General features: G+C 39.2%; 1 protein-coding gene and 1 pseudogene across 1 annotated transcript; both read left to right on the forward strand.

Moving 5' to 3' along the window:
* The first annotated feature begins 24,078 nt into the window (after positions 1-24,078).
* LOC127217987 (protein kinase C zeta type-like) lies at positions 24,079-26,057 on the forward strand (annotated as a pseudogene).
* A 20,224-nt stretch (positions 26,058-46,281) lies between these two features.
* On the forward strand, positions 46,282-53,128 carry LOC127217981 (melanoma-associated antigen D1). The gene is made up of 13 exons (XM_051178986.1): positions 46,282-46,524; positions 47,086-47,158; positions 47,851-48,552; positions 49,120-49,788; positions 49,886-49,949; positions 50,125-50,204; positions 50,368-50,459; positions 50,683-50,762; positions 50,854-50,896; positions 51,109-51,171; positions 51,715-51,829; positions 52,332-52,717; positions 52,917-53,128. The coding sequence occupies exons 2-12, from the start codon at positions 47,114-47,116 to the stop codon at positions 52,707-52,709; spliced, it is 2,331 nt and encodes a 776-aa protein (XP_051034943.1). The 5' UTR covers positions 46,282-46,524; positions 47,086-47,113; the 3' UTR covers positions 52,710-52,717; positions 52,917-53,128.
* The last annotated feature ends 18,961 nt before the right edge of the window (positions 53,129-72,089 follow it).

The following is a 72,089-nucleotide window of genomic DNA, read 5'->3' on the forward strand; positions in this document are numbered from 1 at the left end:
TAGGTCAGTGCCTAGCCCAATCATCAACAGAGAGGCTTCATCCAACAACTGATGAGAGCAGATTCAGAGAACCACAGCCAAACAGGGAATCCTGCAGAAGAGGGGGAGAAAGGGTTTTAGGAGCCAAAGGGGTCAAGGACACCACAAGAAAACCCACAAAATCAACTAACCTGGGCTCACAGAAGCTCATAGAGACTGAATCAAAAACCAGGGCCCTTGCATGGGACTGACCTAAGTCCTCTGCATATATGTGACAGTTATAAAACTTGGTCCTCTGGTGGAACTCCTAACAGTGGGAACAGGGACCGTCCCTGATTCCTTTGCCTGCTCTTGGGACCCTTTTCCTCCTACTGGGTTACCTCGCCCAGCCTTTATATGAAAGCTTGTGCCTAGTATTTTTACAACTTGTTATGCTATATTCAGTTGATATCCCTGGGAGGCCTGCTCTTTTCTGAAGGGAAATAGAGAAGTGGATCTAGAGGTGGGGGGGGGGGGTGAGAACTGGTAGGAGTGGAGTGAGGGGAAATGGCTATTGATATATAATGCATGAGAGAAGAATAAAAAACAATAATAGTAATAAAAATATTTGAATTTCAAAAATAAAAATGTATGTAAATGATCTGGCATCTGAGTCATCTCATTGACAATTTCTGGTATAACCTTTTAGCTCCTGTGCATGAATAACATGTCCCTGTTTTATGGTATATATCATAATTTTTGAGTGATGTATCCTTTTTGTTATAACTCTCATTTTTTTGGTATCAGAAATTGTTTATATCATTCCTTGCTCTTAGGATCCACTAACTCCTGACAGATTTGCAAAGCAATCAGCACTTAGGATGGTGCCAAAATAATGCATATTCATTAGAAATAGATATTTTACTTAGAATTTTTAAGGTTGGTTTCTCTCTGGGTTGCAATATATAGTAAGATGAAAAATAGTGAATTACAGTACTCACTTAGCCAGAAGATTAAGAAAGGGAAAGAAACATCAGGCTCGGGTGGGGGGATAATTTCTATTATCAAGAATTATCAAGTATAGGTTTCTGTTATCAAGTATCAAGAATACAGCAATTTGTAAAAAAAAAAAAAATCAAAACCTTAAATGCACTAAGCAACCAAAATTCACCCGTTATGAAATAGATAACACGAACTATACTATAATTATTGTAATGATAGCTGTGTTGGTGCTAAAATCACTTTGAAACAGAAGTCTGTAAGCCCAAATGTTTTCACTGATGAATTTGATTATATATTTAATGGAGAATTTCAAGCCTGTACAATTACTTTCAGAAAACAGAAAAGGGAAAAATAATTCCTAACTCAATTATAAAATTGTGTTTTTAGACAAGATAAATAACCCCCATGAATGGAGATACAAAATTCCTGAATAAGTTATTAGCAAAAATACCCTAATATTATATGGAAAATATTGGTTCAAAAACCCAACTTTCACCTCAAAGGACATAGGAGAGAGTTTATTCTTGGCTCAAATATGAGTGATCATGACCTGGGAATACAAATATTCAGGTTTTCACAAATGTCATTTTGGTGGTTTTAATAAGAATGGCCCCCATAGCTCATATGTTTGAGTGGTTGGTTGCTCCCCAATTCATAGAACAGCTTGAGAAAGATTAGAAGGTGTGGCCTTGGGAGAGATGTGTCATTGTGAGTAGGTTTTGAGGTTTCAAGACTCATGCTATGACCAAAGCAACTAATTAAAGTGTTTGATCTGTGGTTATGGTTTCAGAGGGTTAGAATCCATGATAGCAGAACAAAGGCTGAGAATGGGAACAGCTGATAGCTCACATCTTGAGCCACAAATATGAGCAGAGAAAAAGGGATTGGGAATGCTATGGTCTTTTAGAACCTCAAAGCTCATCCTCAGTGCCACACCTCCTCCAAATAGGCTATACCTTCTAATCCTTCCCAAACAATTCCACCAAATGGGATACAAGTGTTCAAATATATGAACATATGGGGACCATTCTCATTTAAACCACCACAAGTATGTTCAGTATGGAAGAAGTTATGTAATATTTTATTAGACACAGAATTTAAAATATTATAAAAGTATTTGTCAAATATGTTAACTGTGGCCACAGGTAGACAGGTTAAAGCAAGCCAGGGAGAACAATGGTATAGGTTTCGTGTGCTATCTGATCACTTCCTTAGCTTTCAGATTGGTGAAAGCTAGTGCTTTGGCATTTTAAGATTTTAATAGTAAAAAGATGTTAGATTGGACACATGAATATTCAATGAGCGGATTTCAAGGTGAATAAAGGTAGCTCAAGATAAATTGACACAACATTTTAAGCCTCCGTAATCTTCAGGTTCAGTCATTTGACCTTCTGGGATTTTCAGCTCACAAAAGTACAATGTATTGTGACAATATCAGATTTGCCCTTGTTATAAAAAGTTAGCCAATAGTCAAAAAGTCAGTGTAAACTATCCTCTATTAATAATCCACTCTAAAAAAATAATATCATTGTCTCAAATGGTTTAGAAAAGTCATCACTCTACAAATTTCCCTCAAACTAGTAACAAGAGCTTCTACTGCAAATCCCCAGCTAATATTACCCTTAATGGCAGAAACTGGGTGTTTTTCCTCTAACATACCACAAACTAAAGAAGTTTTTCTCATCACCTCTACTCAACATCATTTTAGAAGTAGTGTGTAACATATCATGGTATCAGAAAAAGTGCTTAAAACCTGTGGGCACTTGAATTAAACTTAGCACCAAGTAAAAAACCACCAATTTGTTAAAATGACAACCAGAATTTTCTCATGAAAAAGAAGTAAAATTCATATTTTTCTAGAAGAGAGTTACCAAGAATTCTTTTAAAAACCTATAAACCCTAGAAATATCCAACAAATTTAACAGAGACTCAGAGAATACGTCAACACACACAATCAAACATATTTACTATAAACTAGTAATGAAAATTTCAAAATCTGTGATTTCAAGAACAATGTAATTGTTGTTGAAATGATACAATTTATGATAGTTCAAAAATAAACAGATAATGAATTTGAAACAGAATGTACAGATTGTACATTTACAAGACACTAATGAAAGAAATTTGGAAACTATATAAAGAAGCCGAGTGCTGTGGTACATGCCCATTATTCCAGCTACTAAGGACAGAAGTGCAGAAAGATCATGTGAGCCTGGAAGTTGACAGCTAGCCTGGGCAACAGAGGAAAGGCTAATCTTGATAAACAAAAATTATTTTTTTAAAAAGTAGAGAATTACTTAATATTATTGATTTGTAGTTTCAATTCAAAAAAGTGACAGTCACCTTCAAATTAATCCGTAAATTTAACACCATTTCAACAATCTTTAATAGTTGTGTCTATATCTGATGACTATTTTTAATTTGAATATTTTCCAACATAAAATTTAAACAAAATAGTACCAAAAGTTGAAGAGGGTTATAATTAATGCTTTTATAGTCAGAACCTAGAAGAACAAAAATTGTTAGTCTTTGCCATAGCAGTTTCTGTTCCTCTCTTTCTCATTTTCTGGTCCATTTTGGATGAACCACTTGAGGCTTACAGGTATTATTTTTAAGTATACATAAATGTTTGCAGGAAAGTATCATATGTGCTATATGTAGCTCAAATAACTTGCTTGGGCTAAGTACAGCTATGTAATCATATTCAGCATCGGCCGGACCATAAAAAAGGGAACTTCCTCTTACACCTTAACTCCAAGTGAATCCCAGCCCTGGCTTCTATCGCTGTATAATAATTCTATTGGTTTTGAACTTTATTTAAAAAAAAACGCAATCATTGCTTTAAGAATGGCTACCTTGAGCCAGGATGTATCCCTGGTGCACAAAAGGACCTTGGGAACACATCCCCCATGGAGGAATAACTGCCTTAACCTAGAGACAGGAGAGAACCCCTAGTCCCTACTTCACATGACCTGTCAGATCTACATGACCCCAACTGGATGACATTCCTGTACATATGGAATTGGGGTGGGGGATGGGAGGGGAGGGTGGTTAGGGTGCATGTGAGAGGGCAGAGAGGGTAAAAGGGAGGGAGGGTGGTAGAGAGGGAAGGAGGGAGGGAGGGAGGGAGGGAAGGAGGGAGGGAGGGAAGGAGGGAGGGAGGGAGGGATCGACATGTAAAATAATAAATTAAATTTAAAAAAATGTTTTGACTCAAAATTTAAGTTGAAGGACAAGTTACTGAGGAAAATGATTTCTATTTTTGTTTCCACAGAAAATGAAAAGCTGTGGATTCCTTCCAGACTAATGTGGTTTGATCAAGCCAGACTGCCTGAAACAGAGTACCAGGTGATTCTACATTCAAAACAGCTGGACAAAGCAGCCTTACAGACTACAGCCAGGATTTCTGCATCTTCTTAGAATCCCCCATAACAGCGCCCCTTACCAGCAGGAAGTAGTTTGGAAAGAACGCCGCCCAAATTCCCAAATATTGTCTATAAATGTTTGTTTTCATTTAAATGGACTTGGTTATATAAAATAAATATATATAAAAAATCAGCATAATCTTCCATAGATAATTAAAATCAAAGGAATTTAAAATATCACATTTTTAACGGTCTACTGGAAAGGGAAGTAGATATTGGGTAAGAATATAGTTAATTTTTATTTAAATATTTCTGGCATGTCTAAATCATTACTACAAGCATGTTTTGCTCTTATCATTTAAATAACTCATATTTAAATAAATATGCTTCAATAAAAAAAAAAAAAAAGAATGGCTACCTTGGCTTAGAGTAGCCCTGTGCACTGACAGGGAGGACATTCCCACCTTGCTTCTTGGTTATCCCTGCTTATCTTTGGAGCCATTGGTGGCCGCTGGTGTCTGCAGACATTCCTCTGTATACTGTGCTCACTGCCTGGGCCTCGCCCTTCATGCTTCAGGCTGCACCCTCAGTTTCCTGGAAGGAGGTTGGCTTTGAATGCCTGAGTCCATTGATGCTTTCCTTGCAACCATTAGGTTTTCTTTTGGTGTGTGTGTGTGGGTGTGTGTGTGTGTGTGTGTGTGTGTGTGTGTGTGTGTGTGTGTGTCTGTGTGTCTATGTGTGTCTGTGTGTCTATGTATGTGTATGTGTGTGTAAGATCGGTTTTAAACTGTGGAGTAGATTGCATTTTCCTTAACAAAGAAATTGAGACCTGAGAAGTGATTTGTTTAGTGTCACACATTTTCTAAGTGGCAGGTACTAGACCAGAATGTGGGCTTTCTGTCGTCATAAGCTCTGCTGGGATTATAGTAGTAGATTTTGTCTGGAAGGGATTATAGTAGTATCTTTTGTTCTTCCTATGAAGTTGTATATCTGGAATGGAAACCATGCATTATCTAGAACAGGCCATTTCAAAAGACCTGAAATGCCTTTTGACAGCATCAGGCTACTATAGAATTATTTACACAGTATTTTGGGGTGACTAGACTGTAAGGCCCGTACTGGCTGACTTTTCAGATTTTGAAATAGTCATGCAATTTTGGGTACCCCAAAACATCTGAGGAACATGCCTGAGGTTCAGTTTCAGAACACTTTGAGCCATTTTGACAAAAACTATCTAGATAATTAAAGAGGAAGACTACATTTAGCCCAGCTATCCAGTGGGGATGAAACTGGCCTTTAGGTGGAAGTCAATGCCAGAGAACACTCAGGCAAGTAGAAAAGATACCTGCCTACCAGGAAGGAAAATAAACAAAGAACAATTGTTTACCTTTATATGGGCAAATGCAGATGGAACTCACAAATAAATTAAAATCAGTTATTATTGGAAAAGCAAAGGTGCCCAAAAGTGTGAAAGAGGACACAAGTACATTACTGTGATATAAACTCAGTAAAGACATTTTTTTCAGAATGGTTATTTCAAAATTTTGTTCCTGAGATCAAGCATTTGTAACTTAATGATCTAAGATTTCATGAAGAGGTAATCAGGATAGTCTTAATTCTGGATGATTCTCTGCTGCACCATTAGACAATGAGGATGGTCAAATAAAATACAAGTTCTTTCCCCCTAATACTTCAAGTTTGAAACAACCAATGGACCAAGGTGTGATCTTGAGCTGCAAACAACTTGAAGAGAGTCTTGTAATTTTGGGAGAAAGTGAGGATGAACAGGATAAAAGATGCAAGGTAATTTCCAAGATTAAAATCTACAATGTGAAAGGTGCAATTTTTAAATGGACAATAAAAGTTGGAATGAAGTAAACAATTAACAATAGCAACTGCATTGGAACATTTTCTTTACAAAAAATGATAGGGATTATAGAGAAATTCTTGAGAAAGGTGCACAGTTAGAAACCAAGTTGGGTAAATAACAGGGCATGGTTAAACTGAAGTGATTTTTTAAAAAATGGTTCTTCCCCCAAAAGAAAAAGGTAAGATAATAAAAGAATCTGTCCAAAGTGGGGAGCTGAAAAGCAGACTGCTAAATTTAAATTACCTATTATAAAAGACAGTTTGGATTAACTTCTTAACTTTGTTGATGTCATACCTGAGTTTCAAAGAATCATTTTACTCTAAAAGAGATGCAACAAAATACAGCCAAGAAAGAGTTCAAGAGTAAAATCCATTCAAGAATGGTACATTTTTTAAAAATAGACCTCATAATATTAAGAACACTTCCAATATGCCTTCAATTTCTGGCTCTGGTAATTAGATTGTGTAAAAATAATTGTACTTATATTATGCAAACCTACTCTTAATTGACATTATTCTTAATCAGACACATTTTGCATATCAATGCCGATTTATATATTGGTTATACAATAGCTTGAAAATGATAAATTTACATTTCTTTAAAGAATAAAAGAATGGTTAGCTTAATAAGACTTTAACAATGCCAACATCAATGAACATGTTAACATGGAGATGGGGAAATCTCATGGACACCAACCCCTTGACAATAACTGTGGACAACTATAATTGCTGAGAGCGAGAGAGAATATGTCTTTCCCAGGCAGATAGGTGCCCCCAATAAGTTATCCAATACCAAGAGGTTAGCACTGAAATCATGTATACATACATACATACATACATATATCAACACGACATGGATTCAACAGGTTCTGTTTATATATTTATGCACATATATATGTAACAATAATTAACAAAAGATACCATGAATTTGAGAGTGAGTCAATGAGATAAATGAGGGGTTGAAGGGAAGAAGGGGAAATGACATAAATATACTTTAATTTTAAAATCTTTCAAAAAATAAAAATAATTTGGACAAGAAAAGATAATTTCTTTTGCAATTTACCTGTGTTATTGAGTACAATAGTAATTTCTTTATTTTCATTGTCTAGAATTTCATTATATGAAGAGACTACAATATAATTAGATCTATTATAGATGGGCATCATGATTGTCTCCACATTTGAATTGCAAATTGTACTATGGGGATTCTATCAAGTACATGTCTTTTGGTGATGTATGCACAAATTTCTTCTTAACACACATATAAGAGTAGAATTTCTGAATTATAATTCATATATCTAATTGTATTTATTAGATACTACAACCAGTTTACCAAAGCAATTGTACTAAACTCCTGATATTTTAAAATATAATTACATCTGTTCTCCACTTTTCCCTTCTCCAGCCCCTCTGATGTCCCCTTACTCTAACCCTTCTCAGTTCTCCCCCCATTCCTTCTCAAATTAATGGCCTCTTTTCTTTGATTATTGCTTATTATTATTATTATTATTATTATTATTATTATTATTATTATGGTTTTATATGTGCATAAATTCTCTCTCAATGATGAGCCCCTGATTTGTTGTCTGTTATAATCAATAGTAATACAAAATCATATACACACAAACAACAAAACTGGACTTCTAAAAATATTTTTAAGAGTTCAAACTTTTTTAGAATATTGTTATCAGCCATCATGTTTTATAAAAAGAATGGCTGTTCTAGACGTTGTAGGTGCTCGCTCACTGCATGTTTGTTTTATATTGTTCTAGTAATGAGTATATACCTGTCTGTATGCTTGCTTGCTGTTTGTATAAATTTTATGAAATGTTTCTTCAAGGTTATTTTCTACTTTTTACCTGGAGGAGATTTTCTGTATAAAATGCATGACAATCTATCAACCAGAAATCACAGCAACTTGCATTTGTAGTCTCTTAATGAGTTATTATAAACAGAGTGTCTCAATTTTAATAACATTCATCATTTCTCTCTCTTTACGTTAATCCTTTTGGCTTGATTAAAAATCTTTGTATTTACCAAGATTACAAAAATATTTTCCTAATGTTACATTGTTGTCCCAACATTATAAGCAATGAGAGTCAAGCTGAGAGAAAATCCTTACCACCTACACTTCAGAGAAGCTAATATCCAGAATTTACAAAGAATTAAAGATGTTAAGAACCAAGAAAATAAAACTGTCAATCAACAGATGGAGAGAGAACTAGGAGAAAGAGAAGGGGAGGAGAGGAAAGCACGTGCAACTAGGAAGTTTGAGTCAGGGGAGGAATAGAAGACGAGAGAGAGAGAGAGAGAGAGAGAGAGAGAGAGCCACTGTTGGTTTGAAGAGAAAACTGAACCTAAAGAAAGGTCTAGAGACCTACAAGACTGACTCCAACTAACATTTTGAGCAACAGTGGAAAGGCTACCATAAATGCCCTTACATGATAATGAGATCAACAACTAACTTATCCATGGAGCCCTCATCTAATACCTGTTGGAAACAGAAGCAAATACCCATAACTAAACACTAAGTAAACTAGAATCCAGATGCAGATGGAGAGGACAAGACCAGGCTGCAGAAACACATAGAGACAGCTGACCTGAACAAGGAGGAGCTAACGGCCCCCCCCAGACTGATAGCTGGGAATCCAGCATGGGACTGACTCAGACCCCCTGAATATGGGTCTCAGCTAGAAGGACTGAGCAGTCTAAGGGACCTCAGACAGTGGAACCAGGATGTATCCCTGGTGCACAAAAGGACCTTGCAAACACATCCCCCATGGAGGGATGCTACCTTAACCTAGAGGCAGGAGAGAAGTCCTAATTCCTATTTCAAATGACTTGACAGATTTATATGACCCACCTGGGTGGCATAGCCCTACATGTGGAATTGGGGTGGGGGATGGGAGGGGAGGGTGGTCAGGGTGCATGTGAGGGGGGAGAGAGGGTAAGTAGGAGGAAGGGAGGGTGAGATGGAGGGAGGGAGAAGGAACTTGGATTGGCGTATAAAATAAAAAAATAATAAAAATAAATAAATAAAAAGTAAAAAGAAAAAAGCAAAGAAAAGAAACAAACTCCAGTAATTTGTCGTCTACAAGCAACACAGCTTTAAAGATGTGCACCACCTTAAGTGGGGAAAAGTATTCCATGCAAATGGGATCAAGAAGTGAGCAGGCATTGGGACCATTTTCCTCATACTGGGTTGCCTCCTCCAGCCTTGATATGGGGGGTTGTGCTTAGTCTTATTGTAACTTGTTATCCCAAATTTGGTTGATATGCCTGGGAAGCCTGCTCTTTTCTGAAGTGAAATGAAGGAGCAGTGGACCTGAAGGAGAGGGGTGGGGATTGGAGGAATGAAGGAAGGGGAGGCTGTTGTTGGGATATGAGAGAAGAAGAAATAGAAGAAGAGGAAGAAGTGGTAAGCATTGCTGTCCTATCTGACAAAATAAACTCCAAACAAAAACTAATCAGAATAGACAAAGAGGGCCTCCACATTCAGTCATATACTTGTGCCAAAACCGCTGTGATTGGTTAGGTAGAACCTAATAATAACGTATGGCATTATTTTCTTTTTTCAATTATTAATTTATTTTTATATTCCAATCCCAGTTCCCCCTAGGAAGTCTACTAAATCAGTCCCATCATGCATATCTATCACCATGTAGAGAGCCAGTTATACGAGCACCATTTGTTGAATATATTTTTTTCCATTTTATATTTTTAGATTCTTTGTCAAAAATTAGGTGTTCATAGGTATGTTGGTTGATATCAGGGTCTTTGATTCGATTCCATTGGTCCACCTGTATGATTTTATGCCAATACCAAGCTGTTTTCGCTACTATAGCTTGAAGTAGAGTTTGAAGTCTGGGATGCCCCCAGATGATGCTTTATTGTACAGGATTGTTTTGGTTATCCTGAGTCTTTTGTTTTTCCACATGAAGTGAATATTGGTCTTTCAAGGTCTGTGAAGAACTGTACTTGGATTTTCATCAGAATTGCATTTAATCTGTAGATTGCTTTTGGTAGGATTGCCATTTTTGCTACTATCCAAGAGCATGGGTGATGTTTCCATTTTCTGTTATCTTCTTTCTAGATTTGAAGTCCTTGTTGTATAGGTGTTTCATTTGTTTGGTTAGAGTTACGCCAAGATATTCCATGTTGGTTTTTTTTTTTTTTTTTTTTTTTTTTTTTTTTGTGTGTGTGTGTGTGTGTGTGGCTATTGTGAAGGGTGATATTTCTCTGAATTCCTTTCTCAGAGTGTTTGTCATCTGTACATAGGAGAACTACTGATTTTTTTTTTATCTTTATCCTACCACTTTGCTGAAGGAGTTTATTAGTTGGAGGAGTTCTCTGCTAGAATTTTTGGGGTCATTTATGTATACTATCATGTCATCTGCAAATAGCGACAGTTTGACTTCTTTTCCAATTTGTATCTTTTGATCTCCTTTTGTTGTCTTATTGCTATAGCTAAAACTTCAAGTACTATGTTAAATAGATATGGAGAGAGTGGACAGCCTTGTCTTGTTCCTGATTTCAGTGGGATTGCTTTGAGTTTGTCTCCATTTAGTTTGATGATGGCTGCTTGGTTACTGTAAATTGTCTTTATTATGTTTAGGTATGTTCCTTGTATCCGTATTTTGTCCAAGACCTTTATCGTGAAAGGGAGTGGAATTTTGGCGTTTTCAGCAGCAAGTGAGATGATCATGTGGTTTTTCTTTCAGTTTGTTTATATGGTGGATTACACTGACAGATTTTCATATGTTGAACCATCCCTGCATCCCTGGGATGAATCCTACTTGGTCATGATGGGTGATTTTTCTGATGTGTTCTTGAGTTTGGTTTGCCAGTATTTTCTTGAGTATTTTTGCATCTATGTTCATGAGGGAAATTGGTCTGTAATTCTCTTTCTTAGTTGTGCCTTTGTGTGGTTTGGGTATCAGTGTAATTGTAGCCTCATAAAAAGAGTTTGGCAATACTTCTGTTTCTATTGTGTGGAATAATTTGAGGAGCATTGGTATTATCTCTTCTTGGAATTTCTGGTAGAATTCTGCACTGAATCCATCTGGGTCTGGGCTTTTTTGGGGGGGGACTATTGATAACTTTCTATTTCCTTAGGGGTTATGGTGTATTGAAGTTGTTTATCTGTTCTTGATTTAATTTTGGTATGTGGTACTTAAATTTTCCATCTCCTTAAAGTTTTCCAAATTTGTAGGGTACAGGTTTTAGAAGTATCACCTGATGATTCTCTTGATTTCCTTGGTATCTGTTGTTATGTCTTCCTTTTCATTTCTGACTTTGTTAATTTGGATATTCTGTCTCTGCCTTTTGGTTAGCTTGGATAAAGGTTTGTCCATTTTGTTGAATTTCTCAAAAGAACCATCTCTTTGTCTCATTGAGTCTTTGCATTGTTTCCTTTGTTTCTATTGTTTCTATTTTATTGATTTCAGCACTCAATTTGACTATTTCTTGCCATCTATTCCTTCTGGGCAAGATTGCTTCTTTTTGTTCTAGCACTTTCAGTTGATCTGTTAATCCGCTAGTGTGGATTTTTTCCAGTTTCTTTATGTAGGCACTTAGAGCTATGAACTGTCCTCTCAGCAAAGCTTTCATTGTGTCCCATAAGTTTGGGTATGTTGTGAGATCATTTTCCTTAAATTTTAGGAAGTCATATTTATTTATTTATTTATTTATTCCATGACTCAGTTGTGGCTCAGCTGATCATTGTTCAATTTCCATGTGTTTGTGAGCTTTCTGAAATTAATGTTGTTGTTGAATTCTAACTTTAAGCTGTGGTAATCTGATAGAGTACTGAGGTTTATTTCAATTTTTTTGTATCTGTTGAGGTTTACTTTGTTACCAAGTATGTGATTGATTTTTGAGAAAGTTCCATCAGATGCTGAAAAGAAAGTATATTCTTTTGTGTTTGGGTGGAATGTTCTATAGATGTCTGTTAAGTCCATTTGAGTCATCACCTCTGTTAGGTCCCTTATTTCTATGGCTGGTAATATCCTAGCCCACTGTAAGTAATAAACACTATTATAATCATTCCAAATGATTCTCTCTTTTACCATAACACTTGCTTTAAGTACACAATAGTGAATAGTATTCAAAACAGGCCCTTTGCAGATATCAGGAATTCTTTTCTCTGTTTTCTATTTTGTTATTTTTCACAAAGTATTTTGTATTTCATAGTACACAATTATGGGCCTCATGATGACATTATAATTGAAGTATATGATATTGTTGAGCATGTTCATCACCCTTTACCCTCACCTGCCTTCCTTCCCCTCTCTCTAACACCCTACCTCTTCCTAAATAGTATCTTATCTATATGATATCTGTGTATTTATCTATTCACACACACATGTATATGTGTAATCCATTTATGAGAGAAAATACTACACTTTGCTTTCTGTATCTGATTTATTTTTCTTAAAATAATGATCTCCAATTTCTTCAATTTTTAAAAAAATTCCATGATTTTTTTCTTTGTATCTGGATGAAACTCAATTGTGTATATGCATGTAACACATTTTCTTTATCACTTCATCTTCTGTCAGACACCAAGACTGATTCCATAACTTGACTGCTGTGACCAGTGTAGCAAAACACAGGGATATCCAAAGCTCTGGCATGCTGATTGTTATTCCCCAAGGTTCATATAGTAGTGCTATTTTTAGCTTTTTGATGACTGTATATCCTGATTTCCAGAAGCACTACATTAATTTTTTTATCGCTAGCAATGTTACATAAGGGTTCCTTATACTCCTCATCTAAGACATCACTTATTCTTGTTTATTGAGCTAATGATAGTCACTGACTGGTGCAAGTTGTAATCTCTGTGCATTTATATTCCTTTATGTGTCAGGATGTTGGCTATTTTAAAACAAATTTATTGGCTTTTAGTAATTTTTCTTCAATAACTTCTCGTTGCTTTCATTCATATAGTGATTGACATTCATTTTTGTATAATTTTTAACTTTTGTATGTAATAGATATTAATTTCCTGTCAGATAACTAGCAAATAGTTTGTCTCATTCTGTAGACTGGCTCTTCACTATATTCTTTTCCCTTGTTGTGCTTATTTTAAATATTCTACTAATCAAATTTGTTATTAGGCAATTTTGTCCACCTCCCCTGACAACTCTCACCCCCTGCTTCCCTACTATCCTTTCCTATGACTTGTCTTCTCATAAATATCTCTATCACAGTTGTGTCTATTCATTTTGTCTTGTGATCCACAGAGTTTATTCAGGGCAGTCTGTATGACCATGGCTTGAAGGTATGATTTTTAGTCTAATAGACTCAACAGTAAGCTCACAACTAAAGACAGTGATTCCACCTCTCTCAGAAGCTATTAATAGCCAATAGCTCTGGACTACTTGTTTTAGGGTTGTATTGTTTGGGCCAATTGCAGGTAATTACCATTGTGATGAATCAATGATTCCTATAGGTACATCCAGTCTGGATCTAATCTTACAAATTTAAAGGTTGATAATTAATTTTTTTTAATTTATGCCTATAGCTATAGAGGGATATATACTATTTGAGGTTACAAACATAATTAAGAACATCTCATTTGGTATAAAAGTCGGTTCACAAGAATTTTTGTCTTTTTTCTTCTTATGATATATGGACATTTGCATATATACAAAATACTATTGTCACACTGTTCTCTCCTTGGTTAATAAAGATCTATGCCCTTCAATTTTTTGTTCTAACAAATAGATTCACATAAGACAATGGTTCTAAAAAATATGTCCACATTTTATGTTTTTATCAATGCTTTTTAAAATAGCTACTAAGCTAGTATTTATCTTTTTAACTTAGATTATCTTTTTAAAAGACATGATGTGCTTTTACTGGTGGGTCTTGGAGAGGGGAGCATCCGGTGGAACTTGCTGGTGTTCATCTGTCTAGGTTTTTGTTTATATGGTGGATTACATGGAGCTGGTGTAAGAACCCAGGCCTGGCTACTCAGCACTTGGGAGTTCCTGCGGGCAAGATCCTTGACCCCCAAATCCGGGCCCCTGCCAAAGAACGAGGTCTCAGCTGGAGAGCGCCAGTTTCCAGTGAGATCCCACTACCCTGCAAAACCTTCTCAAGTTCCAGCCCAGCCCCTCGTCCTCTTCTGCCGGCTATTGGCCAGAGAGAAACCTCCTAGAGAGCTTGGACCACACAGAGCTACAGACATTGAATCTTTGATCCACATAAGCCCATCTGGGAAGGACCAAAAAGAGAGGAAAGAGACCCCAACAAACCCAAGGGGAAAAAAGGGGGGGAAAAAAGAAAAAAAAGAAGACCCAAAAAAAGAAAGGGAAAAAAGGCACCACCAGAATAGAAGGAACAAAAAACAAAAAGAAGGAAAAAAAAAAAAAAAAAAGGAGAAGCAGAAGGGGGACCACAAAAAAAACAACAAAAAAAAAAATGGGGGCGGCCAACAAAAAAAAAAAATATAAAAAAAAAAAAAAAAAAAAAAAAAAAAAAAGAAGAAAAAATTAAAAAAATTATGAAAAAAAAGAAAGAAAAGGAAGGAAAGGAATTAACCAGGTGAAGGAAACGGTTCAAGATTTGAAAACCGAAATTGAGAAAATAAAGGCAACACAAATGGAAGGAAAGCTGGAAATTGAAAAGCTGGGCAAAAAATCGGAAACCACGGACACAAGCATAACCAATAGAATTCAAGAGATGGAAGAGAGAATCTCAGGCGCAGAAGATAAACTAGAAGAAATAGATTCATCGACCAAAGAAAATCATAAATCCAACAAATCCTTAACACACAACATCCAGGAAATGTAGTACACCATGAAAAGGCCAAACCTAAGAATAATAGGCATAGAGGAAGGTGAGGAAGCCCAGCTCAAAGGTGCCGAAAACATATTCAACAAAATCATCGAGGAAAACTTTCCAAATCTGAAGAAGGACATTCCCATGAAAGTACAAGAAGCATACCGAACCCCAAATAGGCTGGACCAAAGAAAAAAGACCCCTCGACATATAATAATCAAAACACCTAGCATACAGAATAAAGAAAGAATATTAAGAGCAGCGAAGGAAAAAGGACAGGTAACATATAAAGGCAGACCTATCAAAATTACACCTGACTTCTCCATGGAAACCCTCAAGGCCAGAAGGTCCTGGATAGATGTTCTAAAAGTATTAAGAGAACACGGATGCCAGCCTAGGCTACTATATCCAGCAAAACTCTCAGTTAATATAGATGGAGAGAACAAGATATTCAATGACAAAACCAGATTTTCCCAATATGTATCTACAAATCCAGCCCTACAGAAAGTATTGGAAGGAAAATTCCAACCCAAGGAAGGTAACTACGCCCACAAAAATGTAGGCAACAGATAATCCAACTACACCAGAAACCTAGGGTGAAGCAGAACAAACATATTCACAATACCACTGCCAACAACAAACCTAAATCAAACAAGCATCAACAATCAATGGACCTTACTCACCCTCAACATTAATGGTCTTAACTCACCTATAAAAAGTCACAGGCTAACAGAATGGATACAAAGACAGAATCTATCCTTCTGCTGCATACAAGAAACACATCTAAGCTTCAAAGATAGACATTACCTCAGGGCAAAGGGCTGGGAAAAGATTTTCCAATCAAATGGAAATAAGAAGCAAGCAGGCGTAGCTATCCTAATATCTAACAAGTTAGACTTCAAACCAAAATTAATCAAAAGAGATAAAGATGGTCATTTCATATTCATCACAGGAGAAATCCATCAACACAAAGTCTCAGTTCTGAACATCTATGCCCCTAATGCAAAGTCACCCACATTCGTAAAAGAAACACTTCTGAAACTGAAAGCTCATATAAAACCTCACACACTTATAGTGGGAGACTTCCAATACACCACTCTCAACACTAGACAGGACCACACATCAGAAACTCAACAAAGAAACAAAAGAATTAACAGAAGTTATGTCTCAACTGGGGCTAACAGACATCTATAGAACATTCCATCCAAAGACAAAAGAATATACCTTCTTCTCTGCTCCACATGGAACCTTCTCTAAAATCGACCACATACTAGGAGACATAACAAACCTCAACAGATACAAGAGAATAGGAATAGTCCCCTGTATCTTATCGGACCACCATGCTTTAAAATTGGAATTCAACAACAACACAAATAGCAGAAAACCTGCAAACTCATGAAAACTTAACAATGTGCAATTGCACCACTCCTGGGTCAAAGAAGAAATAAAAAAAGAAATTAAAGACTTTCTAATATTCAACGAGAATGAGGATACAACATACCCGAACTTATGGGACACCTTGAAAGCAGTGCTACGAGGGAAGTTCATTGCACTAAGTGCCCATATGAAGAAAACAGAGGATAGTCACATAAATGAATTAACAGACCAACTGAAAACCTTAGAACAGAGAGAAGCGAATTCACCCCGCAGGAGCAGACGCCAGGAAATAATCAACTTGAGGGCTGAAATCAACAAAATAGAAACCAGGAAAACAATACAAAAAATCAATGCAACAAAGAGTTGGTTTTTTGAGAAAATCAACAAGATAGATAAACCTTTATCCAAATTAATGAAAAAGCAGAGACAGAACATGCAAATTAACAAAATCAGAAACGAAATGGGGAACATAACAACAGACACAGAGGAAATCCTGTCAATTTTCAGGTCATACTTTGAAAATCTGTATTCCACAAAAATTGAAAATTCAAAGGAAATGGACAAGTTTCTGGATAACTATCACTTACCAAAATTAAATCAAGAACAGACAAACAACTTAAATAGGCCTATAACCCGAAATGAAATAGAAGCAGTCATCGAAAGCCTTCTAACGAAAAAAAGTCCAGGGCCAGATGGATTCAGCGCAGAATTCTACCAGACATTCAAGGAAGAACTAATACCACTACTCCTCAAACTGTTCCACAAGATAGAAACAGAAGGTTTATTGCCAAACTCTTTTTATGAGGCCACAATAACTTTGGTACCCAAACCTCACAAAGACACAACTAAGAAAGAAAACTACAGACCAATATCCCTGATGAACATCGATGCAAAAATACTCAATAAAATAATGGCAAACCGAATTCAAAAATACATCAGAGAAATCATCCACCATGATCAAGTAGGCTTCATACCTGGATTGCAGGGATGGTTTAACATACGAAAATCTATCAACGTGATCCACCATATAAACAAACTGAAAAAGAAAAACCATATGATTATCTCCCTAGATGCTGAAAAAGCCTTCGATAAAATTCAACACCCTTTCATGATAAAGGTATTAGAGAGGTCAGGGATAACAGGAACATACCTAAACATAATAAGAGCAATATACAGCAAACCAACTGCCAACATCAAACTGAATGGAGAGAAACTTAAGCCAATTCCTCTAAAATCAGGAACAAGACAAGGCTGTCCTCTCTCTCCATATCTCTTCAATATCGTACTAGAAGTTCTAGCTAATGCTATAAGACAACAAAAGGAGATCAAGGGCATCCAAATTGGAAAGGAAGAAGTCAAACTGTCTCTATTTGCAGATGATATGATAGTTTACATAAGCGACCCAATAAACTCTACCAGGGAACTCCTACAGCTGATAAACACCTTCAGCAAACTAGCAGGATACAAGATAAACTCAAAAAAAAATCAGTAGCCCTATTTTTTTCAGACGACAAAGAGGCAGAGAAAGAAATCAGAGAAACATCACCCTTTACAATAGCCACAAGCAACATAAAGTATCTTGGTGTAACGCTTACCAAACAAGTAAAAGATCTATATAATAAGAACTTTGTGACTCTAAAGAAAGAAATTAAAGAAGATACCAGAAAATGGAAAGACCTCCCATGCTCTTGGTTAGGTAGGAAAAATGGCAATCTTACCAAAAGCAATCTACAGATTCAATGCAATCCCCATTAAAATCCCACCACAATTCTTCACCAACCTTGAAAGGATAATAATCAACTTTATATGGAAAAACAAAAGACCCAGGATAGCCAAAACAACCCTATACAATAAAAGAACTTCAGGAGGCATCACCATTCCTGACTTTAAGCTCTACTACAGAGCTATAGTTCTGAAAATAGCCTGGTATTGGCATAAAAATAGACAGGTAGACCAATGGAATCGAATTGAAAATCCTGATATTAATCCACGCACCTATGAACACCTGATTTTTGACAAAACAGCTAAAATTATACAATGGGGCAAAGACAGCATCTTCAACAAATGGTGCTGGCACAATTGGATGAGGGTGTGTAGAACACTGCAGATAGACCCATGTCTGTCGCCATGCACAAAACTCAAGTCCAAATGGATCAAAGACCTCAACATCAATCCAGCCACATTGAACCTCTTAGAAGAGAAAGTAGGAGGTACCCTTGAACAAATTGGTATAGGAGACTGCTTCTTGAACATAACTCCAGGGGCACAGACACTGAAAGAAACAATTAATAAATGGGACCTCTTCAAACTTAGAAGCTTCTGTAAGGCAAAGGACACAGTTGACAAGACCAAACGGCAGCCCACTGACTGGGAAAAGATTTTCACTAATCCTATATCCGACAAAGGGCTGATCTCCAAAATATACAAAGAACTCAAGAAACTAGTCAACAAAACACCAAATAACCCTATTAAAAAATGGGGTACAGAACTGAAGAAAGAATTCTCAATGGAGGAAATCAAAAAGGCTGAAAGACACTTAAGAAAATGCTCCACATCCTTAGCTATCAGGGAAATGCAAATCAAAACAACTTTGAGATACCATCTTACCCCTGCCAGAATGGCTAAAATTAGAAACACCAGTGATGACTTATGTTGGAGAGGATGTGGAGAAAGGGGAACACTCCTCCACTGCTGGTGGGAGTGCAAACTCATACAGCCATTTTGGAGATCAGTATGGCGGTTCCTCAGGAAAATGGGAATTAGTTTACCACAGGACCCGGCAATCCCCCTCTTAGGCATATACCCAAAGGATTCACATCCATGCAACAAAGACATCTGATCAACTATGTTCATAGCAGCACTATTTGTAATAGCAAGAACCTGGAAGCAACCTAGATGCCCTTCAATTGAAGAATGGTTAATGAAGATGTGGCACATCTACACAATGGAATACTACTCTGCAGAAAAAAATAATGGTATCTTGAAATTCGCAGGCAAGTGGATGGCACTTGAAGAAACCATCCTGAATGAGGTAACCCAGTCACAAAAAGAGAAACACAGTATGTACTCACTCATATATGGATTTTAGAACTAGATCAAATGATCACCAGCCTATAATTCACATCACCAGAGGAACTAGGATACAAGTTGTATTCTAAGAGATTCATATAAAGTCCCTCACAGAACTGAGAAGGGACAAGTCCCCCAGACCTCAGGTAAAGTGGGGGAGGACAGCTAATGGAGAGAGAAGTAGGAGAAAATGAGAGGGAGGAGAGGAAGGCATGTGCGACCAGGAGGATTGAGCCTGGTTAGGAATGGAAAATAGGAAAGAGGAGAGAGAGGGAGACAGAGAGAGAGAACATAAAGAGGGAGCCAATATTGGTTTGAAGATAAAGTTGAACACAAAGAAAGGTCGAGGGAACTACAAGACTGCTCCCAACTAACAATCTCAGCTTCCGTGGAAAGGCTATCATAAATGCCCTTCCCGGAGAGTGAGATCAACAACTAACTTCTCCATGGAGTCCTCAACTAATGCCTGTTGAAAACAGGAGCAAACACCCATACATAAACACTGAGTCGAACTAGAACCCAGAAGCAGATGGAGAGGACAAGACCATGCGGTAGAAGTACATAGAGACAGCTTACCTGAACAAGGAGGAGCTAAGGGCCACTAGACTGATAGCTGGGAAGCCAACAGGGGACTGACTCGGACCCCCCTGAATATGGGTCTCAGCCAGAAGGTCTGAGCAGTGGAGCCAGGATGTATCCCTGGTGCACAAAAGGACTTTGCAAACATATCCCCCATGGAGGGATAACTGCCTTATTCTAGAGATAGGAGAGAAGCCCTAGTCCCTACTTCACAGGACCTGTCAGATCTACATGACCCCAATTGGATGGCATTCCCCTACATATGGTATTGTGGTGGGGGTTTGGGAGGGGAGGGTGTTTAGAGTGCATGGGAGAGGGTAGAGAGGGCAAAAGGGAGGGAGGGCTGGAAGGGAGGGAGGGAGGGAGGGAGGGAGGGAGAGGGAACTGGGATCGACATGTAAAATAATAAATTAAAAAAAAAACGCTTTGACTCGAAAATTTAAGTTGAAGAACAAGTTACTGGGGAAAAGTATTTCTATTTTTGTTTCCACAGAAAATGAAAAGATGTGGATTCCTTCCAGACTAATGTGGTTTGATCACACCAGACCGCCTGAAACAGAGTACAAGCTGATCCTACATTCCAAACAGCTGGACAAAACAGCCCTACAGACTACAGCGAGGATATCTGAATCTTCTTCGAATCCCCCAAGACAGCGCCCCTTACCAGCAGGAAGTAGTTTGGAAAGAACGACGCCCAAATTCCCAAATATTGTGTATAAATGTTTGTCTTCATTTAATTGGACTTTGTTATATAAAATTAAATAAAAAAATAAAAAAAAGACATGATGTGAGTTATAATAAATTGACTACACAAGAAGTATGAGATTCTGAACTAAATTAAATCAGATATTGAAACATTAAAGACATTGGCAGAATGCCAAGCAATAACGCTTGCGGTTTGCTATAAGCAATGACACTGTTTGTTAAGATACAGTTGTTCTTCATAAAATGTTATTTATTTTAATATAGGACTTTTTTATTATTATTTAACACAATTTAATTTCTTAGCTATATTTCCTTATTCTTTCTCTCCCTTTAAAGTTTTTTGAGATGGGGTTTCTCTGTGTCACCCTAGCTGTTCTGGAACTTGTTCTGTAGACCAGGCTGACTTTAAACTTAGATATCTACCTGCCTCTGCCTCCCAAGTGCAAGGACTAAGTATATGTGCCACCATACCCAGACTTATTTTTCTCTTTTTAACAATTTCATATACACATATACTATGTTTTGTGAATCCAGTCTCCCTCTCCTTCTGAACCCTTTTTTCTTACCAATTAGTTCTCCTAATTTCATGACTTCTTTTTTTTTTGAGCTGTTAAGTTTACTTAGCAAAAGAAACAATCAACAGTCTGAGAAGAAGCCCACAAAGTAGGAGATAGTCTTTGCCAGCTATGAATCTGAAAGAGAATTTATATCCAGAACATATAAAGAACTCAAAAAATAGTCACAAAAACAAATAACCCAGTCAAAAAATGAACCTAAGACCCAAACAGAGTATTCTCAAAAGAAAAAAAAGTGGCTAAGAAATATCACAACATTTGTTAAATCTCCTTAGCAATTAGGGAAATGCAAATCAAAACAACATTGAAATTTCATCTCACAGTGAGAATGGCAATGAATCAAACAACCAACAACAAATGCTGGAAGGAATGTGGGAAAAACAAATGCTCATTCACTTTTAATTGGATTGCAAGCTGGTCCAATCACTCTGTAATTCAGTGTGGAGAAGTCTCAAAAATCTAAAAATAAGTCTATCATGTGACTCAGTTATACCACCCCCCTTGACATATGCCCAAAGGACATTCTACTCCACAGATACTTGCTCAGGCATGCTCATTGCTGCCAGTGATTGGATAATAAAAATGGGTACACATACACTATGGGATTTATATAGCTGTATATATATAGTCAAGAACTTTACAGGTAAATGGATGCATAGTTTAAATGAAGTTTTTCCATTCTGGGCTAACAATACTTCCCCCAAGTCCATCTAACAAAAAACCCACCATCAGGTATGATGTTGAGTTTTTGAGTTGTTGGTCAGCATTATACAAGAGACTCTCAAAGTATACAACCTATTACAACCACCCTTGGTTCCCTCTAGTAGAGGGTAAGTCCCTATTGCTGAAGACACCAAGTACTTCCGACACAGGGCCCTGAGCTCTCTGAACAACAACTAACCTGAAAGCATCCTCCTTGAAGACTAGCTTTCATGGTACCAAAAGTCATCATGCAAGCCTCTATAGGAAGGAAGCAACCAACAGCCCTACCCAGCTATTACACCTATGAGCCGCAACAATGACCAGCATGTCATGATAATCCTACAGGGACAATAGTGGCATGCATACCTAAAAGGTAACCAACATGTCTCAAATTAGACTTAAGGCCCCTCAACAAGAGGACTATCTTTCCAGGTACTGGAAACCTAGGCAACTACCCGGAACTAGTTAAGTCATGAATCTTAGAAGAGAACCAAAACTACTACTTTACTAAACCTGCATAATCCCTAACTACACTCTAAATATTTGTCCTTATTCCTACAGATGAATGTAGTTCTCGATCCTCATCAGGTTTACTTCTCTTTGCAACATATAGTGACCATTACAGAAAACCATAATCAAAGCCCAGAGTTGTGGAACTCAGTCCAAATGGATGCATTACAGTACAACTCCACCAACTGTCTCCAAGATCATTGCAGTAGAGAGGGTGGAAAAATAGTAAGAGCTAGAGAAACAAGGAGTTTGTTGTGAGATTATGCCTCCTAGTAATGTCAGAAATTACACCCATAAAGTCTCACCAACATGATAGCCTAAATATGAACAGAGCAAGAAAAACAACCAACATTAGGCACACTAATGTGGATGGAGGAAATCCTAAAAGAACTCAGCTCTATACAAAGAACAATAGGCAAGTAAGAAAGGTCAGTGTGGAAGAAATATTTTCTGTTTTTATTTACATACATATTTCTCTGTGTGTTTGTGAACATGAATGGAGTGCTTACAGAGGACCGAAGAGGGTGATGGATGCCCTGGATTTGGAGTTTCAGGCAGTTGTGAGCCTTTCATCATGGATGCTGAGAAACAAACTAGGGTTCTCTGCCTAGCAGTATCCACTGCTAACCACTAAGCAACCTCTCTAGTGCCAGAAAAACAATTTTAAAATTTACATGGAACCATGAAAGCTCCGATATAGTCAATGAAATATTGAACAAAGATAGTAATGCTAGCACTGTTACCGTACCTGACTTCCTGTTATTCCACAGCCATAGTAATAAAAAACACAAGGTACTGACACAAAAACAGACACATGGATAATTTTAATTTGACAGGGTGCATAGATACAGTCCCATGAAACTATAATGTCTTAGTTTTTTTTAGCATTGCTCTCATAAAACACTCTGACAAAAACTTCTTAAGGGAGAAAAGGTTTATTTTAGATAATGAAAATGTCATACATAAACAATGGAATAAAATGCCATACATAAACAATGGCATAAAAACAAAATCATGTATTCTCAGGGAAATGGATTGAAGTGAAAAATATTATATTGAGTGAGACAATCCAGGTCCAGAAAGACAAACACTGTTTGTTCTTTCTCATATGTCGCTTCTCATTTCAAAATTTCAAATAGTTATATTTCTATGTTTACATTATAGTGAGATTTAATAGAGAAGCCACTCTGGAAATGAGCTATTAGTTCCCTCCCTGCTGTCTAACATACACAGTACCAGAAGGTGCTATGCATGCTCCAGTTAAAAAAAAAAAAACAAAAACAAAAACTCATCAACAATCTTACTTAAATAGTATGTTACAATATTGTGTTTACAAGCAAGGTAAGCTTATTCAAACTGGGAGCCATAAAGTGACCACAGGTGATATAACTGCAATATAATTATGTTTTCTAGACTTGAAGTTAAATTCTTGACATTCTAAGGTATGAAGAAGTCATGGAGAGGAGCTAAGAATTGGCACTGTAAGAGGTCAGGAGAGGCTGTTGATGAAGGTGCAGCCTCAGTGGCAGTTGAAGAACCAGGAGTGAAGGGGTCATGCAAAGAGGTTGAGGCTTGGCACCATGAAGAGAGCCTATGATTTCAGCCAGATTGCAATAAAAGACCCCAGCATTTTGGAGATGCCAGTACAAAGGGTTGACCAAAGACTGAAACCCCTCCAGGCCTACAACTTCAGGAACAGACTTCAGCTTTACCAGAACACAGACTGGATCTAGGCACTCCAGCCCCCCCCCCCCCCGCAGCTGTACTGGATGGCTGGTCCTAGGGACCCGAGGCAAGACCAAATCCAGGGACCACAGGCTTCGCCTCTCCCCTAGGTTCCATATCTTTGTCTAAAACTTCAGAAGATTTTGGCTTTACCAGAGGCCAGAAGACCAGAGAGGAAAGAGAAACCAAGGACCCAACAAAGACAAATGCAGGAAACCAATAACTAGACCTATACTCGTCCCAAATCCAGATGCCTAAATGCTAGTGTAAGAACACACTCAATAAAATACAGAGCAATATGACATCACCAGAGCCTAGATATCCTACAACAGCAAGACATTAACAATCCAACATAACTGAAGCACAAGAAGAAAACCAAAAAAATTACTTTATAAAGATTATAGAGGTCCTTTAAAAGGGTATGAAAAAAAATCCCTTGAAGCATTTGATGAAAAGACAAACAAAATATCGGAAAATACGAATGAACCCCTCAAAAGAAAGCCAAGAAAATACAAACAAACAGATGAAGAAAATGAAAATAGAAGCAATAAAGAAAACACAAACAGAAGGACTCTTAGAAATGTAAAATCAGGGTAAGCGAACAGGAACTACAGATGCAAGTATCACCAGCAGAATACAAGAGATGGAACAAACATTGTAGACATTGAAGACATGACAGAGTAAATAGATTTCATCAATCAAAGAAAATGTTAAATATAAAAAATTCCTAACACAAGAAATCTGGGATACCATTAAAAGACCAAACCTAAGAATAATCAATAATGCAGAAATAGGGGGCACCTAAGTTCTGTGGAGTTGCTGAGGCTGGCCTGGTCGGTCTGTCAAGCGCTGTGAGCTGTCCGCTCCTCCCCACTCCTGGCAACCCAGCCCTGCACTGGGGCCGCTAGCCATGGCCCCACCGCTCTGGATGTAGCACTGACGGGGGCCAGTGGAGTGTGCCATGTCCAGAGGGACAGACCCCAAGATGTGCCTGGAGCAGCTGCCGCATCCATCTGAAGGTGCGCTATAGCGGGGACATCCTTATCACCAGCGTGAATTCCATGACAACAATCAAGGACCAGGACCTCTGTGAGGAAGTGTGAGACATGTGACCTGCACCAGCAGCACCTGCTCACCCTCAAGTGGGTGGACAATGAAGGTGACCTTTGTTCTGTGCCCTCACAGATGGAGCCAGAGGAGGCCTTCCACCTGGCCTGTCAGGGCAGGGATGAGGTGTTCATCATTCATGATTTCCCAAGCATCCCAGAACAACCAGGCATCAAATCTATCTACCCTCGAACTACACTGCCCCAGAAATCCTACGAGGAGGAGAGCACGGGTTCAGCGTGGACTGGTGGGCGCTGGGAATCCTCCTGTTTGAGATGATGGCTGGGTGCTCCCCGTTTGATACCATCACAGACAATTCTGACAAGGACACTGAAGAATACCTTTTCCAAGTTATCCTGGAAAAGCCAATTCGGATCCCACACTTCCTGTCTGTCGAGGCTTTACAAGTCTTGAAAGGATTTTTAAATAAGGATCCCAAAAAGAGGCGTGGCTGCCGGCCGCAGTCTGGGTTTTCCGACATCAAGACCCATGCCTTCTTCCGCAGCAAAGACTGGGACCTGCTGGAAAAGAAGCAGGCCCTGCGTCCCTTCCAGCCCCAGATCACAGATGACTACGGCCTGAATAACTTCGATACGCAGTTCACCAGCGAGCTGTGCAGTTGACTCCAGACGACAATGAGGACGTCATAAATAGGATCGACCAGTCTGAGTTTGAAGGCTTTGAGTACATCAACCCACTTCTGCTCTCGGCTGAGGAGTCCATGTGAGGTCATGGGCATCTCTGCTATGAACACACCTGCCTGTGAATGACCCTATCCCTTTACCCTTAACCACAGCATATGCACTCCAGTCTGGGCACGAGGCTTAGAGCAGCCAGGGAGGGATGCTGGCCACCGAGACTGCAGAAAGCACATCCAACAGGCACTTCTGGACAGAGCAGCCTCTGTGTCCAGGCCCTAGAGCCCAGCTTTGTGCTGGAGGAATCACTTCCTATGCCCATAGCAGCCCTACCAGAGAGCAAGACAGTCACAGCTTTGTGAAGGTACACATTTTCCAACCAGACAGAACTCAATACACTGACCCGCTCCAGAAAAGTTAGCGGGTAATGCCCTGAGGGATAAAATGTACCAATGATGTCGAAAAATGCAGAAATATATATCTTAATATATGTCTTATCAAAGGCAATTTCAGCTTCACTCAATCCTCAACTGATTCTAACCCCATTCATCACAGAAATATAAAAGGTAATCTTAAAATTCATTTGGAAGCATGAAGGATCTCAGTCAGTGCAATTCTGAGCAAAACTCAATCAATAAGGCAAAATACCATACTTGATTTTAAAGCATATTACAGAGCAATAGTAACACAAAGAGCATAAGGATCCATATATTAAAGCATGAATCTTCAGCTACTTCACTTTCACAAAATTTCCAGAAACAATCAGTGTTTTCCAAAATGGTCCTTTTTTAAAGGCTTGGTAAAACTAGCAGTAAATAATTCTAGGCCTGGAAAATTTTAGTTGGAAAACATTTTTGTTAATGGTCCAATCTCACTGTTACAGATCTGCTTAATTATTTCATCTTGGTTTAATTTTGATAGGTCATATGAATCTAGAAGCTTATACATTGCTTTTAAATTTAGTAGGGTATTGTGTTTCTAAGGTATGTCCTTATGATTTTCAGGATTTCACTGATGTTTATCATAGTAGCTCCTTTTTATCTCTTAGTTTATTAAATTTGATCTTTTCTATATTTCTTTTATTTAATTTTGCTGAGGATTTTTTTATATTGTTTATCTTTTGAGGGAACTCTTTGTTTCACTGATTTGCAAATTTTATTGAAAGTTATTTAATTTCCATCTTGATGTTAATTATTTCTTTCATTCTACTTACTTGGTGTTTAATTTGTTCTTGTTTTTCCAAAGACCTAAGGTATTATTTGTGTGAGGTTGCTGTGATTTGGCCCTTATAGCTGTAACTTCCTTCTTAGACTGGTTTCATTGTCTCCTAAAGATTCAGGGTTGCTTTTAAATTTATCCTTTATTAGAATGAATTGATCTTCTTTCTATTTGATTTCTAGATTTCCATTTGATCTTTCTATTTGATTTCTATTTGAAATATAGTTTGTCATATAATAGTATGGTCCCATCTGCTTGATCCAATTTGTTGGAATACATTTTTCATCTTTTTACCCTAAGGTAGTGTCTGTCTTACATGTTGAAGTATGCTTCTTGGAGGAAGCAGGTTGATAAATTGCATTTCTTATCCCAGTGGAATTCTCTTAGTTGGAGAATTGAGACCACTAATGTTCAATGTTGCTAATTGTATTAATTCCATCATTTTGTTGATTCTGTAGTGATTGGTCTTTTCCTTTATATTCATTTGCTTAATTGCTCTTTTAATGCTCTTGATTTTTTTCCCTGTAGTCTCTTGGATGTGCTTCTTTTAAGTCTAAAGAATTCCTTCAGCCTAATTTTGTTATGAAATATTTTCCCCTCAATAATCATGGATATTTAATATATTTTATTAGTTCTTTGATAGTTTCATATGTGTTTTTATTATATTATTGCTCCATCCCCCAACTCTTTCCAGATCTCCCCCTCTTTCCATCCCAACCTACTTTGTGTTTTTTTCCCTCCAACAAGACCAATTTGTGCTGCCCAAATATTCCTGAGTGTGTGGTCTTCCACTACAGTACTGTAGATCTATCAGGGGCTATACTCCTATAGAAAACTGATTTATCAGGGGCCACACTCCTATAGAAAACTGATCCTCCTACTAGCATTTAACAACTTCTAATAGCTCCTCTGCTAGAGGTGGAATTTTGTGAACAGCTCCTCTCACTGTACTGGGATTGGTCTGGCTTGTGCATGCTGTGATAAATTATGTGACTTCATGTGCAAAGCTGCACTGTTGTACTCAAAAGACAGTTTCCTTACAGTCATCCACTGCCTCTGACCTCTGTATTCTTTCTGCCTCCTTTACAGCAATGATCCATGAGCCTTTGCAGGAGAAGATGTGATATGTGTGTTCCATTTATGGCTGAAAATTATGCAACCTCTTATTCTCTGTACATTGGTCAGCTGAGGGCCTCTGTGTTAATCATCATCTATTGAAGTTTTTCTGATCAGAGTTACAATATGCCTTAATCCAGGGATTAATCAGATTAATCCTTATACCATTATGGGTTAGTGCAATATTATGTGGATTTAATAGAGTAATAGTAGGTTCTCTTTTAGGGTCTATGGTCTATTTAGTCATACATTCTCGGCCCAGTATTGGTGCTGGGTACGGGTTCCATCTTTTGTACTGGAAATGCAATCAGAAAGTGGTTGATTACTCTTAGACTTTTGTACCAGTGGGCATATCTTGCCCAGCCAGTCATTACTGCAGCTCCCAGAACTCACAGTTAGGTAAGATTAATAATTGCTTTTCTCCTTCAGCAGACTGCATAGCAACTTCCTGCACTATGCAATCTAGCCAGTAGGGATGAAGACTCCAGGTAAGTGTCAGTTTGATTTCTCTATGTTCTATGATTCAAATGTATGGTATCTGCAGCAATGGGATCTTCATGTCAAGTGATGGAGGGTAGTCAAGAACACTGGAAATTATCTTTAATGCTTGGGGACCTTTGGTACCTCAGAGGCCAACAATTCAAAAAAATTAACACATTCCTAGGAATGAGCCTTTTATTTGTTAGTCTCTGGTGTCAGGTGTAGCCATTGTCACTCTGTTATAGGACAACTCCATTTTAACTCTTTTCATGCACGTGTACAAATATATTTTAGGAAGTGTCTATGGTAGTGTTTCCATACTGCTTTTTAGAAAAGTCTTTACTATTATTTATTCCTCTCAGTTTCCCTCTTCTGCTGTACCTTCACCTCCTCGTATCAGGCTTTTACTTTTGGGCCACCAACCAGCTCCCAAACTATGACACAGAGACTTATTATTACTTTTGAATGCCCAGCCTAGCTTTGGCACATTTCTGGCTAGCTTTTTTAGCTTAGAAAAGACTGTTTCTCTTTATCTACCTTCTGCCTTGGGGCTTATTACCTTTTTTATTTCTGTATATCTGACTTTCACTATGTCTGGCTGGGTGGGTAGCTTCTGCCTGGCTTCTTGCCCTGGGTGTGTCCTTCATTCTCTCCTCTTTCTTCTTCATTTATTCCTCTCATTCTTGTTTTTAAGCCTAGTTCTCCTCCTTTTTATTCTCTCTGCATGCTAGCCCTGCCTGTCCTTTCTCTGCCTAGCTACTTTTGGTTAAACTTTTAATTAGACCAATCAGTTACCTTAGGTAGGCAACGTGAAACAGATGCAACATATCTTTACATAATTAACATATATCCTTATATCATTAAGCAAATACAACATAAACAAAAGTAAAACACAACACATCTTTGCCCAGTTAAAATAACATTCTACAACACTCCCCCATTCCAATTTATCTCTTCCCTTTTAAACCTTCAGATCATTGTATTCTAGCTCCCCTCCCTTGAAAGCCCCCCTTCATGATCCTTAGGAGTTTCCTGACCTCTATGAGAATTCCAAATGAAACATTCATATCTAAAGATTCAACTCTAATGTACACAAATGAAAAAAGAGATGGGATGTTTGGTCTTTCTAGGTCTGGGTTACCTCATTCAAAATGATTGTTTCCAGATCCATCTATTCCCCTCCAATTTCCCTTTTCTTTTTGTTCTCTTGTTTTATTTTGGGACAAGGTCACACTGCTCTGGCTCACTTCATAGACCAAGAAGGCCTCAAACTCACAGAGAACCACTAACCTCTGCCTCCTAAATGCTGTGATTATAGGTGTGCACCATCATTCTCAGCAATTTCATTTTTCTTAATAGCTGAGTAAGATCCATTACATAAATATAGCAAATGTTCATTGTCCACTTATCATTGATGGACAGCTGGGATGTTTCCATTTCCTATTTTTTGTGAATCAAGCAGCAATGAGGATGAACAAACAGCAAGTATCTCTGTAGTAGGATATGGAGTCCTTTGGGTATGTGCCCAAAATCGATATAGTTGAAGCATGTAGTAGATCTAATCCAGCTTTTTTAAAGAACTGATTTCTATTACACCTACACCAGTTCTCACTCCAACCAGCAGTGAATAAATGCTCCTCTCCCTACACATACACTTGTCAGCATTTATTTTTCAGATCTTAGCCATTCTGACTAAGCTAAAATCCCAAAGTAGTTTTAATTTACGTTTCCCTGACAGCTAACAATGTTGAATAGTGTGTTAAAGCAGTGCTTCTCAACTTGTGGGTCACGTAAGAACACTGGGAAATACAGATATTTACATTGTAATTAATAAGAGAAGAAAATATTCATGGAGTAGAAAATATTGAGCCTATTGTGAATGGTAGTGTTAGCTTTATTTCTTTTTCAGTGTTTTGTCATTTGTATATGGGAAGGTTACTGGTTTGGAGGTATTAATTTTGGATCCTGCTACTTTGATGAAAGTACTTATCAGTTGAAGATCTCTGGTAGAGTCATTTGGGAATATTATGTATAGAATTATATTCTGTAAATAAATATACCTTTAATTCTTCTTTTTCTACTTGTGTTCCTTTTCTCTCATTCACTTGTCTCATTGCTCTAGGAAGACTTCAAGTACTGTGGTGAACAGGGATAAATAGAGTTGACATCCTTGTATTGTTCCTGACTTAGTGGAAATGCTTTGAGTCCCTTTTTATAATGATGTTGGCTGTGAGCTTGCTGTGAATCACCTTTATTTTATTGATATATCTCCATACACCTATTTTCTCCAGATTATTTTATTGAATAGTTGTAGCTTTTGTCAAAAGCCTTTTCTGCATTTAATGAGATAATATGTGGTTTATGTCCTTATGTTTATTTATTTGATGGATTACCATTATTGATTTGCATAAGTTGAACCATGTCTGCATCTCTGGAATGAAGGCAACTTTATCATTGTGGACAATCCTTTTAGTGTGTTTTGAAATTGCAAATACTTTATTGCTAATTTTGATAATTGATTTCATGAAATATATTGGTGTATAATTTTCTTTTTGTTGGGTCTTCATCTTGTTTTATTATTGGTGTAATGCTGGCATCATTAAAGGATTTTGGAAAGTTCGCTTTTTCTGTTTTATAGAGTCATTTGAGGAATGATGGTATTAGTTTGAATGTCTGGAAGAATTCTGTACTAAATCTACCTGGCTCTGGCCAGCAAGATCACAACTCCTAAGCTTCCTCAAAGTGCCAACTGGGGACCAAGTTGTCAAATACCTGAGACTTATGAGGGGCATCTCATTTAAAACACTATAGTAACTAGTAACTTAAAGGTAGTATTAAAGCTTGACATTTCTGAAATCATGGGTGCAGGCTTCTCAGAGGAAGGTCCTGCTTCTGTCTTGACAATAGCCATATCTAAGATTTGAGTGAATTACAAAGTCATTATTCCCCAAGGGTTAATAAGGAACTTAAATAAGATCACAGGTTTGTTGGTGGTTGTTTGTTTTTCTTTCTTCCTTTTTTCCTTCTCTTTTGGCTCTTTGGAGGGCCTGCCACCCAACTCCCAAATCAACCACACACAGAGGCTTATCATTTCTTATGAATGTCCAGCCTTAGCTTGGCTTATTTCCAACCAGCTTTTCTTAACTTTAAATTATCCCATCTACCCTTTGCCTCTGAGCGTTTACCTTTCTCTTACTTCTGTATGTCTTACTTTCACTCTTACTCTATGGCTGGCTTGGTGGATGGCCTCTAGCATCCTCCTCACCTTGTTCTTGCTCCTTTTTTTCATCCTTTTTATCCTTCTGTTTATTCTCTCTGCCTGACAGCCCTGCCTGTCCTTTCTCTGCCCAGCTATTAGCCATTCAGCTCTTTATTAGACCAGTCAGGTGTTTCAGACAGGCACAATAACATGACTTGATTTTACAGAGTTAAACAAATGCAACATAAAGAAATGCAACACACCTTTGCATCATTAAACAAATAGTCCACAGCACAAATAATTGTAACACATCTTAAAATAGTATTCCACAACACAAGGTTGTGCCAGAAGTTATACCTGACAAGATCATAATTGATAGGTATAACTCAATTGTCACAGGAATACAAGAATTTAGTATATCTTCACTAACAAAGGTTAATGGTATTGTTTGTGTGTTGAGAGACATGCAGCCTAATTTCAGACCAGTATATGAGAGCTTGTCCAACAGGTCTTCAGATGAGACAAAAGCCCACAGAGGCAATCTCACTCAGTAAGGACCAGTGGACTTTGGGACAGCACAGAATATTGCTGAGACCATGAGACCTGCCTGCTCTCTTCTATATTGATTCTCTTGGTGGCTTTAGTGTCATTTTGTCAATGATGCATGGGGCAGATATGATTATTCCTGGAAACCCCATTTTTCTTGACTATTTTCCCCTAAAACTTTTTAGGAGCTAATACTTCTCAGGTTTCATGTCTGGGGATGTCATTTGTGACTTCAGACCCCAGAAGCTGTTCTGATTCAGTGCTGACAGGACTGGAAGAACATCACCCTATTTCTGTAAATATGTTTTGAATGGGATTGTTGTTCTTGAAAATGTGTGCATATGCCAATCACCTTTAAGTTTTATAAAGACAGGATGTACCTGGCTCAATATTTCACCAAGCTAGCAAAACGGTAAGTGTTGTATTTGTTCTAAAGATGTTTTGTTGTAAAAGTTGGGAAAAATATACTTGACATATTTGTTTTTGCTGGAGGTTAACATTGGAGGTTGGAAAAACATACTTGTTTTGATGTATAAATAAAGATGGCTAGAGTTATTTGGGGCCAGCCACTTATGTGAAACTCATGTGGTGGTTGAACACTTCATTTCTTCATGCTGACACCTCTTGCCCAGGCTCTGGCAGGACTTTGGCATTTGTGATGTCCCTCCCAAAAAAAAAAATCCATAAAGGAGATCCTACCTAAGGTCTGTTGTTATTTTAATGTTCTCTCTCTCTCTCTCTCTCTCTCTCTCTCTCTCTCTGTGTGTGTGTGTGTGTGTGTGTGTGTGTGTGTGTGTGTGTGCGCGCGTGCGTGCGTGTGTTGCCTGTGGTGGTGAGAGGGCAACCATCTTAGGAATCTACTATTTCTTAAAGCCTTGTCAGATCCAGAGATCAAACTTGGGCTCTCAGGTCTCTCTTAACCATCTTGCCAGCCCTTTAAAATTCTTAAAAGTAATATTGTCTGTATGCTAACAAATGTTGTTAGTTAGGATGAATCTTTTTAGTTTTATCTGTTGAGAAGTTTTAACCAGATTCCAGAGTGCCCTTTTTCTTCATATTTCTCCATAATTTTCTTCCTATCCTGCCTCAGATGCTACCTTCCAAGACCACTAGTGGGTGCTCAAGCTATGAATAATACTGAGCCCTACATCCAAGCACTGCCACACACTAAGAAGTGGATGGCAAATAGAACATGCATATGCTAAATAAATGATGCTTCGTGCCCCACCAGTGATAGAATGGAGACAGCATGATATTTCATCAAATTACTCAGAATGAGACACAATTTATTTATGAAATTCACCATGTAGTGTTTTGAGACTTTAATTGATTGCCTATGACTGATGCTGTCAAGGAATTCAAGGAAAGCATAACAATTGTATTCCACGCCCATAACAGCCTAGACAGTTCCCTTAATTATTTAGGCACCTCAACTCAGTCAAATATTGGACTCATGAACACAGTATGAAACAGATTTGAGACTTTATTAAAGATATTTTAATGGTAATGTAAACTTGAAGGTTATGAGGGGACAAAAGGTACTCAGAAAGTAAAACCCACAAAAGTATGAGTGTGAGATTTTTCTAAAGAGTGGCCATAAGTTTCTCAGGGGAAAGCTGTATTTCACTGTTTTAACAATAATTCTATATAGGATTTAGGTGGTTCTTAAGGTTAATATTTTGACATTTATTTAGGAAGATACATGGACTCAGAATGTGGTTCGTGAGCATACCTGACAGGTTTGTGATTGATAAGATTACAGGGATGTGGGGGGACAATAGTCTAATCTAAAATTTCCAGAAATTGTTTAGAGAAAGGAGTTGAGAACCAACCCAAGATCAGAGGCATTCATGCCTTAAGTAGGGTCATTGCAATTTTAACATAAAATATGTGTAATTGAAATATATGTATGTTTGTATGTGTGTATGTGTGTGTGTATGTATGTATGTATGTATGTATGTATGTATGTATGTATGTATCCATATTTGAATATGCATTACTTCCTGAGACTCTCTTCAGACAATCTTATACTTTTGGTGTGTTTTACTTTCTGAGTTCCTCAACTTCTTTCTTAACACTGAATGTGGGATGACAGTCATCCCCAGAAGAACCATAGGTTAACAAAAACTCTAGAATTAGTCACAGAAAAGCTCCTTTTGAATGGTTGACCAGGGTAATCCAAGTGACTCCCCAAACAATACAGATTATTTCTGTGTTCCTTGCTTGCTTGTGAGGGGTTAAGTGCAGGCCCCTACTGCTGAAGACGCCATACAGCTAGGACACATGACTCAGATGATTTGACCTGTATCCAACCTGAAAGAAAGCCTCTTTCCTATAGCTTAACTTCTATTGTTCCAGAAAATACTATGCAAGCTGTCAAGGGATGAACACAAGTAAGCATTCCTATCTATCTGTAACACCTATGAACTATGGTAATCATCAGCATTGCATGATATGGATAAAGTTAGTAAGTGTCACTCACATATCTGTGGCAACCAACAGCTGCATGTAAGACCCATTCAACAGGAGGGAAATCATGCCTACTATTAGAAACCTAGCCATCTTCCTAGGTGTAGTGAGGTCAGGGACCTCAGAAAAGGATATACTACTTTCACTAGTCTAGCATAGTTCCATACCACATCATAAATCTTAATCTTATATCCATAGATAGGCATAGCTACCACTTCTCATCAAAGAAGACATTCATTTCAACAAATGGAGACCATCACAGAAAACCACAACTGCACATAATGCAGAAAGGGGGACACTCCTCCACTGCTAGTGGGAATGCAAACTTTTACAGCCACTTTGGGTATCAGTGTGGTCGTTTCTCAGGAACATGGGAAATAATCTACCTTAAGACCCAGTATATCACTCTTGGGCATATAACCAAAGGATGCAAAATTATACCACAAAGATGTTTGCTTAACTATGTTCATAGCAGCATTATTTGTAACATCCCCATGTTTTCAACACATGTTGCCACTATAAATCCCGACCAATTAAACTACCTTAGGCGCCTACATTTCCACTGACAGAATCTTGGAAAAATAGCTATATTTTATGTATTTTTTGTGTTTGTTTCTTCATATGCAATGAATAATGGTATAGAGTCCTATTATATTTTTCTCAGAATAAACTCTGTACTGATATTACAGTGCTTGGCATTGTGATGGATATATAAGTACATAAAATGAATAAAAATATTTTAATTAACTTTTATGGGGAAGTTATCATTTTTACCAAGGTCTGGCTTTCTCAAAAAACTACCATATCATTACCATTACTATGATTTGACTGATGTTAAGTAAGATTAAACTTAGTATTGAAATACTTTTTATACTCACTACATATAAAAGATTTCTCCCTACTATGGACTCACTGGTGTCAAATAAAGCTGAAATACTGCTGATAGCATACCCATCATTTTACATACATAATGTGTCTTGTCTTTATGAATCATTTGGTGGTGGATAAAATTCAGTCTCTAATTGAAAGCTTGTTCATTACAAGCACAATGTTTCTCTCCATTATGAATTTGCAGATGATGAGCAAGGATTGATTTCTATTTGAAAGTTTTTATATAGTCATTGCAAAAGATTATCTGAAGATTAATATAATTTGATCTAGATAAAAGCATTATTATATTGATCACATTTCAAGGATATGTTTACTTCTATGAATTTTCTAGTGTTTTATTAAGATAAATGTCTCCAGAAGCCCTTTCACATATTCATTACTGTGCGGTATATTTGCACTCTGAATTTTCCCATGCTTAGTCAGTTCTGATGTGGGTGTGAATGCTTTTATCCGTGTGTTAGTAGGATAGGAAATTTCTCCATGATGAATTCTCTCATGCTTAAAAAGTCTAAATTTATTCTGAAGCCTTTCCCACTGCCAATATATCCATAGTGTTTCTGATCATCATGAATTTTTGTATTGTTGAAAAATCATGACCACTCACTACAATTTCCACTACACTGGAAAAATCACCTCTGTGAAATTTCTGAGGTTGAGAGAAAATGTGAAGGTTTTCCACATTTTTACATCATAAGGAACCAGTGAATCCTCAGGGTGAGTCCTCAGGTATCAAGTGTGACTGATTCTGTGATTCAAAATGTCTTTGTATTCACTCTGTTGACAAAAGCCTTCAGACTTCCCATCAGAAATTCTCCTAAAATATTTGCAAACCCACATAAATTATACTGCAATGTCCTTTCTCCTAAAGAATATCCACATATATTATGGCACTTGGCTGAGTCTTGTCTTAGTCATTGCACTCAAAACCATTCTCGTTAGTAGCATTATTCTTATATGTGGTGTGATGGCTATTCTTGCTTGTCAATTTGACTACATCGGGAATCAGCTAAAACCCAATCTGCTCTTGTAAGGGATATTTCAGAATATTTGAAGCATAAAGACACTCTAAATCTGGACTACACCTTCTGATGGCAGCCCAAATGAAAATATATGGAAGGAAGGGACTGTTTATTTGCCTGCTTGCCCTCTTGCTGGCAAGTCTGTCTATATTGTTCATGAGGCTGGTATTTAAAAATCCAACTTTTTCAGGATTCCAACCTAGAGTGAAAAGCAGAAGCTCCCTGGAATCTAATACCAGCCTGGGAATGTAGAGAAATTCACCTTCATGGACTAAAACAACTACTGGATTTAAACTTTTCTGTCAGGAGGTAGCTATTGTTGGACTACCCAGACACATCATTTATGCTGGTCTAGTAAGTCCCCTTTCTGTATATATACTCATTTTATCAGTTCTGTACCTTTAGAGAACCCTAAGTAATGCAAATGGTAATATTGTACATGCAACAGAGTTCTGTAGAAAAGAAATGTGTTAGATTCCTTTTCCCCATCAAGCTTTTAATAGTCTGTCCTGTAAGAATGTTATTACATGTCATGTCTTCTACGCAAACAAGATTCTGACCAGTTTGCCTTGGGCTTTTGAACCATCATAGCTGTTCAAGTAACTGAAAAATAATCTAAGTCAACATCCAGGTGTACCACTCTTGGGCATATATGCAAAGGATTCTACATATTACTACAAAAATACTTGCTCGTCCATGTTCATTGCTACACTATACTTAATAGCCAGAAATCGGGGGAAAGCCTAGATGTCCACCAACTGAGGAATGGATAATGAAAATCTTGTACATTTACACAATGGAATATTATTCAGCTGTTAAGAAAAAATAAAATTATCAAGTTTTCAGATAAATGGATGGAGCTAGAAACAATCATTCTGAGTGAGGCAACCCAGACCTCAAAATGCAAATGTTGTATGTTTTCTCTTATATGTAGGTGATAGCATTTAAGCTTCAGATATGTGTGCTTCAGTCTGAAAAACCACAGAAGTTAGATACATAGTAAGAGATCAGAAGGAAGAGGGAATCTTTCAAGGAAGGGGAAATAGAATATGTGTTATAATGAGATAAGGAGGAAATGAGAACAGAAGAATGTGATGGAGAGGAGAATATAAAATCAAGCACAACACAGGTGACGCACATGTGAACTCAAAGACTGTGACAGCATAAAAAAACTACTCACGTTCCAAGCACACAAAATCCCAGCACTGACAAAAGAAAGTGCACAAAGTCCCACACCTACTTAAGAAACTATTTACAACTGATACCTGCTGGGAAAGGGAAGATCATTTTTTCCCAATAGATTGTCACTGGGTGTATCAACCAACTTAAGGACAGGCTCCAAACCCGGTAGTTAGTCAAAACAAAATGTGTGTGGGGGAAGGGTTGGGTGGTTGGGGTTACTTTTTGGTTTGGTTTGATTTGGCTTGGTTTGAGATTTTTGTTTAATAATTTTTGTCTTATTGGTTTTTGTTTGGTTTTATTCTTCTGTTTGTTTTAGTTTTGTTTTGTGTTTTAGAGAGAGAGAGAAAAAAATTAACTTGAGTGTGTATGGAGGTGGCAAGGATCTGGGAGGAATAGAAGGAAGAGAAAATTTTATCAAAATATATAATATGGGGGAAAAGAAAAAACAAAAAGAACATGAAATTACTTCGTCATTGAAAACAAAAAATATAAGTGGTTCAAATCAGAATTCTCAGGAAGTCATAAAAATTCCTTTCAGTATTTTACTGATATTATGTTTTAATATTGTAATAAAAGCCTGCTTCTGTTATTAGAAACATCCTGAGTCACTTTGATTATTATAAATACTATTTTCTCATTACTTTTCATTTCTACAAGTTAAATTGCTGATATACATATACTTTTATTTATTTATATATTTAATGTAATGCATATTATTGCACATAAATATAAAACATAATATAAAAGATGTATTAAATATATATTTAAATCCATATGTAAATTATATAATATGTATACATTTTATATTTTATATATAATTTCTGTGCCAATGTGAATAAGAAAGCAGGCAAAGTGACATCTGATTTATGACTTATATAATTTGGTGTATTTTATAATTATATAAAATGCATTTGGGTAATGACTTAAACATTAATGAACATCCCACTAATAAACAAAGGTTATGAGAAGAAACAAGGGGGAAGCCTGCAGATCCTCAGGGCATAAAGTTGGGGTGTAAGTACGTCTCCACTGTGTAGTTTTCAAAGGTAAATTACTAGAAAAGAACACATAATTTTAGATATTAAGCACACATTTCTGAATTACTTCCCAGAAAAAAAGGAATATGTGTTTGGCATTTGGATAGTAAAGGCTATCTCTAGCATTAAAAACAATGAAGAAATAATAGTAGAAAAGAATGTAATGGTTTGCATTTTTCCAAATAAAGTATTTTTAAACAAGTCTAATTATAAATGCTTTAGTCCCTAAATATACTTTTCTGAGTTCCTTAGAAAAAAAGAATTTGGCACAAAACATGCTATGTAATTGTAATAGAATGTTGTGATGATAACAAGTCTTGAATGATGTATGTTACTTAAAATTGTGTATGTGATTGATTGAGTTGGATGACTGAGGGGAAGTGAACACAGCCCCCATTCCTAACACAGAAACTATCTCCAATTGACAACTGCCCCATAAAAGAAAAATTAGTTTCTCCAATGGAGTCTCATTGCATATACAAACTTAAGGGTAGACCCCATGCCCAATAGTAAAGGGTCTATACAAAATGAGCTCAGTGGTATTTTTGGAGGTTTTGTTATTGGTTTTGTTTGTTTGTTTGTTTGTTTGTTTGACTCATAAAGGATTTTTTTTAATTTTACAGGTGTTTTGTATACATATTATGGCTTTCTGTTTTGTGTTTTTATGGAATTTCTGAGTGTGCAAGTGCATGTGTCTCTGTGTCTATATTTGTTTATTGTGCTATTTGTCTCTTTTTTGTTTGTTTTGTCCTATTCTGGTTTGTCCCTTTTCATTTTACCTTATTTTTTATATGTCTGTTTTCTAAAGAGAAAGAGAAAAAGAAAGGTTGTCTGTTTGAGTGGGTAGGGAAGTGGGAAGAATCTGGGAGGAGTTGGGGGAAGGAAAACCATAATCAGAATATATTGTATGAAAAAAAATCTATTTTCAATTTAAAAAGAAAACAAAATCCCCTCCATATTTTTCAGATGCTTTCTGTTTCATAAAATTAAATCTAGACTTGTTATATGTTTGTGATTACTTTTCTGAATCCACCTACACATTCATTAAAAATTAATGTTCCATGTTTCTCAAATTAAGTGGATTGTAAGTTTTAATTTTTATACTGAGAACATAAATGGTCTTTAATCATATTATAAATATCAGAAGATAGATAATGAATGGATGGGTAAAGGGATGGATGGATGGATGGTTTTCACAGACATATGGTAGATGGAGTATGTGTTATAAAATGTCAGAGGACCATATGATAAGATCATCTAGTGAGATAAAAAAAAGCATTCCAACTTTGTGCATTGAGGTTCTTCTTGTAGCTCTCTTCTCCTTGTCTCTTCTGATAACCTTTACTTGTTAATGGAGTGTTCATTGATATTTATTTAAGTCATTGCCCAAATGCATTTAATATGGTTATAGAGTATATCAATAATGTAAATTGTAAACTGGGTGAGGTAGCACACGCCTTTAATCCCAGCAGTGGGGAGGCAGAGACAGGTAGATCTCTGAATTTGAGGCCAGTCTGATCTACAGTGCAAGTTACAGGACAAAGAAACCCTGTCTCGAAAAACCAAAATAAATAAGCTAATGCTAATAATGTAAACTGTAAATAAGAAATCACTTTGCCTCCTGTCTTACTCATGTTGCCACTAAAATTGGGGGTGGGGGGTGGGGGCAGGGGGGGTCGGGTGTTTGTAGCCTGACCTTACTTCTTTATTCCTTCTGCTTCCGGTGTACTTTTGTAATAATATCAGCTGTCTTCTTTGCTCCTAACATTATGCTTTCCTGCCTATTGCCATGCTTTCCCTACTATGATGCAATGCATCTCTATAAAACTATGAGCCAAAATAAGCCCTTTCTCCCATAAGCTGATTTTTGTCCGGACATTTTATTACAACACCTGGCTTGCCTAAATACCTTGGGTATTCATAACACCAGAAAATACAACAAATCTTCTAAAACCCCTCCAAAGTAAATGAATGACAGACATTGTAATTAAAACTAGAATATTTCTGGAAGATAAAAGGAAAAAGTCTTCATAACCTCAATATTGTTGAAGAGCTCTCAGAAATGACATAAAACAATCATCTTTTGTTTGGTTTTATTTATTTTCTTGTCTGAGTCACAGTCTCTTAATAATATTTTTTTATTTAAATTTGCAACAAGTTTGTTTTACACGTCAATCCCAATTCCCTCACACTCCCCTCCTCCCCTGTCCCCCAAAAACTCCCATCCCATCTCCTTTCTGCTCCCTTGGGAGGGAGACACCTTCCATGAGGGATCTTCAAACTCTGTCATATCATTTGGAGCAGGGCCTAGGCCCTCCCCCATGTGTCTAGGCTGAGAGAGTATCCATCTATGTGCAATGGGCTCCCAAAGTCCATTAGTATGCTATGGATAAATATTGATTCACTACCAGAGGCCCCATAGACTGCCCAGTCCTCCTGACACCCACATTCAGGTGTCTGGGTTGGTCCTATGCTAGTTCCCCAGTCTGTCGACTGGGGTCCATGAGCTCCCCCTTATTCAGGTCAGCTGTTTCTGTGGGTTTCAACAGCCTGGTCTTGACCCCTTTGCTCATCACTCCTCCCTCTGTGCAACTGGATTCCAGAAGTTCGGCTCAGTGTTCAGCTGTGGGTGTCTGCTTCTGCTTCCATCAGCTACTGGATGAAGGCTCTAGGATGGCATATAAGGTAGTTATCAATCTCATTATCGGGAAAGGGCATTTAAGGTAGCCTCTCCACTATTGCTTAGATTGTTAGTTGAGGATAGTTGTAGGCCTCTGTACATTTCCCTAGTACCAGATTTCTCTTTAAGCCTATAATGGCTCCCTGTATTATGCTATCTCTTTACTTGTTCTTTTCTATTCTTCCCCCTACTCAAAATTCCTGCTCCCTCGTGACCTCCTCTCCCCTCCTCTTCTCCTCTTCTCTTTCTCCTAACTTCCTCTCCCCTTCCCCATGCTCCCAATTTGCTCAGGAGACCTTGTTCCTTTCCCCTTCTCCGGGGGACCATGTATGTCTCTCTTAGGGCCCTCCTTGTTCCCTAGTTTTTCTGGTGGTGTGGATTACAGGCTGGTAATCCTTTGCTCCATGTCTAAAACCCATATATGAGTGAGTCACAGTCTTACTATGCAGCCCTAGCTAGCCTTGAATTTTCACTCCACCAATCTCACTCTTCAGAATACTGGAATTAAAAACATGTTCTCTATCACACACAGAAAACTACAATCCTTTAAAATTAGTCAACAAATTGGACTTCCAAAAGATTCCAATTTTTGCTTTGCTAAAGACTCTATTTAAAAGCATGAAAAGAGGGGGCTGGAGAGATTGCTCAGCAGTTAGTGCTTGCTGCCCTTCCAGCCCAATCAGATTTGGTTCACAGCAGCCATGTGAACCATCTGTGACTACAGCTTCAAGGATCAGACATCATCTTCTGGGCACCTTCACACACACACACACACACACAAACACACACACACACACACACACACACACACACACACCAAATATGAATAAAATAAATGCTTTTTAAAATGAGGATAGGATAAGCTATAAACTGAGAAAAATGCAAATGTTATATCTAACAAAGAACGTATGAATAAACTAGAAAAAGTCAATATTCTACTTTTAAAATTAATTCACTCATTACTTCTGTATATATGTGTGTGAGTGTATGTGAGCAGTATATGTGTCTATTTGTGTGTAGGTTCATAAATCTATGTACTCACAGAGGCCAAAGGAAGGTGTTAGGTGCTTTCTGCTTTATTTTCAGGCAAAGCGTTTCATTGAACCTAAAAACAGAAAGATCCAGCAGTCCTCCTGTCTCCATTCCAATAACAGGTGTGCATAACCATATCCAGCTTTTTACATGTGTGCTAGGAATTTTAACTCAGATTTTCATGCTTCTACAGCTGTGCTCTTATCAAGATTTAATATACTTTTTAAAAGCAATAAAACAATCCAATTAGAAAATGGATAAAAATATAGACATTTTAGTAGAAAAGAGTTATGGCTGTGAAATTATAAAACAAAATATTCAATATATGTAATTTTCAGGTAAATGCACATTAAAAACCATGGGGAGCTATTACTACACACTCTTGCCAAAACTAAAGATCTGTAGAAATGGTTCAGCCACAGGAGAAAAGATCTGTAGCTTCTTGTAAAACTAATATACACTATAAGACACAGAAATTGTACTGTTGGACATTTAACTCAAAGAAATGGAAATCCGTTTACACACACACACACACACACACACACACACACACACACACACACACGGGGGAAAAAAATTCTGGCTAGAAATGGACCAGCTGTTTTAACTGATGTGCATTCAGTTCCCAGCACCCACACCAGGTGGCACACAACCACCTATATAACTAGCTCCAGGGAGTCCAACTCTCTTCTGGTATCCAAAAGCCAGCAGCACCATACACACAGAGAGACCAACCCACAGATACGCTGAGGGAAAGTTAGAAAGACAGGCCTGCTCAGGGACAAACATCTGGACAACAGAGTCATGTCCCGCCCCTCCTGTTCCCACCTCCTGGTTTCCCCGGAGTCCTAAGAAAGGAGCCTTCCAGCCTGACTTGGTAATGTTTTCTCCTACATTTCAGTCTTTTGTCTTTCCAGGACGGTCAGTCCTTTGCCTGTCCCACATAATGAACTCAGTTAACACCAGGATCCTTGTTACAGCATGAACAAAAGTGAATGTTAAAATTTTTTTAAAGAATGACTCAGAGGTAGGTTTTTTTTTTTTTGATAAGATGAATCAGATGCAAAAAAATGCATATGCTTTTAGTTCTTGTCAAATGATTAAAACATGAATTTTTGATCACGTAGGAATATAAAGATCATGCTAACAACGCACCTCTAACAGAACTACAAAATAATGTGAAGTACTAGGCAAAAAGGTGTAATTTAAAATATTTTCCACATGCATATTATCCTATTGATGCAAGAAGAGCCGTGTGTCTGCAACTAAAATGCTATATAAAAAGGTAGCATAGAAACCTTAGCGACTGTCTCAAAGTGATAAGGATTAGGAAATGATTCCTTAACTTCTATGGCATTTAGATAATAGTTCAACCTTCAATGATGCATATACACTGTTCCAATAATGAGTATGTATTATGTGAATGTGTATGACAAAAAAAATAAGTGAATTTATCAAGCAAAAAAAATCTTTTTCAACTTTCTGCTTTTAGCAATGTGGTACACTGTGATTTATTCATTCATCAAACAATTATTGGTTAAAAATATAAAATTACTAGGCATTGTTCTTAAGCTGAGGATAAAACATACAACAGTCCCTCTCTCTAAAGAAACCTCCATTCTAATATAGCAAAAAAAAAGAGCATAACTAAAGAAAACAGTGATGAGGAGGATATATACAAGAGAATAAATTTGGAAATAATTTTGAGACTTTCAAGAGACATTCAACTGGAGAAGGGAGGGGGTCAGTAAGTAGGTGATGAGTGTGAAAGTTATAGTCTGCGTCATGACTGAAGACACAGACATGGAAGCAGATAATATATAAAATGGCACCTCAGACCTCCTTTCCCAAGTCTGATCACGTCCCACTGCAGACACTCTACAGAGGAAGTGCTGAGGAAAAACAGGCAGCTGACAGAGGAGGTTGCTATGCAACAGATGAGGGAAGTCATCCAGCCTGGCAGAATTGATGTTGGCCCTTGGGGACTAAATGCTACAGTCCTTCCTGGCATTAGCTTTCTTTCATATGCAGGCTCCTTGCTGATGCCAAAATAAATAGGAAATGCGCGCTAAACTCTGCCTTGAATTTCGGAAACGTATGGGTTTGGTTTGAGTCATTTGGTATCTGTATGTCATTTTTCTGCGTTTGTCACTTCAGCCATCTTGGAAGCACAGCAGGCTGTGTGTCCTTGGACAGGACCCCCTTTCTGTGATTCTTATTTTGTGTAATGAGTAAACCAGGCTTACCGAAGTTCACTAAAGTGACTATATTGTCAGGTGCTCACATAGCCAGGGACAGATAGGCCAGACACTAATCACGGAATTCTAAAGCACAGCTGAGTTTCATCCTGCAAGAACAGGACAGACACACCTGGCTGCTCTTGCTGCTTTGGCTGCTCCAGCAAGCACCAAGTTCTGGGGTCTCACTACTGGGAGGTGCCTGTCAATGGGAGCACAGAGTGACCCTGAAGGGTTCCCACATATATTACACCTCCTAGAACACAGGCTTTGTCCACTTGGAACAAATATTGGAGATGAGGAAAGCTTGTTGTTCCAATGTAAATTAAGGAGTGCCTTGGTTCTCAGACCAGCACTAATAACTATACAGATTTTGCAGTCAGGAAAATCCGCCCCCCCCCCCCATGTTTGGTTTTTGGATAGTCTCATCGTTGTGCCTCTGGCCTGGAACTCGTGGCTTCCCTCTCTTGGTCTCCATAGTGCTGGGATTACCAGTGCGTACCACTGTGCTGTGCCAAATTTTGGCTTTTCTGTTTGTTACTTGCTCACACAGTGGGTTTATGATTTAGGTACCTGGTGTGCAAAATGAAGATGTTGCCCTCCATCAATCTTCTAGGAGGAAAAAAAAAAAAAAACAAGCTCCAGGACAGATCCCACTGCCCCTACGCTTTTCCCTCCCCTCTCTGGCCCACCCCTCACGAAATGTTTCCATGGCAAAACTGATGGGGCAGAGAAAAGCTAATTTTCTGAATCTAGTCAGAGGAAATCTGTAGATCCCCCTGGCCGGCACTTGCTTTGCTACCTCCTGGGATATACTTTTTTTTTTCTGGCCTTTAAGGTTCCTGCGTTGCAAAGTGGGTGAGCTCAGCAGATGCCTACCTTGTATCGAAATAAGAGACCCCCTGCAGAGGCCTACCTAAGAGGCCCTAAGCGAGGGGTGGGAGGTAATTGCGGACCTGGCTAGAGAGTCCTCGGGAAAAAGGGAGGGACTGAGTAGAGACGCATTGCGGATAAAGGTAGGGGGCTGGTGTGTTGGGCAAGGGGGTGGGACCAAAAGGCGCTGCGCATCTGTTGGAGGAGTGGGTGCGTAAGAAGAAGGGGAGGAACCTTTGTACACTGTCAACCTGGTTGGCGGTGGGATAGTGTGTTGGCAAAGAGGCGGGATCTCCTCCAAGTGCACATGCGCGACAAGGTCTCCAGGATGAAGCTTTTGTTGGGAAAGCAAGCGGGACTCTTATTTGGACAGTTAGCTGATGCGCATGCGCGGGGCTTCCTGAGGCGGTGGGTGGTATATTAGGCGAAGAGGCGGGGTCGCCCGAGCTGCCGCGCTGGCATTTTCTCCTGGACAAGGAGAGAGTGCGGCTGCTGAGAGCCGAGCACAGCAATCCTGATCCTCTGAGTCGTGAAGAAGGGAGGCTGCGAGGGGGTTGGGGTTGGGGCCAGAGGCAAGGTGAGATTAGCCCCCAGACTGGGCATCTGCCCCTGGTGCGGCACCCTCCCCCCATTCTTTTATCCCAATCCTTCTACCCTGGATTCAGAAACCCCCTTCACTACCCGACCCCGGATTCTTTCCCCGCTCCCCGATCCTTTCCAATTTAGAACCCCGTTCTTTCTGTGAATCCTTATCCCATTCCTTCACAGAATCCTCAGATTTCTCGACCTTGATCCGTTATACGATATCCTCTTGATTGAGAACCTTAATTCAACTTTCCAGAAGCGAATTTTTCCTCTTCCCTCTCTCCTGCCACCCCCCACCCCCCCAATTATCGCATTCAGAGCTCTTATCTGATTCCAGAACGCGGATTTGAAGCTTTTTCCTGTCCGCTTCTGGAATGTTTAGCTTGTCCATCAGGGAGCCCATTTACTTTTCCCGCTCCGATTAGGCCCTGTCTCTCCTCAGACCCAGCACCTCACCCGCCCCCAAAATCAAACCACACACGCACACACAATTCGGCCCTACGTATTTTCCTTCAGTAGTATAATGCCTCGTTCCTCTCCCACACCCCCCTAGGCTCTGCTCTTGCCAGAGAACAAGAGCTATGGCTCAGAAACCGGACGGCGGTGCAGGCCTCCGCGGCTTCCAGGTGAGATCCCTGTTCCCCATTCCTCCATTTTCCCTGCTGACAGATTACGCCCACCCCCGGCCCCCTTGGTGGCGCAAATGGCAGGATCTGATTTTGCCCTTCTTCCGGCCTAGACTCCGCTGGCTCTCAAATGTCTAGCGTTTATCGAATGGGGGGGAGGGGCGTCCCTTTTCAGCCATCGTCCCTGCTTAGAGAAAGGGGAGACCCTGTTAGTCAGGGCATTCTGCCCAGAGAATGCGGGTTGGGTAAGGAACCATTTTTTTTTCCATAACCCTGACGCGTGTAGAGCAGTCTGTCGCCCCATCCCCCAACCTCTCGCCTCCTCCCTTTCTCCACGCCGCGAGACTCCCCCTCCACCCTCTCGGCTTATCCTCCGCAATTCCTTCGTCCTCCTCCTCGGGTCTTGAGCTCAACACCACAAGCCTAACCAGACCGGCTCTAAACCCGCTTGGGGTTCAGTGGTTGCAGCAAGGTTCCTCACCAGCCCCTGCTGCCTCTGACTGCCATCACCTTGCCCTGCCCCCTGTATACTTAACCAAATTTTGTTCCCGACCCGCCTCCCTTTGACCCTTCTGTGCCCCCAGCTCTGTGAGCTGTGCTGCTAGTCTACAGCTCCCCTGCTGTGTGTGCCCCTGCTTCTGTTCTGGCTTGTAAGGCCCAGACATTGAAATTTCCTCCTCCTGTGTTTGCAGGCTGAGGCCTCTGTAGAAGACAGCGCCTTGCTTGTGCAGACCTTGATGGAAGCCATCCAGATCTCCGAGGCTCCACCCACCAACCCGGCCACAGCAGCTGCCAGTGGGCAGAATGCTAGTCCCCAGAGTTCACAGCCCCCAACTGCCAATGAGGTGGCTGATACTGAGGTTTCAACAGCTGCTGCTAGGCCTAAGACAGGCTTTAAAGCCCAGAATACCACCACAAAGGGTCTAAATGATTTCTCTCAGGCTCGTAATGCCAAGGAGATGTCCAAGAACCAGTCTAAGGCAGCCTTTAAGTCACAGAATGGCACCTCTAAAGGCCCAAATGCTGCCTCTGATTTTTCGCGGGCAGCAACCACAGGCAAATTAGCAACTAAAAAGTCTGAAATGGCCTTTAAGGCCCAGAATACCACTACTAAGGCAGGTCCCAGTGCCACCTACAATTTCTCTCAGTCTCCCAGTGCCAATGAGATGACTAACAATCAGCTTAAGACAGCTACTAAGGCTTGGAATGATACCACTAAGGTCCCTGCAGCTGATTCTCAGATCCAGAATGTAAACCAGGCCAAAATGGCTGACATAGGGAGCAGCCCAGGTATCTGTGAAACTGACGGTGCGGCTGCACAGACCTCAGCCGATGGCTCCCAGGCTCAGAATGTGGAGGCCAGGACTATAATTCGGGGCAAGAGGACCCGCAAGGTGAGATCCCTCCTAGCTTTACTTAGCTCCAAACAAAATAAAGGGCACATGTACCTGTATTTGGGCTAAGTTGTAGGGAGCGTTGAGGTAAATATTTATTCTTGACCCCTGATTGTCCACAGATTGATGGTGAGTTCACACAGGGACAGATAATCTGGATCACCGTACCACCTGTGTATAGGTCATTTTGGCGTTTTGACAGTAAACACCATAGGTGAGGTCTTAAGACAGGCAGGCACACACCGAACTATCATTAGATCTTGAAGCTTCACCTCACTCGCTGGAGAAAACACAAAGAGAAATATGGTGGCTTGAGTTCAGGGTGATAACAGTAGTCACACAGGAAAAGGAGAAGCCCTGGTCTCCACTTTATGGTTGTTCTTGGACTGGTTTGGACATGAATCTCCTGCCTGAAAGACAATGAAAATTAAACATAAAGTGACCAATGGCTGGTGAAGGGTGAGGCTGTCCTTATAAATGAAGATTCATAGGAACTTCCTAGATTAGCTGCTGGGAGGACCAAGGATTAACAGTGACCCTGGGATTTTCTTTTCTCTTATGATGCAGATTAATAACTTGAATGTGGAAGAGAACGGCAGTGGTGATCAAAGGCGGGCCTCACTAGCTTCAGGGAACTGGAGGTCTGCTCCAGTTCCAGTGACCACTCAGAACCCACCTGGCGCACCTCCCAATGTGCTGTGGCAGACCCCACTGGCTTGGCAGAACCCATCAGGCTGGCAAAACCAGACAGCCAGGCAGACCCAACCAGCACGTCAGAGCCCCCCAGCTAGGCAGACACCATCAGCTTGGCAGAACCCAGTTGCATGGCAGAATCCAGTAATCTGGCCTAACCCAGTGATCTGGCAGAATCCAGTGATCTGGCCAAACCCCATTGTTTGGCCTGGTCCAATTGTCTGGCCAAACCCAATGGCCTGGCAGAATGCACCTGGATGGCAGACCCCACCTAGTTGGCAGGCTCCACCCAGTTGGCAGGGCCCTCAAGATTGGCAAGGCCCCCCAGATTGGCAGTTACCACCTGACTGGTCACTGCCCCCTGACTGGTCATTTCCCACTGACTGGCCTTTTCCACCTGACTGGATCCCTGCCGATTGGCCGATTCCACCTGACTGGCAGAACTTAAGACCCTCACCTAATCTGAGATCCTCCCCCAACTCTCGTGCCTCACAGAACCAGGGTGCTCCCCAGCCCCGAGATGTGGCCCTTCTTCAGGAAAGAGTAAGCTCTGGACCGCTCCACCTATTTTTTGTTGTCCTTCCATTATAGTCAGCCGAGTTTTCTGCAAACATAATTTCAATTCTTTCTTTCTCCCCAGGCAAATAAGTTGGTCAAGTACCTGATGCTTAAAGACTACACAAAGGTGCCCATCAAGCGCTCTGGTAGGTCCTTCCCCTTTCCCTGTCCTCTGTGGGCATCTTTTGCTTATACATCCCTTCCTTTCCAAAGCTGATTCCCTCCCTCATTTATACCTTTGAGGACCCTCACCAGGGCTGCCAAAGGGCCTGCTCCTCTATGCTCCAGCTCAGTCCTGTTGTTTCCCCTTCTCTCCTACAGAAATGCTGAGGGATATCATCCGAGAATACACTGATGTTTATCCAGAAATCATTGAACGCGCCTGCTTTGTCCTGGAGAAGGTAAAAAGCCAAACCTAAGCAACTGGAATGATGGGGAAAATTTCAGTTCTAGGAGATCCCTACTGGAAGTTTAGGGCAAGGCTTTAACAGGCCTGTGACTGCCTGCCTTTGGCTAGATTATGCTAAGTGCTGTATTTCATAATCTGTTTTCTTGCCCCTATAGAAATTTGGAATTCAGCTGAAGGAGATTGACAAAGAAGAGCATCTATACATTCTCATCAGTACCCCTGAGTCCCTGGCTGGCATACTGGGAACGTAAGATGGGAAAGGAGATGGAATATGATCTTTCTCGGTGATGGTTTTTTTTTCCCCTAAGAGTTTCAGTATTCAGTCACATAGGAGGTCATGGGCAGAGTGGGGGCATAATGATCTCAACTGAGGAATACTGGAAAAGCTAAATTGGTAAGCTTGCTGGGGTTTTTCATGCAAATAGCTGCTGACTGTATAATAGATATATATTCTTTTTTTACTCCCCTAGGACCAAAGACACACCCAAGTTGGGCCTCCTCTTAGTGATTCTGGGCATTATCTTCATGAATGGCAACCGTGCCAGTGAGGGTGAGTGACTGGACTTAAAGCTGGGGGTTGGCTACAGCCTGATTCCTATGTTCACTTTCTGTGCCTTAACTTCTCTTGCCTCCCTTTACAGCTGTCCTTTGGGAGGCACTACGCAAGATGGGACTACGTCCTGGGTATGATTAGGCTGTTTCATCTCCTGTCTGTTTGAATTATCCTTTGGCAGCAGGGGATGGTCCCAGAGTTGCATTATTCTGGTGGTCTGGGGTTGGAGAGTTTGCCTTGGGGATATCTAAATTATGATGTGGATAGGTGGGGAAACAATCTTAAACTCTCACCCTCTTTTCTCCAGGAAAATTCTGATTGTCATTTTCTTTTTTACCATCAGGGTCAGACATCCCCTCCTTGGTGATCTGAGAAAACTTCTGACTTACGAGTTTGTAAAGCAGAAGTAAGTGACTCTGTTTGATCTGCATCCGAAAAGGCTTTCTACACATGCCACTTACACCACACCTGGATATAGGTTACCAGAAATACATCCTTACAAGTGTTTACTAAATGCTCTCTTTGAGGTAGAATATTTCTACAGTGTGGTTATAAGTGAAGCCTGTCCACTCTTCTCATAGTACACAATCTCAAGAAAGGGCGGGCCATGTTGGAATCATGGGAGTGCTTTATTTGTGATTTTTTAACAAGATTATAAGAACCAGAAGCAACAACTTTAGCAGAAGGGTTAAAATAAATGTTGCCTTTCTGTGACCGCATACAAGTGTCCCTTGCGGCTCTCAGTGGCTGCCTAGTATAGAAATCACTGGCATCGGAATTCAAAGACCGATTCTTAAAGGGTAGGTACCCTGACTATGTTTAGGAGTGAGTCTGGAGTAAAAGACTTCTGTTTGAATTAAAGAGTTTCACAATCCAGAATTATTAGGTATTTTTTGCAGACTACCCATAAACACGGACTCTTTTTTTTTTTTTTTTTTAACCCTGTCAGATACCTGGATTACAGACGAGTGCCCAACAGCAACCCTCCTGAGTATGAGTTCCTCTGGGGCCTCCGTTCCTACCATGAGACTAGCAAGATGAAAGTGCTGAGATTCATTGCAGAGGTAATGTAGGCACTGATGATAGGTTAATTGGGTTCAATCCCCAGAACCCATGAAGAAAGCCAGATGTAGTATGCCAGGTTTGTGGTCCAGTGCTAGGGAGGTGGAGAGCCTGCTTGTTGAGGAACATGATCTGCTATATAATAGATATCCAGAACTTACTGTATTTAACTCAACTTCATACCCTTTAATGAGTATGTACATATTCCTCATCTCACTTAAGCCCCTGGCAACCACCATTCTAATCTACTCCTATGAGTCTAGTTTTAGATTGCCAATACAATATTTGTCCCTTTGTATTGACTTATTTAGTATAATGTCCTTCAGTTTCACCCATATTGTCACAAAAAGTAGAATTTTCATTTTTGAAGACTGAATAGTGTTCCACTGCATGCAATACAATATTTTCTTTTTCCATTCATTCACCTATTGATGGGCACTTACACTGATCATGTATCTTGGCTACTATAAGAGGTTGGGTTTTATTTTCTGTTCCTCATCACAGGTTCAGAAGAGAGATCCTCGTGACTGGACTGCACAGTTCATGGAAGCTGCAGATGAAGCCTTGGATGCTCTGGATGCTGCTGCAGCTGAGGCAGAAGCCCGTGCTGAAGCAAGAACCCGCATGGGAATTGGAGATGAGGCTGTGTCTGGGCCCTGGAGCTGGGATGACATCGAATTTGAGCTACTGACCTGGGATGAGGAAGGGGATTTTGGAGATCCTTGGTCCAGAATCCCCTTTACCTTCTGGGCCCGATACCACCAGAATGCCCGCTCCAGATTTCCTCAGGCCTTTACTGGCCCCATTATTGGCCCCAGTGGTACAGCCACTGCCAACTTCGCTGCCAACTTCGGTGCCATTGGCTTCTTCTGGGTTGAGTAAAATGCCAGGTAAATAAATCATTTTGAATTTGGCAGATAGGATTCTTGGGGGATACATGGTCAGTGGGGTTTATATTCACATTCCTAAGCTAGTAGTAATGTAAAACCCATGGTGGAGAAAAAAGCACAGAGAAATACTGTTTGGTGTTAATGTTCTTTATTACTTGATACAGCTTATTGAATTTTTTCCTTTTTCTTATATTCACAGATACTGCTCATCATTTGCAATAGTTTCCCTCTGAGTGAGGCTGAAGCCTCAGATTCCTTCAAAACACAGCTATCTAGAGAGCCACATCCTGTTGACTGAGAGTGGCATGCAAGATAAATTTATTTGCTATTCTGTCTATTACTTTTTTTTTTCCTTGTGTGTTGTCAAGTTTTGGTATCAGAAATAAATGTTGAAATTGCAAATGAATTAAATGTTCTCCTTTTTGTATGCATAGCCAGAGAAAGAGAGAGATCAATATAGTTATTGGCTCTAACCAGAAGGGCAGATCAGCTTTCAATATATGGAAATGTGGGTAGATCCAACTAATGGATTGGGAACTAAAGAAGGGAATGAATGAACACAAGGGTTAATGAGATCTAAGGACTGGTATAAATAATAGTTTATTCATTAAATACCACATAAGTAATGCATGTAATGGGTAATGCTGCTGTATAAGAAAAGGAATACTGAAGGTGTGAATGATCAAAACAATTACATTTAAGAAGAAAGAAGTAAAGCACCGAGTGCTGTCAAGACTGGAGGATAGAAGATGAAGTGTCAGTGATTGGGATTCCAAGATGTTTAATATTACCATGTGGAAAGTGAATAACTCTAGGATAAAGGCAAGAATAGGAATGACCCCATGAGCTAGGTACCAAAGTCCTGTCTGTGAGAATGCCCACAGCCACATTGCCCATAAAGGGCTGAGCTAATAAATCACCTCTGTACAGTCTCTGGAAATGCAGCCTGTCCCTCTAGAAGCCATCACAATCCCTTGTGGAAACAAGACTGGGGTTCTTCATCAGAGAAAGAGGGTTTATGAAGGAGGCATCAAAAGTGGTAGCAATAATCAAAAGAGGGGCCATGAATTTGGAAAAGAACAAGGAAGCGTTTATGGGAGGAGGAGTGGAGAGAGGAAAGGGGAGGGGGAAATGATGTAATTATAATCTTAAAAACCATTTAAATAAATAGTTTCTACTGCAGGGAAAAAGAGGAGTCCTTGCTTAGAAAACAGATTAAGAAAGTAAAACTGCTCTAAGTAGAGCTAAATAGCCTTTAGCTATGACCTGGACCAGACCTACTTGGGTTACTGAGGCTTTCTCACCAGGAATAAAATTAGGCCTACACCATAGCTTACTTTAAAACTGCTATTTGGGCATGTGAGTAGGGCAGGGGCAGAAAATTTGGGTGGCAGGAAGGAAAAAAAAAAAAACGAGCAAAGATAATTTGCTTGAAGAGGGCTCAGTAATGATCAGGGACAGTGCCCAAAGCTTCTTTAGAGACATGGGTAGTGTCCACATTCTAAGAGAGACCAAAGCTAGTGGGAAGTGTAGGGTCCCAATGCCTTCACTGCCTCTTGTCCTTAATTCAGGCTTTCCTTTCAGCTGGCCATGGGTCCTGGCCCCCTTTCTCAGGTATGCCTGAAGAATCGACCTGCTACCTGTTTGGCAGAGATTGTCACAGCCCTGAGACTATGAATCTGCACTGTGGTTTTTACCATTTCTGAAAATGATTGATGTGAACCACCTGGGATGTCTGGGGCTGGAGCCAGCCTTTCCATGTGGGAGGATGCTTTCAGCATGTCCTTTGTTAACAGCCAGTTTGGGTACAGAGCACCCCCTCCTACCTCAGGTCTGTGTGTGTTCCACAGCCTCCACATTCAGGTAGATGGATGTTTCTTTGCAGCTTCAGAAAAGAACAAGTAATAGTCCTTAAACCCTCAAGATAATCACAGGTCTTCCCTGAAGTATTGCTCCAACCACCCTCAGCACTACCCACAGCCCAGATTATACCCTCCAGATTATATCTGCCCCAGAGGGAAAGGAGCTCACATGAGCGATAGGATGTGTGGGAAGGATTCCAGGCCCCAAAGCAAGAAAGTCATCCAGCTCTTCTCCTACCTCTACACTCAGCTTCAGTTGCTCATTTGGACATGGGGAAAGAAAGATCTCTCCAAACTCTTGCTATGTCCAAGACTGTGAAACTGACCGAGGGCAAGATAACACAACAGTTAAGAGCACTCACTGGCTGCTTCTTCGAGACGGCCTGCTTTAATTTCCAGCATCCACTTGGCAGTTCACAACTATTTGTAACTCCACATCCATGGGATCCAACACCCTCACACAGGCACACCAATACACATAAAGTAATAATGAATCATTTTTCAAAGAATTGATTGGGGGGCTATGGATCCTCCAATCTAGATGAAAGATCCTTGGGCTGCTGTTGTGGGTGCTCACAGATAAGAAGACGATGGGGTTATAGCAACAACACAGGTGTGGAGGCTAACCAGAAAGTTTCAAAGAGCCTGACAAAGGAGTTTTTTCCCTCCCTCTTTCAGCCCCCCCTCACATGCACCCCGACCAGCCTCCGCTCCCATCCCACGCCCCACTCCACATGTAGGGTGATGCCATCCAGGAGGGTTCATCTAAATCTGTCAAGTCATTTGGAGTACGGACTAGGACTTCTCTCCTGCCTCTAGGTTAAGGGAGTATCCCTCCATGGGGAATGTGCTCCCAAAGTCCTTTTGTGCACCAGGAATACATCCTGGTTCCACTGTCTCAGGTCCCTTAGCTTGCCCAGGCCTTCTAACTGAGACCCATGTTCTGGGGGTCTGAGTCAATCCCATTCTGGATTCCCAGCTATCAGTCTGGGGGCCCATTAGCTCCTCCTTGTTCAGATTCGCTTTCTCTATGTGTTTCTGCAGCCTGGTCTTTTCCTCCCTCTCTGCATCTGGATTCTAGTTAGACTCAGTGTTTAGTTATGGGTGTTTCCAACAGGTACTAGATGAGGACTCCATGATGGTGGATAAGTTAGTTGTTGATCTCATTACCAGGGAAGGGCATTTATGGTAGCCTTTCCATTGTTCCTCAAATTGTTAGTTGGAGTCAGTCATGTAGGTATCTGGACATTTCTTTAGGTTCAGTTTCTCTTCAAACCTATAATGGCTCCCTCTCTTTCTCTCTCTCTCTCTCTCTCTCTCTCTCTCTCTCTCTCTCTCTCTCTCTCTCTCTCTCTCTCTCTCTCTCTCTCTCTCTGGTCTTCTATTCCTACCCTGACTCAACTTCCTAGTTCCTAGTTCCACTTTACTCTCCTCCCCTTCTCTTTCTCCTAGTTTGAAAGTGTCTCCAGGGCCTGGAGAGTTGTGAAACACCTGAGATGTCTAAGTAACTGGCAGAGTAATCTGGGTGTTTGCTGGTAGCCCCTTTAACTTCAGTCCCATGGACTGCATTCTACCACAGACTTCAGTGTGCTGTTCTGTCCTATTCACACCAAGACTGGATTGGATTCTATTCCTTCTCTGTTCAGAAAATTCTAGTGCAACTTGTATAGCTGGCAAAACAAGAATGAAGCCTCCAGTGTTAATGATCTTATTTTCATGTTTTCTGTAACATGATATAATTGTAACTTATTCTCAAAATATTTATTTATTTATTTTTATTTGACATGTCGATCCCAGTTCCCTCTCCCTCCCTCCCTTACTTTACCCCCTCTCCCCCCTCACATGCACGCTGACCACCCTCCCCTCCTATCCCCCCCATGCCAATTCCACATGTAGGGCAATGCCATCCAGGTGGGGTCATGTAAATCTGTCAAGTCATTTGAAGTAGGGACTAGGACTTCTCTCCTGTCTCTAGGTTAAGGCAGTATCCCTCCATGGGGAATGTGTCCACAAGGAATGCATCCTGGTTCCACTGTCTGAGGTCCCTTAGACTGCTCTGTCCTTCTGTCTGAGACCCATATTCAGGGGGGCCTGAGTCAGACCCATGCTGGATTCCCAGCTATCAGTCTCAGGGGCTGTTAGCTCCTCCTTGTTCAGGTTCACTTTCTCTATGTGTTTCTGCAGCGTGGTCTTTTCCTCTCTGCATCTGGATTCTAGTTTGACTCAGTGTTTAGTTATGGGTGTTTGCTTCAGTTTCCAACAGGTACTAGATGAGGGTTCCATGATGGTGGATAAGTTAGTTGTTGATCTCATTATCAAAATACTTTTTAAACACCATTGTGTCATAGAGAAATAGGAGAGAGAGATTAAATATGTATCCTGGGCAGGCCTAGTCAGATAAGACATCAGAAGGGACTATATTCTTGATAAGAAAAAATTTGAAAAGGGAGATTTTCTTTGATCATTTTTTAAATTTAAATTTGAAACAAGCTTGTTTTACATACCAATCCCAGTTCCTTCATCCTCCCCTCCTCCCCTGCACCCCATCCCATCCCCTTCTGCTCCACAGGGAGGGTGAGGCCTTCCACGGGGAAAAGCCTGTCATATCATTTGGAGCAGGGCCCTCCGGTGTGTCTAGGCTGAAAAAGTATCCCTCTAGGTGGAATGGGCTCCCAAAGTCCATTCGTACACTAGGGATAAATACTGATCCACTACCAGAGGCCCCATAGACTTCCCAGTCCTTCCAACTAACACCACATTCAGGGGGGCTGGGTTGGTCCTATGCTGCTTTCCCAGCTATCAGACTGGAGTCCACGAGCTCCCCTTGTTCAGGTCAGCAGATTCTGTGGGTTGAAAAGTGAGAGAGATTTCATGCACAGAAATTCCACATTCCCAGGTTTGAAGATGAGAGCGCTCCTCAAGTTCAATTGCTGGTTGGTTGGTTGGTTGGTTGGTTGGTTTTTCAAGAAGTGGTTTCTCTGCGAATTCATCGAACTCATAGAAATTTACCTGCCTCTGTCTCCCAAGTGCTGGGATTAAAGGTGTTTGCCCAGCTATAAAGAACTGATTAGGTTGTTGATGTTTAAGATATAGGTAGCTTCTGTGAGCTCAAAGAACTATCCAGCTGATAGTCATGAAAGGAGGAATAAAACATAGTATTTTACCTGCAGCAACAGGTGAAGAATTATGTCAAAAATTAAGTGAAATTGGAATTAGTATCTTACCCAGAGGCCCTACCAACATCTCGCCTAAAGAGAGAACCCAGGCAAACCATTTCTGAACTTCTGATCTACAAATAACGAGGCAGTGACAACTGGATGTTGGTTTAGTGACTGAGTTCTAGATCATCTGTTCATTAGCAGAAAACTAGTATGTAGTCTTTGTGAGGTGGCATGACCAGATATTTGATTGGCCTTTGAGTCTTAAAAGGTTGGCATAAGAGAAAAATCATAGTTTGTGTGATTTTATAGCCAGAGCAGCATCTTAATCAAACTGTTCCTCTTTGAGTTTTGCTCCTTTCCACTTCTGAAGTCACCCTCTCCATTCTTACTCCAGTTTTGAGACCTCTGACATCTTTCTGATGAATTTATTTTATTTATAAAGATAAGGAAAAGAGAGTCATTAATATCAATTGCACCTTCCCATTGGTGTGATCTTGGGCAAGTATCTTGCCTCTCTGATCCTTACTTACCCATCTATAAAAGTAGATGAGCAAATAAAGCCATTGGGAAAAACTAAATTTCTATCTACTCGCCTATATTTTCAAGTTCTCTTTGCTATTGTGCTGAGGTCATAAGACCTTTTCTGACTAGTATTCATCCAGGATAAGATACCTACAGGGAAATCATGTGTCAAGTACACTCATGTGAGGAGCTGTCTGGATAGCTGTTGGGGATGTCCTGATGGTGAAATTGCTGCAGAGGGGGTGAGAACGGGGAAGGACAGAGACAATCTCTCAGTCTGGGGTCTGGCCTCAACTTTCTTTGCCTCTGTCACAGCACCAGACATGAGAATGCAGTGTTCTCATATGTTAAATTCCCCCCCAAAAAAATTAAAAATAAAAAATAAACAGAAAGAATAAAGAAAGTCATCTAAAAAGACATTTTAGTGCACTTTTATAATTTGGAAATCAAATAACTCCTTTTGGTTTTATTATTTTGAATTTAATATTAACATGTACTGATTATACATATCAATGGGGTTCAGTATGCTATCTCCACATATGCACTCAGCATGCTCTTCTTATCCACCTCAAAGCAGATAGTATTCCCAAAGTCACTGAAGCATTATTCTGTATTGAGATCTGTGTATTTTAGGTTTTATCATTCTGTTTTCTTTCCAGCTTCACTGAAGCACAATTGTCAAGTTATATGTATGACAGTGTTTTATATATATATATATATATATATATATATATATATATATATATATATACATAATATGTGTGTATACAAGCACACACATATTGTTAAATGTTCCATGATAATGCTAATTTATATATCCATCTGCTCAAGTAGCTGTCTTTGTGTGTTGTAAGAAAAGTTACTATTTAAGATATGCTCTTCTTCAAAATTTGAACTATATAATCTAGGGTTAATACCTATTGGTACTATGCTAGTCATTAGCTCTCTAGAATCTTATTTACCCTGGTTAACATGCTCCTTGACAACACCTGCCCTCCAAACCCTGGCAAATTGCCCTGGCAAATACCGTTCTACTTTCTGCTTCTATGGATCTGACTTTTAAAGATTTCACATGACTTTTTAAAGATTTCACATATAAGTGAGGTCATGTGGTATTTACCTTTCTATGTAGGCTCACTTCACTTAACAATATTTTCTCTATCCCTCCATATTGTTGCAAATAGCTAGATTTCCTTACACTTTTTACATTTATTTGTTTAGTGTGTGTGTGTGGGTATGTGTGTGTGTGTGCACACACGCGCACGCACACGTGCGCATGTTAAAACACATCATAAAAAATGCAAGACAAGGAACAGAAAAATTGTGAGAGCTAGAGGTCACGAAAGAGCAAGGTCTTCTGGACATGACAGGGTTGCTGCACCCATAAACTGGCAACAGCTGTGGTTGCTGTACCCATACACTGGCAACAGCTGTGGTTGCATGCAAAAGACCAACCCATTCAACATTCCAGAATGTAATGGAAAGGAGCCCATGAACTCTTGCCCCTAGCTGAGAAGCTACTGACAGCTGACCTCTGCTGGGAGACAGAGTTTCTTTTCTTTCAGGGTGTGGTGGCCTGGTAGGTTGACCATGCTCCAGTTGATGGTCTCACACACATAAGGATATGAGCATCACAAATGTAACTTGGTGGGTAAGTTAAAAGAAATGAGACTATATAAGGATATAGTCGTGCACAGTCCCAGCACTCGGGAGGCAAAGGTAAGCAGATCTCTTTGAGTTCAAGGCCAGACTGTCTACAGAGTAAGTTTCAGGACAGCCAGAGCTATATGCTGAGATTCTGCCTTTTAAAAATGAAAATAAAAAAGAAAGAAGCCAGGCATGGTGGCACATGCCTTTAATTCCAGTACTCAGAAGCAGGTAGATCTCTGGGTGTTTGAGGCTATCCTGGTCTATAAAGTGACTTCCAGGACAGCCAGAGCTACACACAGAGAAACCCTGTGTCAAAAAAAAAATGGAAGAAAGGAGAAAGAAAGGAGGACATGAAAATGAGAGGGATGAAGCAGGTAGGTCTGAAAGGAGTTGGGAGATGAGCAAGGGTGAGTATGATCAATTTAAAAAATGCACATTATTTGTTTGCATGAGATTCTCAAATAATCAAAATATTATATACATAGATAAAGTCCGTTATCGGTAATTATCAGAGAAATGCAAGCTGAAATCACAAGTGGTTGCTCAAATGACTACAATAATAGTGCTAATGAGGATGTGTCAAATAAGAGAACATTTGTACAGCACTGGTAGGAATGTCAACCAGCATATTCATATGATTTTAATTTGGGCCAGTCCACTAAAACCTTAGATTGAAATGTAAGTTTGCACTCCATCCATAGATCATCCTCTCATTCTGTCCATTTATTTGGATCTTCTCAGATACAGCTCACCAGTATCTTTGCCATATACATATACATGATTTATTGGTCTGCACCTCACTATTCCCTCTGCTTTGAAATGATTGTAAATTATATTTTGCTACTAATTTCCATTTCTACATGTGAGTTAGACAAGTGGTTGATTTTGTGCATACAATTTTTCTTTTGTATATTAGGTTTTAGGAAAAAGTGGGGTCCAAGAAAGGGATGCCAAATTGAAGCAACCTTTAGGTAAAGAGATTTTAGGGAATTAGACAGAGCTGTGAAGGTGAAGGAAGATTTTAAACATGCTCAGACAGCAGAGAATTAGTTCTTCCAAGGTCACTCATAAGAAAGTAGGCAGGTTGTACCCACCATGGTCGACTCATCTTACCAAGTTAGATTTAGAATCATATTTTTTTATGTTTTTGACTAAAATTGGCATTGAAATATCCCAAGGGCATCCCTAGATAAGGAGCGCTTGGAAGGACAATGGACTAGTTAGATGTGGCGAAACAGTTCTGTTCCCAGCCCTCCTTCATTTTGGGTTTATTATCTGGAAATGCCCAGTCAGGGGAGGAGGAGGAAGGTGGAACACTGTGCTCTTGTGAGAACAACAGTAAAGGGAGAAACAAAGATTACACAAGAAGGCCGTGACAGCCTGACTGGCAGAACTTGGGAGAGAAAGAGACAAAGAGGCAGAGACAGACAGACAGGAAGGAAGGAAGGAAGGAAGGAAGGAAGGAAGGAAGGAAGGAAGGAAGGAAGGAAGGAAGAAACTGAGTCTGTGAAGTGCATCATAGCAGCTAGAGAAATTTTTTAAATCTAACGTTTTTCACTTTTTTGTTTATAAAACAAAAGACGAGGAATGATTTCATAGGAAGGGGGATTAGGAGGCCCTAAAGGATTAGTGAGCCTCACATTCAGTCTGGCTTCTTTGCACTGGATTAAGGCATTATTCACTTAGGAGTCCCCCCCCCCAAAATTTGGTGATGAGTAGTCAGAAGTTGGTGTTTGAGTCAGAGGCTGATATCTGAATGCATACATTTGGAGGATGTTGTGCACATGGGTCCATGCAGCATGTTAGACAGTAGCCTAGATAAACGGAGTCAACACACAGACTTCAGAGGTCTCTATGGCTATAAGAATCAGCACTGGTATTAAGAGGGTGACAAAATAGGCATGAACCATGAAATCCAAGATAAGTTCTGAAGTCATTTCTGTGATTCTGATGCCTGGTGTCTAATTTTTGAGGCAAGGTTGCTAACATTTTTTTTCTGCATCTGTGGCTAGACTGGGCTGATTTTCTTTTATAAAAGCAGCACTCCTCCTTTAAGAAGAGACAAAGTTCTCCCTTTTCTCCTGTCAGGAGAGCCAGGCCTCCCTATTTTGGATCCTAAGCACTGCCAATGTGTCTACCTAATCCTGGATTCTTATCGGGCTTTGAGAGATCTTGCCAAGACTTTCTTGTATATCCTGAGATAAACATGATAGTATGTTAAGGATACAGCTAAGCCTGCTATTCCTGTGCTAATGCCTGCTGGTATCCCCAAAGCCACAAGTAGAGGGATAAGAGAAAGGATTATCTGGTTGCATGTGTGACCAAATAAGGGGAGTAGAAAGCTTCAGTTATTGAGAACCTCATCTACATTTGGGCATAAGTGTGTTGGGGTACATATACCAGTCTAGTTGGTTGGAAGACAGGGTTACGCTGGGGTGCCATTGAGGAAGATGCCCTACTTGAATAGACAGGTAGTAAAGAGGAGGGAGAAGACATGGAAAAGTTGGTAATTTTTAAGCAGATTCAATTTCACATACTGAAAGAGAATCGTGAGAGTAGGATTGGGGTTTGAAATATATTAGAGGATAAGGAAATGTTTGTATCTAGATAACAGGGTGAAAGAGGTGTGTCTTAGTTAGGATCTTTATTGCTATGACAAAACATCATGACCACAAAGCAAGTTGGGGAGAATGGGGTTTATTTGACTTAAACCTTCCATATTGCTGTTCATTGTTGAAGAAAGTCAGAACGGAAACTCAAACAGGGCAGGAACCTGGAGACAGGAGCTGATGCAGAGAACGTGGAGAGATACTGCTTACTGGCCTGCTCCCCATGGATTACTCAGCCTGCTTTCTTATAGAACCCAGGATCACCAGCCCAGAGATGGCCACCATCCACAGTGGCCTGGATCCACCTACATCAATCACTAATAAAGAAAATACCTTACTGCTGGGTCTCTTGGAAATCTTTCCTCAAGTGAGTCTCCTTCTCTGATGACTGTATATTTTGTGTCAAGGTGACACAAAACCAATGAGTACAAGGTATTAGAAAGGGAAAGGATCCCTTTCCAAGTTTTTGTGGGTGGATTCTCCATTCACTGATGACCATAAGAAAAGGTCAGTGATTGAACATGGATACCCCTAACACTTATGAGAACCTGGTAAGATCTATGATGTGAAATCCCAAGGGAATCAATAAAGAATCATGTTATTGGGTTTTTTTCTTTTTTTTAAAGTAGGTCCCTCGTGCTTAGAGGTCTAGAGTGGCCCCTGTGAATTTGCCCAAGCCAGCAGAGATGTAGGGATTTCGGTATATGCACAAAGGAAAGGAAAAGATGGATGGAATTTAAAAACTTAGCCTGGAAGTTTAGAGACCAAGAACTTCTTTCATTGGGCCTGAATAAGCAAAGTGGAGTAGAGAGGGGAAATCAGGCAATAGAAGGTATGGGTTATCAGCCAGAATAAACTAGAATTAAAAAAATATAAAGAACTCAACTCAGTTATGTGGAATCTGTGAGGTCCTCCTTTATGTGTCAGTTTTAAAATCCAGTGTTTCAGGAATTGTGGTACCTGAAGTTTGTTGCAAAAAGGAATTCAGAAATTATCTGAAGGGTGTCTTCTGCTTTGAGATACAGCAACATCCGAGGGGAGTGGAGGCCGCAGGTATATGAAGGAAGTGCTAATATCTGGTTGGTATTTTTAATAGGTGTTTGAGGTCCTGCACGAGGTCACAAGAAAGGGTGGAATTGCCAAAAGGGCAAATTTCCAAGTCCTGTCCTCTGGGATGATCAAGAGTTGAGCCACTATCTGGTTTAAGTATGGAGAGAATGTATGGTCCTTGTAATCTATGAGGAAGTTTTAACCTATACAAATGAATCCAAGAGCAGAGACCCAGCAGTTTATCATGGAGATGATGAGAAGGACAAGGATGTTTCTGGACCACAGCATCTGGAAGAGTTTGAGGGTTAGGGTTTTTGAGTCTCCAGGGTACACTGGGAGATATGACTGGAAAGTTTTAATGGGAATTTATTAATGATATATCTTAATTCTTATTTATTTTTATTTTTTATGTGTATGGGTGTTTTGCCTTTCTGTATGCCTGTGCACCACAAGCATGCCTTGTGCCTGCAGAGGCCAGAAAAGGGCATCAGATCCCCTGGAATCAGAGTTACAGAGTGTTGTGAGTCACCATGTGGGTGCTAAGAATTGAATCCAGCTCTTCTGGAAAAGCCGCTTCTTAACCACTGAGCCACCAATTCAGCCCCAGCTATACATCTTAATAAATGCTGGGTGTGAAAAAGACCTGGGATATAAGTGTGTAGGGTTTTGGAGGGCAAGGGAAAATTGTCTGATACAAAAAGCTTTCCATTAGTCAATTCAGAAAGACTTAGCCTTGAGATATTGAACAGAGTCTCATGAGGGAGATAAGGAAAAGATTAATCTAGTTACCTTGTGTTCTGGTCATTAATTTGGTAAGATGGTTTTCAAAAGGGCATTCATTTTCTCTACTTTATCTTATGGTTGGTTCCTATAAGGGATGCATAACTTCTAGGTGATACAAAGGGGGTTGAAGACCCCTGTATAATTTTAAATAGAAATACAAACCCACTGTTAAATTATAGGGAGATGAGAAATCCAAATCTGGATACTATTTCTTTGATTAAGATGTGTGTCTCATATCTGCCCCCAAAAGGTATGTACTAAGATTAATAGTTTGCCTTCTTGATGGGCAAAGTAATGTGGAAGTCTTGGTACTCTCTTGAGATAGTTTTTTCTTTTTCTTCAGATGAGCAAGAAGGGTGATTAAATGGTAAAACAACTAGGAGATGGGGCTGGAAGTGAGAGGACTTGTAGGGCATGATACCAGGGCAGTGAGGAGGAGAGCTCTTATCTGTACTGTGAGTAGGTAAACAAAAACAGTGGTATGGAGTTTAGAAAGAATGTCTCATCCTGTAAGTGGAGTCAAGTAGGAGGAGATAATCAAGAAGGATGAGTAGAGGTTAATGTTTCTAAAACAATAGGGAAGTGACTGGTTTTTAACAAGTTTGTAGATAAAGCCATCAACCACAATGATACAGGTAGAAGACTGGAGTGTTGGGCCTGAGTATTCATGTAAGGCAAAACTGGACTGCTGCAGGCCTAAATGAAAAAAAAAATGTGATTATCCCACCTGCAATCTTGATGTTCATGGCATTAGGAATGGCAATGGAATCTTCTGGATGTAAATAGTGTAAATCTTCAGTGCTAAATCCTAAAAGCTCAGGAATTGAAAACCCAGCTCAAAGTTAAGAATAATTGGCTCACCCAGAGGCTTGAGGACAGTCAGATGTGCAAGGTCCCTTAACCTTACATATTGGATAGGCTTCCAGTGGAGCTTCTGGATTTGAGCAAGCACTGGTCAAGTATTGCCTTTGGCCACACTTGAAGCAAGATCCTAGTGAAATCCTGTCCTAAGAGATATGTTTTCTTCAGCTGTCCTGAAAAAAAAAATGATCGCAGTTAATTGGTATTTGACCTGATCTCTTTTCCATTTTTGTTGTCTCTGATATTTAAAATCTTAAAGACTGACATACTGAAGTCTTTCTGAAGGGACTGGGGGCTTCTATAGTTTTTTAATGTTTTTTCTTAATTTCTGCGGAGGTTTAGGAGATGAAGTGAGTATGTAAGTAAGTTTGAGTGTTACCCATTATGAAGCCTAATGAAAGGATATGAGGAAGACTAGCATCACCATGTTCCTCGGCTTTGTTCTGGAAGTATGGAGAGGTCACTGACCAAGTCTGATGACAGCTGTCCCTTGACTTGACCAAGGAAACAGATCCAAGCCTGTTTTAGAGATTTAGGGATCAGATAGAGAGTTCAGGAAATACAGGAATGTAGAACAAAGATCCAGTGTCAGAGAGGAATTAGGGAGGACAAACTTGTGATGTTGGATATGGAGAGAGAAGAAACAAGGAGAAACTCCACAGAGAGATTCATTTCAGTGATAGCTCTCTCTCCTGAGTTTTTGGTAGCAAAATATTAGGTTTCAGAGAGGAATGGGGTACAAGAGAAAAGCACAGAGTTAGAACCCCTCTCAGAAATGGGGTTTATTAGTGCTGACTGGAGCCGAGTAACAAAAACTTTAACACACTCAGAGAATGTTAAGGTCCCTTGTGAGAAAATAGGACAGAAAAAGGTGTTGTATCCTAGAAAATGGGTACAAGGTTAGCTGTCCTCACCAAATCAGACTTAGAGATATTGTGTTTCTTGTATTTCTGGATCAAACCAGTGTTTATAAAGTTCCAAGGGCATTTCTGAAGATAGGGCCATCTAGAAGAACAATGGGCCTAGCTATTATGTGATGAGATAGTTATGTTTGCAGCTCTCATTCACTTGGGTTTGTTATCTGGAAATCAAGGCAGGCATTAGCTCTTTGATAGCCATGAGAGGAGAAACAAAGATGGAAGGTGACTATGGCCATATTAGGGAAGTTACACAGAGTAGCTCCTGCCTGTAACCTCCCCCTGGAAGCATCTGGGAAAGACTGCAGGTGGGTGGGCTGAGTCTGGGAGTCTCCCTGAAGCAGGAGAGGTTCTGATCTAATACCATGCATTTGCTAAATCATTAAATAATTTTTCAAGGTATTTTTGCAGAACTTTTTGGGATTTTTCTCCATACACCATCAGGTCATCTGCAAAGATGTGTGTCCACTGATAGGTTCCCTGTGCCCCTAGTGGATTATCTCATACCTAGGCACACATGCACAGCACTAACTGAACTTAGTGGGTTATAAAAAAAGAGAGAGAGAGAAGAAGTTGTAGGGGACGTAATGGGGAAAATATGTGAGGAATTGGAAAGGGCAAATGGGGGAGAGATATAATCATATTTTATGGTATTCTCAAAAATAATTAAAAACTTAAATGATCCCCTATTATTTTTCAAATCTGGATATTTCATTATTTTTATAGACTAACAACATTCTATTTTATGCACAAGCTACATTTGTATCCATTTATCTGTCAATGATATATACAAGAAGTAAGAATATTTGATCACAAGATGGTTGTATTTTAATGTTTTAGTGGAATCTTCAAACTGCTTTCCATAGTGCTTGCAGGATTACCAGTGGTGAATAAAAGCTCCAATTTCTTCACTTGTTAATTTCTGTTTTTTGAACATGAGGTGATATTCCACTGTAGATTTTATTTGTACTCTGCTAAAGATAAATGATATTGAACTTTAAATATGTTGTGTTGTTTTGTTCATTTACATATTATCTTTGTAGAAATGTATATTCAAATCTTTTGTTCATTTTTTGGATCAGATTATTTTACTTTGTGACTGAGTTGTAGGACTTCTTTATATTTTATATATTCTTTCATTCAATAGATGATTTTCAAGCATTCTTTAAGATGATGTTTTGCTGTGTTTTTTGTCCTTTCATGAACAAAGATATTTCAATTCAATGTAGTAGCATTTGTTTTTATTGTTCTGTTTTTGGTGTCACAACCAAAACTTTACTGCCAAACCCAATGTCATAAAGTTTATTTTTCATTTTTAAGTATCACTCTTACATTGCTGATGCATTTTGTTTATGGTATGTGATGAGTCCACCTTCATTTGTGTGTGTGTGTGTGTGTGTGTGTGTGTGTGTGTGTGTGTGTGTGTACTGTCTTTCTCTACAGAAGGATACGAGCACTTTTGTCAAGACTCATTTAACCACAATGTGGTTCAACTTTCTGACCTGTTTCCTTAGTCCTCTGTCTTCACACTAGTACTACACCGTGTCTGTCTGTCTGTGTGTGTGTGTGTGTGTGTGTGTGTGTGTGTGTGTGTGTGTGTGTGTGTTTTCTGATTCTGCGGAATGACCTTGGGGCCTTGCATATGCTAAACAAACACACTGTAAAACTCAGTTACATTCCCAGCCCTCAGATTTTGAGACAGACTCTTTCGAGCCTTGAGGTTGTGACCCTCTCACCTATGCCTCCCAAGTACTGGGGTTTTAAGCATGTACTGCCTTGCCTGCTTTACCACTGGTTTGATTACTGTAGTTTTGGTATACATTTTGAATTCAGGAAAAGTGATGACTCCAGTTTTGTTCATTTTCTTTTTGGCTATTCCAGGTCCCTAAAATTTCCACATGTATTTTAGAATGATAGTTTTCTATTTGTGCAGAAATGCTGTGAGATTATGTTGAATCTATTAACTGTTTTTATTTGAAAGGAGAAGGTAACTATTTGGGAAGAGGACATGGGAAAGAAAAGGTCAATTTGATCATATAGTATAACTATATGCACCTCTGAAATTGCAACATGAATGAACCCCATTGGTGTATAATTAATATGCACTAAATGAAGAAGTTGACAAAACTAGAAACATTAAAAGTACATTAACTCACGAAAGGCACAAAGAATAAATGAAAAGGAAAAACAACACATTAGCTCTTTAAATCTATGAACTTAAGAATTCTTTCCATTGGCGTGCATCTTTCAATTCTTTAATATTTTTTTAGTTTTCCCCCACTACTTTGAGTAGGACTTTATTATTTTCACTGCACCATACATGCAATTATTAATTTCTTTAATTTTTCATTGTCATTACATAGAAATTATATATATGTATGTGTATATATATTATGTATATATATTATATATCCTGCAACTCTGATTAACATATTAGGGCCAGTAGATCTGTTTGTTTTGTGACACAGGGTCTCATATAACCCAAACTAGTCTCAAACTCTCTCTGTAGCTGAAGAGAGCCGTAGCCTTGAATTTCTGATATGCCTGCCTCTCCCTCCCAAGTGCTGGAATTACAGGCTGTTCTACCATGCATGGTTAATGCAGTGTTGGAAATTAAACCTAGGCCTCTGTGTGTGCTAGGCACATACTACCACTTGAAGCACTCTACGTTTTGAACCCTCAACAGCTCCCTCCCTCCTTCCTTTCTCTCCTCTCTTCCTCTCTCTCTCCCTCTCTCTCTCCCCCCCCCCTCTCTCTCTCTCTGTGTGTGTGTATGTGTGTGTGTGTGTGTGTGATCTTTAGGATTTTCTGCATATAAGAATGATCATGCCATCTGTAAAGAAAAATAGTTCTGTTTAGTTCCAGTACAGATGCCTTTTACTTTTTGTTTGGGTTTGGTTTTACCCACTTACCTTCCTTAGGACTTTTAACACTATGATGAAGATAGGGTTAAAGGAGAAGGTATATTTTTCTTATTCCTGATCTTAAAGAAAACAATAAGCTTATAGTGTTCGTTTAAAAGTGTTTTCTATTTTCATATAATCTAAAAAAGATTGTGTAAATTTGCATCAATTGTTTTATTATAGCCTAATTTGAAGCCATCTGGGCTCAAAGATTTATCTTTAGTGAGTCTTCAAATTACAAATCACTTTTAAAAAGTTATATATTTCTCTCATTTTAGTTGGATTTTTGGTAGTTTGTGTTTCCTAAATCTTATCTATTTTTTTTCCTAAGGTATAGATTTAATGGACATTAATTTGTCACATTCTTTGTTATATCTTATGCATGAAAGAGTTATAGTTACAGTTTATATACACTTTTATCAATTTATATGTGTATAGTTTTAACAATTTAATTGGTATTAAAATAAAATATAAATATAAATAAAATTAATATTAAAAATACCTTGTTGCATTGATTTTCTAGATCATCTCTTGTTTTCAGTATTATTGGTAAGGGTATTTCTTACTCTTGTTACCTTATTTCTATTTGTTTTTGTTTGCTTTGATCTCTTTTTCTACTTTCCTAAGATAGAAACTTAGATAACTGATTTTAGATCTTCACTTTTTTAACTTAAAAATTTATTTCTATGAACAGTTCTTTCATCTCTGTTTCGTATTGTGCACAGATTAAAATAATTTTGACCTCATTTTCCTTCATTTAAGATGTCTTCTTAGAACCATGGACTGTATAGAATTATGCGGTTCAATTTTCAATCATGGGTATATTTTCTTTTGATTTTCTGTCACTACTTTTTATGGCAAGACAAGACACTTTGTGTGATGTTAACTGTTCCAATGTTTTTGAGGTTTGTATACATTTATATATGTATTAGTGATATTGTTTACATGCATTTCTTTATGCACTTGTCTGTTGTCAGTTATTTAAATGACATAACTAGTTTGTATAATGAGGATAATGGTACAAGGAAGATGGGAGTGCAGATATCTTTACAAGGTGGAGATTGCTTCTTCTTTGCTATATAACCACGAAACAACCAAGTTTGGAATAATGAGAATAATGGTACAAGGAATATACAAAATTACATGATAAGCCAGTGCTGACTATTAGGCCAAGACTTTGGCACATTGTCTTCTTTTTTCTCACTGGGGATTTGAAACTCTGTCCTAAATCAGAGAACCTGTTCCATTCTCATGCCTCAGCCTGTGATCAAACCCAGCTAGACCTGAACCCTCTATGTTGAAGGGATACTGAAAATCAGCTGAGAAAATGGTCAAGATGTTTCCTGTGTATGTATCCTTTAAGGACAGTTACTGGGGAAACCCAAGTGGCAGAACTATGTAGGGCAGGAGGGAGGCATTCTAGGGACCTCTAGCCTCTAGACAAATGTTAACCCAACACTGCTTGGGTCTCATTACTAATACGACAAATATTGACATCTCTCTTATTGCAGATTCAGATAAATATACCCTGAGGTGTTGACAAGCCCCTTTCCAAAATTAGCATTGGATATTTGCAGGCATAATTACTGGATTCTGTATGCCAACCTAAGTTTCTGTGTTTCTGAATTGTTTCAACTATATGCAGAATCACCTTTTCTTTTGTATTTTTCTGCTTCTTGCCTATTCATTCATTAGTAGTTTTGTCCTGCTTGACCATTCTGGCCTTTTTTATTTCATATCAGGAATTGATCTATTGTTCCTATGCCTTGTTCATAATAACACAAAAACAACCAATCTACGGGCAAGGTAAGTAGAAAGAGGGATGAGGGATTGATCAACAGGAAGCCTTCTTAATTCTTCCAGCTTTCCAACTCTGCACTTTTCCTTTTTGTTGCAGTTTCTGAAACTAGTTTCTGGTTCTGCCCTGCTCTTTGAGTGGTGAGAAATTTGTATTCATTTAGACATCATTTTGTCTCTTACAAACTTGCTATTGACAAGCGTCCAAACTACTGAGTACATGCTAGACAAAATTGCTGATTTGTGCCATTTCCTATTTGTCTGGCAGTTGTAGTTGGTCATTTCAGTTCACCTTTCATAATTATTGTCATATACCTAATTACTGGCTTTTCTCACGTACATGTTATTTTATATACATCATAGTTTACAGTTTCATTAAAATAAGGACTACTTATTAACCTTTTGAAAAAAAAGGACTTTCATATTTCAATAAGTTATCTATTTGAAATTCCATTCTGTAACACTGCTATCATTTTCTCTCACACAAAAATCACATTCTTGAAAGTTCATGTACATTGTGAGCACAATCAAATGGAATTATTAAATTTATATTTGGTGATCAGTTTCCAAATATACTCCCTATGAGCAGAGTAGTTAGTCTACTTTATAGTCTCAATAATCACTCAACTATTTGCTATATAAAAGTTCATTTACCACTGGAAAATCAATTCTCTGTTCCCATAAACTCTAATAAAGTTGTATCTCTCCGCCATCCCCAGATAACCCACTGCTAAGACCAAATCCACATCTCATGGTACTGTCATTCGAACTGAGTCCCATTGGAAAGGCAAAAAAAAATAAGTATTTCTTCATACTCACTCAGAAAAATGAATGGGAAAACCACATGGCATGGCTAAAATTAACGTAGTAAAATGAATTCAGTATGGGAGACCCTTTTCCATTTAAGTCATTTGAATATCGAATTTTTTTGCATTAAAGCTCATCAATCTGTGTTAATAATACTAGGTCATGCTGAATTATAATATGACATGCAAACTTAAATGCCATCTTTCAGCTTTGTACCCAGGCTGTCTCGTTTAATGAGCAGAATTATAAATATTTATTAGTACTAGAAATATAGCATTTTGATTATCCCTGAATCTAATTTCCCCAATTAATACATTCATTTATAATGAATTAAAATATAAGCATGAACAGTTTTCTAAGAGGGGGGATTAGAAGACATGCCAGCATCTCAGCAAAGGGAATGGATACTTCGTCATGAAACCCTGAAAATTCCCAACAGACATCTTTTAG

This window comes from Phodopus roborovskii, unplaced genomic scaffold, assembly GCF_943737965.1.
Source record: "Phodopus roborovskii unplaced genomic scaffold, PHOROB, whole genome shotgun sequence".
Classification (NCBI taxonomy): domain Eukaryota; kingdom Metazoa; phylum Chordata; class Mammalia; order Rodentia; family Cricetidae; genus Phodopus; species Phodopus roborovskii.

Coding starts and splice junctions, on each gene's coding strand:
- LOC127217981 (XM_051178986.1), top strand. CDS start 47,114: ATGGCTCAGAAACCGGACGGCGGTGCAGGCCTCCGCGGCTTCCAG. Junction 49,950..50,124: donor GGTGCCCATCAAGCGCTCTG/GTAGGTCCTTCC, acceptor TCTCTCCTACAG/AAATGCTGAGGGATATCATC. Junction 50,763..50,853: donor TGGCAACCGTGCCAGTGAGG/GTGAGTGACTGG, acceptor CTCCCTTTACAG/CTGTCCTTTGGGAGGCACTA.